Source organism: Vicia villosa, linkage group LG7 (assembly GCF_029867415.1).
Source record: "Vicia villosa cultivar HV-30 ecotype Madison, WI linkage group LG7, Vvil1.0, whole genome shotgun sequence".
Classification (NCBI taxonomy): Eukaryota; Viridiplantae; Streptophyta; class Magnoliopsida; order Fabales; family Fabaceae; genus Vicia; species Vicia villosa.
In genome coordinates this window covers 94,870,648-94,934,780 of record NC_081186.1, presented here as the reverse complement: position 1 = coordinate 94,934,780, position 64,133 = coordinate 94,870,648, and the positions used below count along the sequence as shown (strand labels likewise).

The 64,133-nt window shown below is 33.8% G+C and overlaps 6 protein-coding genes across 11 annotated transcripts; 1 reads left to right on the top strand and 5 right to left on the bottom strand.

The window, feature by feature from the left end:
- Nucleotides 1-14,581: 14,581 nt before the first annotated feature.
- Nucleotides 14,582-16,184, bottom strand: LOC131617864 (putative pectinesterase 10). Its single transcript, XM_058889128.1, has 5 exons — nt 15,928-16,184; nt 15,643-15,793; nt 15,373-15,561; nt 15,057-15,298; nt 14,582-14,810 (listed from the first exon to the last, which is right to left on the bottom strand). The coding sequence occupies exons 1-5, from the start codon at nt 16,182-16,184 to the stop codon at nt 14,642-14,644; spliced, it is 1,008 nt and encodes a 335-aa protein (XP_058745111.1). The 3' UTR covers nt 14,582-14,641.
- A 6,022-nt stretch (nt 16,185-22,206) lies between these two features.
- LOC131615947 (calmodulin) lies at nt 22,207-24,036 on the bottom strand. The gene is made up of 2 exons (XM_058887144.1): nt 23,863-24,036; nt 22,207-22,823 (listed from the first exon to the last, which is right to left on the bottom strand). The coding sequence occupies exons 1-2, from the start codon at nt 23,936-23,938 to the stop codon at nt 22,450-22,452; spliced, it is 450 nt and encodes a 149-aa protein (XP_058743127.1). The 5' UTR covers nt 23,939-24,036; the 3' UTR covers nt 22,207-22,449.
- Nucleotides 24,037-29,468: 5,432 nt separating this feature from the next.
- Nucleotides 29,469-33,752, top strand: LOC131615946 (oligoribonuclease). Its single transcript, XM_058887143.1, has 8 exons — nt 29,469-29,677; nt 30,019-30,141; nt 30,240-30,316; nt 31,291-31,372; nt 31,626-31,681; nt 32,130-32,219; nt 32,852-32,942; nt 33,340-33,752. The coding sequence occupies exons 1-8, from the start codon at nt 29,521-29,523 to the stop codon at nt 33,456-33,458; spliced, it is 795 nt and encodes a 264-aa protein (XP_058743126.1). The 5' UTR covers nt 29,469-29,520; the 3' UTR covers nt 33,459-33,752.
- Nucleotides 33,753-33,968: 216 nt separating this feature from the next.
- On the bottom strand, nt 33,969-38,347 carry LOC131615945 (protein TRIGALACTOSYLDIACYLGLYCEROL 2, chloroplastic-like). Of its 2 annotated transcripts, none has more exons than XM_058887141.1 (7): nt 38,191-38,347; nt 37,209-37,765; nt 36,715-37,044; nt 36,460-36,575; nt 34,571-34,661; nt 34,353-34,477; nt 33,969-34,248 (listed from the first exon to the last, which is right to left on the bottom strand). In XM_058887141.1, exons 2-6 carry the CDS (start codon nt 37,725-37,727, stop codon nt 34,385-34,387), a joined length of 1,149 nt encoding a protein of 382 aa, XP_058743124.1. In that variant the 5' UTR covers nt 37,728-37,765; nt 38,191-38,347; the 3' UTR covers nt 33,969-34,248; nt 34,353-34,384. The 2 variants fall into 2 exon arrangements, with proteins under 2 accessions (XP_058743124.1, XP_058743125.1); XM_058887142.1 differs by having other exon boundaries at nt 38,220-38,237.
- Nucleotides 38,348-43,400: 5,053 nt separating this feature from the next.
- LOC131615944 (CBL-interacting serine/threonine-protein kinase 3-like) lies at nt 43,401-44,769 on the bottom strand. Its single transcript, XM_058887140.1, has 4 exons — nt 44,326-44,769; nt 44,101-44,214; nt 43,893-44,024; nt 43,401-43,672 (listed from the first exon to the last, which is right to left on the bottom strand). Exons 1-4 carry the CDS (start codon nt 44,650-44,652, stop codon nt 43,631-43,633), a joined length of 615 nt encoding a protein of 204 aa, XP_058743123.1. The 5' UTR covers nt 44,653-44,769; the 3' UTR covers nt 43,401-43,630.
- A 2,208-nt stretch (nt 44,770-46,977) lies between these two features.
- On the bottom strand, nt 46,978-50,988 carry LOC131615943 (CBL-interacting serine/threonine-protein kinase 3-like). 5 transcript variants are annotated; one of them, XM_058887135.1, is made up of 13 exons: nt 50,697-50,988; nt 49,755-49,990; nt 49,443-49,577; nt 49,221-49,328; nt 48,994-49,074; nt 48,821-48,874; nt 48,573-48,698; nt 48,393-48,482; nt 48,146-48,268; nt 47,943-48,065; nt 47,717-47,830; nt 47,509-47,640; nt 46,978-47,272 (listed from the first exon to the last, which is right to left on the bottom strand). In XM_058887135.1, the coding sequence occupies exons 2-13, from the start codon at nt 49,923-49,925 to the stop codon at nt 47,156-47,158; spliced, it is 1,374 nt and encodes a 457-aa protein (XP_058743118.1). In that variant the 5' UTR covers nt 49,926-49,990; nt 50,697-50,988; the 3' UTR covers nt 46,978-47,155. The 5 variants fall into 5 exon arrangements, with proteins under 5 accessions (XP_058743118.1, XP_058743117.1, XP_058743121.1 ...); XM_058887134.1 differs by lacking the exon at nt 50,697-50,988 and adding an exon at nt 50,541-50,690; XM_058887138.1 differs by lacking the exon at nt 50,697-50,988 and adding an exon at nt 50,541-50,690 and having other exon boundaries at nt 47,943-48,053.
- Between the last annotated feature and the right edge of the window lie 13,145 nt (nt 50,989-64,133).

Sequence of the window (64,133 nt, the reverse complement as noted above, 5' to 3'; positions counted from 1 at the left end):
CAACTGATGGAGGTGCCAATTATAGGTAGTAGCAATATATAGCAAGAGACGAAGATTTGTCATTTTGATGATGGGGATGAAGGTTTCTAGGTAATCCAACCCTTCAGTTTGGGTGAAGCCTTTGGCTACAAGCCTGGCTTTATGTCTTGCTATGGTTCCATTAGGGGCAAATTTGAGCTTGAAAATCCATTTACTGCCAATAGCCTTCTTGTTGGGTGGGAGAGAAGTAATGTCCCAAGTGCCATTGTCATTAAGGGATTGGAGTTCATTATATATGGCATGTTTCTAGGAGGGATCAGTCATGACAGCTTTGTATGAAGAGGGTTCAGTGGTGGTAGATATATCGAGGGTGAATAATATATGAGGAATAGATAGTTTATCATAGAATAAGTATGCAGCCAATGGGTAGAGGGTTTTACCTGTTGAAGAATGAGAAGATGAGTGGTTAATACCTTGGAGTCCTTTAAATAGGTGGGAGGCTTGTGTTGCCTTGTGGACTGTCTGCTGGGTACATGGGTGTGGCTGCTTTCAAAAGTTAACATGTGGTGGGAGGTTGTGATGGTGTGGCAGAAGGTGATATGGGTGGTGTGATGTTAACAGGTGGTGATGGAGTAGGGATGGGAGGAGAGGTACATGAGGGATGTTGTTGAGGTGAGTAGTCAAATAGGTCATCTATGGAAGAGTGGTGGATAGGTTGAGGTGACTGATATGGTGCAGGTATAGGTAATTTATAGGGGAAGATGTGTTCATAGAAAATGGTGTCACGCGAGAGAAAAATGTTTCTGGTTTTTATGTCATATAGGATGTAGCCTTTTACACCTTGTTTGATTCCCAAGAGGATGCATTTGTTGGATCTTGAATCCAATTTTGTTCGGTGTTCCTGTAAACTGCAAGCATACACTAAACAATCAAATGTCTTTATAATAGAGTAATTAGGTATTGAATCATGAAGAAGAGTGTAAGGACATTTGTTGTCTAGCAACTTTGATGGTAACCTGTTTATGACGTGTACAACATAAGACAAAGTATAAGACCAGAAAATTTTAGGCAAGTTAGATTGGAAAAGAAGGGCTCTAGTGACACCAAGTAAATGTTGGTGTTTCCTTTCAACAAGGCCATTTTGCTGTGGTGTATACACACAGGAAGTTTGGTGTTGAATGCCTTGATCATTATAGAAATCTTTCAACAAAAATTCTGCTCCATTGTTAGAACAAATAGTTTTAATAGTTAATTGAAATTGAGTTTGTACAAATTTAACAAAGTTTTTGATTAAATTAGAGGTCTCAGATTTACTTTTCATCAAGAATATCCAGCAGTACCTACTGTGATCATCCACAATAGTTAGAAAATATTTATTTCCATTAATAGAGGGGTTAGAAATAGGTCCTTAAATGTCCATGTGAATAAGTTCAAAACAGTTAGAAGTAGAAGTAATACTATTGAAAAAAGGTAATCGTTTTTGTTTAGCACTAAAACAAGTGTCACAAGGATCATGAATTTTTTGTAAATTGGATAAAGGGAAACTTTTATTTATTAGAACAAGAGTTTCATAAGAAGTATGACCTATTCTATTATGCCAAAGTGTACAATTGTTTATAGTAGGAAGATTGGCATTATGAAACTGTATAATAGGTGAAGTTAGGGAGCAGAGGCCATTGTGGAGATTAGTTGCACCAATCTTCATCAGGGTATGTGTGCCCTGTATGAGACAATGAGAGCTAGTAAAAATGCATATACATTTTAAGGAGGCACATAATTTAGAAATAGAGATAAGGTTGGTGGAGAAAGTGGGGATGTACAAAACATCATGAAGTTGAAAATGTGGACTGAAACAAATAGAACCAGAATGAGTGGTAGTGATGGTGACTCCATTAGGGAGTCTAACAATTATAGGGGTAATAGGGTGAAGGCTTGTGAAATAGGACTTGTTGGATTGTTGATGATGGATGTTTGGCGCAGGAGATGTATTGTTGTTCTGAATTAAGGCAAGGAGTGCTCTTTGTTGCTCTGCAGTGAAACTAATGCAATCAGGAGTGTCTTCAGATTCAGTAGAGACACCTTCTTCAGTGTTTGTTTCATTAGAGGTGGCCAAAGCGATGTTTGCCTTTTTAAGATAAGGTGGGAGGCCATGTTTTTTGAAACACACTTCTTTGATATGGCCAGGTTTGTTACAGTAGGTGAAGATCTTTAATCCTCTTGATTTAGGTTTTTAGGAAGCTTTTGTGGTGGCTTCATTGGGACGAGCTTTGGAAGAAGGTTGCTGAATTTAAGCAATGAGCTTCTCATCTGGAACAGGGGTAAAAGTTTGTCGTTCTTGTTGAATGAGCATAGGGAAGACTTTGTTAACACTATGAAGTGGGCTCATGAGCATTATCTGGGATCTCATAGGAGCATATTGGTCATTGAGACCCTTCAGAAAACGGATAACATAGTTATTTTCTCTATAGGTTTTGATGGTAGGTAAGAGTTTGCAGTGACACACGGGATCACATTGACAACTAGGGAGAGGTCTAAAATTATCAAATTCTTGCCACAATTTTTTCAGAGTATTGAGTAATAGATTGATCACCTTGCTTTTGAGCATAGATTTCTTCTTGAAGGTTTGAGATGCGGAAGATATCTCCTTGATGGTATCTGTTGATATTTGTAAATATATACTGTTAAGAATATTTGTATATAGAATAGTCCCACATCGACTATATCATATACTTAGTTGTAATCTCTTTATATATAATAAAGTCTCCGTGGTGCTTTACAAAACACACAGTTTATTCAAATGTCTCTTAGTCTCTTGTATTTCAACATGGTATCTAGAGCCTGCTGAGAGACAACCCTTTACTGTGCTTTACCCGGTTGACCCACTGTCTTCCGGTGAGAAATTTTTGGCAAACCGTGTCATAACTCCGGTTTGCCTTCCATACATTGTCGTGACTCATTCCGGCATCCGTTTTCAAATTTCTCCGGTCACCACCGGACTGCCGTCGCCATCCGTTGTTGCCGCTATTGTTTTCGGCGACCTTTCGGCAAACTAACCCTACCGGCAAAAATGCCTCCTCCGATCCGGCCGATCCCGACGATTTTTCCAACTCACCACCGTGCAACTGTTCCAGATCTGGTACTCATGGCTACTTCAGAGCTTTACGCCAAACTATGATGATTTTCTCAGATGGTATCAAAATTATCAGAACTCATATTCTACTGCTTCGGTTGCACACACTGGTAATTCATTTGCTTGTCTCTCTCAATCATCTTCTCTTGGACCTTGGGTCCTTGATTCTGGTGAGTCTGATCATGTTACTGGTAATAAAAATCTTTTCACTTCCCTCTCTACCTCGGGTGTCTTACCTACTATAACTTCTGCCGATGGTTCTCAAACCCAATCTGAAGGGATTGGTACTGTTCAAATTCTACCTTCTCTCTCTATTACTCCTGTTCTCTATGTACCTAATTGTCCATTTAATTTACTTTCAGTCAGTCTGTGAGATATTGGATCGAACTCTAGTATTGTCGAAGGGTAGCTTCTTGGTTCGACAGTTCGACAGAGTTAAGCATGAAGTCGAAGGATTGTTTACATGCTGATGTCGAAGTGTGCATGCTGTAGTCGAAGATGGGTCTAGCATGCAGATGTCGAAGATGCTAGGGTTGTTAGCATGTTAAATTAGGTTTTAGTGTTTAAATCCTAATTTGTTAAGTTAGCTTGTTTATTAAGTTGGCTTGTGTAATGGGCCTTGCTGAAAAAGCCCATTAGTTAGTATGTTAGGTTTTATTATAAATAGCATACTAGTCTCTCATCATTGCTAAGCTGCAAATCCTAATTTAGGGTGAGAGATGTTATTTGTTATTCTTGTAAGCTTGTAATCTTGTTTTAAGAGAAAGTAAAAGAATAGCAGTTATAACCAATTCTTGTGTTCTTATTCTCTTCCCTAATTCCCTATTATACTTTGTTATTGGTATCGTTTTTCACAACAAATTGGTGCGGTGAGCGTGGATAAGATGCCTTCAACAAAGTATGAGATTGAAAAGTTCACCGGAGTGAATGATTTCGGTCTGTGGCGCTTGAAGATGAAAGCCCTACTGGTTCAGCAGGGTTGTTTGGAAGCGTTGAAGGGAGAGGCAGCCATGAATGCAGAATTGATGGCAGCGGAGAAGACGAATATGATCGAGAAAGCACACAGCGCAATTTTGTTGAGCTTTGGTGATAAGGTTCTCCGGCAGGTATCAAAGGAGACGACGGCATCAGGGTTATGGGTGAAACTTGAAAGTTTGTATATGACCAAATCGCTGGTAAATCGACTCTACCTGAAGCAAGCTTTGTATTCATTCAAGATGATTGAAGACAAAGTATTGGCTGAGCAGTTGGATATGTTCAACAAGCTGATTCTTGATCTTGAAAATATTGATGTGAAGATCGATGATGAAGATCAAGCGCTGTTACTATTGTGTTCTTTGCCTCGATCACATGCTCACTTCAAAGAAACTCTCTTGTATGGAAGGGAGTCCCTGACGTTTGAAGAAGTTCAATCAGCCTTGTACTCCAAGGACTTGAATGAACGAAAGGAGCATAAACCTTCGACTGTTGGCGAAGGTTTGGCCGTTAAAGGAAAACTCTTACGAAAGGATGGTAAGTTCGACAAGAAGAAAGGCAAAAGCCAGTCGAAGACTTACAGTGGCGAAGCATCTGGCATTCGATGCTACCATTGTAAAAAGGAGGGTCACACAAGAAAGGTGTGCCCTGAACGCTTGAAATATCATGGAGGTAAGGATAATGGCAACGCTGCCATTGTTCAAGATGATTTCGAATCATCTGATGTTCTTGTGGTTTCAAGCAGTGACTCCAAGAAGAAGTGGATTATGGATTCAGGTTGCACTTGACACATGACTCCAAACAAAGACTTGTTCGAGGAATTATGTGATCAAGATGGTGGATCAGTATTGCTGGGAAACAACAAGGCTTGCAAGATTGCAGGTGTTGGATCTGTGAGATTCAAGCTCCATGATGAGTCAATAAGGTTGTTGACTGAAGTCAGGTATGTTCCTGATTTGAAGAGAAATCTGCTTTCTCTTGGTGAATTCGACAAGAAAGGATATGTTTTCCAAGGAGAGAAAAGTATCCTAAGAGTCATGAAGGGTTCGAAGGAAGTCTTGAGAGGCGTGAAGAAACAAGGCTTGTATACCCTTGAGGCTGAAGTTGTAAATGGTTCGACAAATGTTGCATCCACGAAACCTTTGTCGAAAACAGAAATCTGGCACATGAGATTGGGCCATGTCAGTGAAAGGGGTCTGGTCGAATTAGGGAAACAAAATCTGCTTGGTGGAGACAAAGTCGAAAAGCTGAAGTTTTGTGAACCCTGTGTACTTGGAAAATCTTGCAGAGTGAAGTTCAACAAAGGCAAACAAAGAACACATGGATCCCTTGATTACATCCATGCTGATCTTTGGGGGCCTGCAAGGTGTCCATCACATTCAGGAGCAAGGTATTTTCTATCCATAGTAGATGATTATTCCAGAAAATTATGGGTATTCATCCAGAAGACTAAGGATGAAACTTTTGAGAATTTCAAAAGTTGGAAGACTCTGGTTGAAAATCAGACTGGCAGAAAGGTCAAGAGGTTGAGAACCGACAATGGCCTTGAATTTTGCAATGAGGCATTCGACAGTTTTTGTGCTGCCTCTGGTATTGCAAGGCATAGAACTACTGCAGGTACTCCACAGCAAAATGGTTTGGCTGAAAGGTTTAATCGAACTATTTTGGAGAGAGTCAGATGCATGTTGACTAGTGCGGGGTTAACAAAGGTGTTCTGGGCTGAGGCTGTTTCGACAGCAACATATCTGATAAACAGATGTCCTTCGACAGCGTTAGATATGAAGACACCTGAAGAAGTTTGGTCGGGACATCCACCAGATCTCGACAAACTGAGAGTATTTGGCTGCGTAGCCTATGCTCACATTAGGCAAGACAAGGTCGAACCTAGAGCTCTGAAATGCATGTTCATGGGATACCCTGAAGGAGTCAAAGCTTATAGGCTATGGTGCCTAGAGCCAGGTCACAGGAGGTGTATCACCAGTCGAGATGTAGTTTTCAATGAAGCTGAAATGGCTTTTAAGAAAACTGATGATGTTGGTCGAAGTACAGAAACATCGGACGAAGAGCTGGAACAGGTAGAGATTCCTGTTGAGGTGGAGCATGTTGATGCTGAATTGCATATTCCAGATGAAGTCGAAGAAGAAGCAGAAGATGCTGAAGTTGAGGAAACTGACGATGACTACCTATTGTCGAGAGATAGGTCGAGAAGAGTCATCAAGCCACCTCAAAGACTTGGATATGCAGATCTTATAGCCTATGCCTTAATCTCTGCAAGTGAGGTTCTAGACGAAGAACCTAGAGACTATAAGGAAGTTATGAGGAGTCGAAATAAGACTGAATGGCTGAAGGCCATGGATGATGAGATAAAATCTCTTCATGATAATCATACCTGGGAACTGATCAAGAAACCTGCTGGGGCAAGGTTAGTCAGCTGTAAATGGATTTTCAAAGTTAAGGAAGGAATTGAAGGAGTGACGTCGAAAAGATACAAGGCAAGGTTAGTTGCAAGGGGTTTCACTCAGAAAGAAGGTGTCGACTTCAATGATGTGTTTTCTCCTGTTGTGAAGCATAGGTCCATTCGAATGTTGCTTGCCATGGTGGCACAGTTCGATCTTGAACTGGAACAAATGGATGTGAAGACTGCGTTCTTGTATGGTGATTTAGATGAAACGATCCTGATGAGGCAACCTGAAGGGTATGTCGAAAAGGGGAAGGAAGATTATGTGTGCGAGTTAAAGAGATCTTTGTATGGGCTGAAACAATCTCCTCGACAGTGGAATAGGAGATTCGACAAGTTCATGGCACGCATAAGTTTCATTAGAAGTCAGTTCGACCACTGCGTTTACTTCAGATTTTGATCTGGTAATTCATTTGTTATTTTGTTGCTTTATGTGGATGATATTCTCATAGCAAGCAACAATGTTGAAGATGTGACGAGGGTGAAGGCTGAACTCAATAAGGAGTTCGATATGAAGGATCTGGGAGCTGCTTCCAGGATTCTTAGAATTGACATTCGAAGAGATAGAAAGAAGTCGAAGTTATGTCTATCTCAAGAGGCATATCTACGGAAGATTCTTGAAAAGTTTGGTATGTCGAATTCGAAGCCAGTTGTGACTCTAACAAACCCTCAATTCAAGCTGAGTATTGATCAGTGTCCCAGTACTGATGTCGAAAGAGCCTATATGAATAGCATTCCGTATGCTAATATAGTTGGTTCTTTGATGTATGCTATGGTCTGTACTAGACCCGACATAGCATACGAAGTAAGTCTTGTAAGCAGGTACATGGCGAATCCTGGAAAGGCTCACTGGCAAGCATTGAAGTGGATTTTAAGGTACATAAATGGGTCTCTGAATAGAGTCCTAATTTATGGTGGAGCCTTGGGTGAAGATAGTAAAGCAGTAATAGAAGGATATGTCGACTCTGATTATGCAGGTTGTATGGATTCTAGAAAATCTATTTCTGGATATGTTTTCACTATGTTTGGCACTGCAATTAGTTGGAAAGCAACACTTCAGAAGGTTGTTGCTCTATCAACCACTGAAGCAGAGTATATTGCCCTAACTGAAGCTGTGAAAGAAGCATTGTGGCTTGAAGGTTCTGCGAAGGAGCTAAAACTTCAAGGTCGAGGTATCACTGTTAAATGTGATAGTCAAAGTGCAACACACTTGTCAAAGAATTCAGCCTATCATGAGCGAACTAAGCACATTGATGTGAGGCTGCATTTCGTCAGAGGAGTAATCGAGCGTGGAGAAGTCCAAGTGCTGAAGGTTTCGACTGAAGACAATGCTGCTGATATGATCACCAAGACATTGCCGAGTTGCAAGTTTTTCCACTGTATGCAGTTGATAAAGCTGCATGAAGAAAGCTAGTCTGTTCCTTGACGTTGTAGAGTTAGGTCCAAGGTGGAGATTTGTGAGATATTGGATCGAACTCTAGTATTGTCGAAGGGTAGCTTCTTGGTTCGACAGTTCGACAGAGTTAAGCATGAAGTCGAAGGATTGTTTACATGCTGATGTCGAAGTGTGCATGCTGTAGTCGAAGATGGGTCTAGCATGCAGATGTCGAAGATGCTAGGGTTGTTAGCATGTTAAATTAGGTTTTAGTGTTTAAACCCTAATTTGTTAAGTTAGCTTGTTTATTAAGTTGGCTTGTGTAATGGGCCTTGCTGAAAAAGCCCATTAGTTAGTATGTTAGGTTTTATTATAAATAGCATACTAGTCTCTCATAATTGCTAAGCTGCAAATCCTAATTTAGGGTGAGAGAGGTTATTTGTTATTCTTGTAAGCTTGTAATCTTGTTTTAAGAGAAAGTAAAAGAATAGCAGTTATAACCAATTCTTGTGTTCTTATTCTCTTCCCTGATTCCCTATTATACTTTGTTATTGGTATCGTTTTTCACAACACAGTCGTTTAACTCGTTCTCTTGATTGTATTGTCACCTTCACTAACAGTAATGTTATCCTGCAGGATCGGAGTTCGGGACGGACGATTGGCGTCGGATGTGAGTCTCAAGGCCTTTATTACCTCTCAGTGTCATCTTAGGCTTGTTCAGCCAAAGATTCTCCACTCACTATTCATGCTCAGTTAGGTTATCCTAGTCTTCCTAAACTACAGAAGTTGGTTCCAAGTTTATCGAAGGTGTCTAATTTACATTGTGAGTCGTGTCAGTTAGGGAAACACACTCATAGTCAATTTCCCAATCGAGTCAATAAACGAGCTTCGTCCCCTTTTGCTTTAGTTCACTCCGATGTTGGGGGTCCCTCGCGACTGTCTCTACACTAGAGTCTAGGTATTTTGTCACCTTTATTGATGATTTTTCACGTTGCACGTGGTTATTTTTAATGAAAAATAGATCTGAATTATTCTATATTTTTGAACGATTTTTCAAAGAAATAAAAACTCAGTTTGGTGTGTCTATTCGTACCTTAAGAAGTGATAATGCTCGTGAATACTTATCCCAACAATTTCAAACTTTTATGTCCAGCTATGGTATTCTCCACCAAACATCCTGTCCTCATACACCTCAACAAAACGGGGTAGCTGAACGCAAAAATCGGCATCTCGTAGAAATCACTCGGACCCTACTTCTCCATAGTAACGTTCCACTTCGATTTTGAGGAGATGTGGTGCTAACGGTATGTTACCTTATAAATCGCATGCCCTCATCTGTCCTTAACAATAGAATCCCTCATTCAATCCTTTTTCCCAATTCTCCACTTCATCCAATTCCTCCCCGAGTCTTCGGGTCCACATGTTTTGTACATAATCTCTCTCCTGGTCTTGATAAACTATCAGCTCGATCACTAAAGTGCATCTTTCTTGGTTATCATCGATCCCAAAAAGGTTATCGTTGCTACTCACATACTCTACAACAATACCTCGTATCGGCCGATGTTACCTTCTTCGAGTCTGCTCCATATTTCGAGTCCAATAAAGTAACTCCGGAACCCCTTCAGGACAGTAATCCCACACCTCTTTCGGCAGTCCCATTTCCAATTATTCCCGATCATTCTAGCCCTACTGTTGACCCCCCCCACTTCTCGTCCTCTTCAAACATATCAGCGTCGTCAACCCACGTCTGTCACACCTAGGGGTGCTCGCGGTGCGGTTTGGACGGTTTTGACGAAAAAAATCATCCGAACCGCAAGAGAAAAAATAGTGCGGTTTGGTTTGGTTCGGTTGACTTTTAAAAAAAATCCGAACCAAACCAAACCAAACTAATGCGGTTTGGTTCGGTTCGGTTGGTTCGGTTTTTTACAAATATTTTATTGAGCCATACATACACATATATATATATATATATGACAACATAATTTTATATTTAGACATTCATACACTAACAAATAACAACAAAACTCGTCATATTTTGACAACAATTTTCCATGTAATATGCAAAAATTAAAATAGACAAAAATGAAATATTAAACATAAAATAGTAGCATAAAACAATATAAAAATTATTATAATGAAAAAAAATAGAAGAGACGAAAGATTAGTGAAGGTGAAAAAGAAAAAGTGTTGAGAGATTAAAGAAGATGTGCGATAAAAATGAAACTGAAATACGGAACATTTACATAAAAATGAGAAGGTGAAAAAGAAAGAATATAGGAGAGTAAAGATTATAGAAGAAGAGGGAAGATGTATGTGGCAAAGAAGGTGAAATAATGTTATTAGAAATTTGAGAAGATCGGGACTGAAATTATATGTGTAAGGATGAGAAAATTGTTCGTAATCATAAGGCTAATGTATAATAGGTTTAATTTTGGGTTGGATGTGAGTTAAGTAAAATTTAGGTTGTAACATAATGCGGTTTGATTCGGTTTGGTTCGGTTTACAAAATACAAACCGCAAACCGAACCGAGCCGTGCGGTTTTGTTAAAAAATGACCCAAACTAATCCGAACCAAATGCGGTTTTTTGCGGTTTCGGTTTGGTTTGGTTTGGTTTGCGGTTTTCTATTGGGTTGGTTTGGTTTTGAGCACCCCTAGTCACACCTATCTCTGAGGCAATACCTATACCTGATACACTAACTGTCCCTGAGGTCATTGCAGACTCTCCTCCGACGCTTTCGCCATTATTGGATCCGATCCCGCAACCTGAGTCTGATCTTTCGATTGCTCTTCGAAAAGGTATACGTGAAACACAAAATCCTTCTCCACATTATATTGATTTATGTTATCATCGTCTTTCCCCTTTGCAGTATACTTGTTTGTCTTCTTTGTCTTTTGTTTCTATTCCTAATACTCCAGGTGAAGCATTATCTCACCCTGAGTGGAGGCAAGCAATGATTGACGAAATGTGTGCTATTCAAAGCAGTGGTACTTGGGAACTGGTTCCTCTACCCCGGGAAAATCTTTAGTAGGTTGTCGTTGGCTTTATACAGTGAAGGTTGGTCCAGATGGTAAGATTGATCGATTTAAAGCTCGCTTGGTAGCCAAAGGATACACTCAGATTTTCGGATTGGATTATAGTGATACCTTCTCGCCTGTAGCCAAGATGGCATCTATTAGACTTCTTCTAGACATTGCAGCCATTCGACATTGGCCTCTTCATCAACTTGACATCAAAAATGCCTTTTTACATGGTGATCTTGAAGAGGAAGTATATATGGAGCAACCACCTGGGTTTGTTGCTCAGGGGAGTCCTCAAATATGGTTTGTAGGCTACACAGGTCTCTTTATGGTCTTAAGCAATCTCCGAGAGCTTGGTTTGGCAGATTCAGCACTGTAGTACAACAGTTTAGTATGGTCCATAGTGAAGCTGATCATTCTGTGTTTTATCGTCACTCTGCCCAAGGGTGTATCTATCTTATTGTATATGTGGATGATATTGTCATAACTGGCAGTGATCAGCAAGGAATACTCCAGTTAAAACAACATCTCTCGAATTAATTTCAGACAAAAGATCTTGGTAAACTCCGCTATTTCTTAGGTATTGAGGTAGCCCAATCTAAAGATGGTTTGGTGATTTCTCAGCGGAAATATGCTATGGATATTTTGGAAGAAACAGGTTTGTTGAACGCTAAACCAGCTGATACTCCTATGGATCCAAGTGTCAAACTCCTACCAATCAGGGGTAGCCCCTATCTGACTTAGGAAGGTATAGGAGATTGGTTGGAAAGTTGAATTATCTCACAGTCACTCGTCCCGACATTTCTTTTGCAGTTAGTGTGGTAAGTCAATTCTTAAATTCTTCTTGCCAAGAACACATGGATGTTGTTGTCCGGATTCTAAGATACATCAAATGTGCTCCAGGAAAAGGCATTGTGTATGAAGATAAAGGACATACTCAGATAGTTAGATACTCCGATGCTGATTGGGCAGGGTCACCCATTGATAGACGATCCACCTCTGGGTATTGTGTACTTGTTGGAGGAAACCTTATATCCTGGAAAAGTAAGAAACAAAATGTAGTTGCAAGATCAAGCGCCGAGGCAGAGTATAGGGTCATGGCAATGACTACATGTGAACTCATTTGGTTAAAACATTTGCTCAAAGAACTTCAAATTGAAGAAGCAAGACCAATGACACTTGTTTGTGATAATCAAGCTGCATTGCACATTGCTCAAATCCAGTCTTCCAGGAGAGGACCAAACACATTGAGATAGACTGTCACTTTGTCAGAGAGAAGATTAAATCAGGCGACATTGTCACAAGCTTTGTCAACTCCAATGATCAATTAGCAGATGTGTTTACAAAATCCCTGCGAAGTCCCAGAACTAATTATATATGTGGCAAGCTTGGTGCACTTGACTTATATGCTCAAGCTTGAGGGGGAGTGTTGATATTTGTAAGCTTATACTGTTAAGAATATTTGTATATAGAATAGTCCCACATCGACTATATCATATACTTAGTTGTAATCTCTTTATATATAATAAAGTCTCCGTGGTGCTTTACAAAACACACGGTTTATTCAAATGTCTCTTAGTCTCTTGTATTTCAACAGTATCGTTCATGGAGTTCGTCCAGATTTCTTTTGCAGAATCAATCCAAAGAACGCTTTCGGAAATATCTTTGTCAATGAAATTTGTAATCCAAGCCATCACCATGTTATTGCAGCGATTCCAAAGAACATGATTTGGGTGGGTAGCATCGGGGCGAATTAGGGTTCCATCAATGAACCCTAATTTGTTCTTGGACATTAGAGCTAGCTTCAAAGAGCGTGACCATGAATTGAAATTGGTGTTGTTAAGAGTAGGAGTGACGGTAGCTAACCCAGGGTTGTCACTGGGATGCATATAATATGGATCGAGCATATCTTGCTGAAAGGAACGAGTCTTGGATTGATCGGTCATGGTGTTGTGTTTGGGGGAATGATTTAGGGAAGAAATTGGTTGTCTGAATCAGACATGGAAAGGAGACTTAAGATTCAGATGCAAAGAAGGAGAAAGAAAAGGCTGACGATGATGAAAAGGTTAGGGACGAAAACGAACGAATCAGAGAGCGAAGAAACAAGAAAAGGGGAGAAGAAAAATCAGAGTAATCTTTACTGATACCATGTTAACGTTTTGCATACGGAAGCATAATGAAGATAAGGTGAAAACTGAAAATGGTATTATTTACATTAAAATTGAATATTGATTACAAATGGTGGTGGCTATTAATAGAAAGTAAAATAGCCGTTGGCAACATTAATGGAGATAAAGTCGGAAAGGAGTTACAAAGGAAATGGTCTTAGAGTTATGGCTTATTGGGCCTATCTATTTTAACAATTGATGCATATTTAAAATTAGGAAACTATATTGAACAACTGTTAATCTTCTTTCTAAATCTCTCAATGATGTCAACAACCGACTCATCCACCTATTGTTTCATTTTCATTAGATAAAATACCACGACTTAAGGTTAAGACCAGTAAAATCTGTTAAGAAAAAACCTTTCCATGTCTTCCAAGGTTTGTATAGATTTTGATAAGAGAGAACAATACCACGTAAATGTTTTTTCGTCAATGATTAAGGGAAAAATTGTAGTTTATGGAATCTATTATAGTTTACCTCACCACACTACACAATAAACATTTCAATATGTGTGTTCCATTGTGGAATCAGAAAAGGAGTAATGGCAGGTGAGTTCGGAGGATTGCGGTGGATTTGAGCTTTCGATGCTGTGGAGAGGGGCTGGTCTGTAAGGTTAACACTCCAACGCTCAAGTCAGTAATGTGAAAGAGAAGGGTGAACGGAAATTGAATACCTGAAGCTGGTGTTCTTTTTATATATAATGGAGAGGAAATAACAACTTATATTTATTAGGCATGCAATGTAGGGATTCGTTAGATGTATCTGGGCCTTGGATCATTTGTACTCATATGCAGTATTTTCGGAGATACATCTCCGAAATCACCTTTTCGGAAATACATCTCCGAAAACACTTTATTTTTATATTAAAAAAAAGATTTCGGAGATTCATCTCCGAAATCACCCTTTTTGATGACTTCGGAGATGCACTTCTGAAATATAAGGGTGTTTTAGGAATTTCATGGAAATATCTAAGAAGGTTGAGGGGTGGATAAAGAAATTGTATTTTTTAATAATGTTGACTTGTCAATGAATAGGGGAGTAGTGTGAATGTTTTTTCTTAATATTTGTCAATTACTATTAGGGACTCTTTGATGTGTAAATTTTAAAAACACTTAAGGAAAATTTAGGGAGGCCATATATATCTCTTTATCTTAGATATATAATTGATTACACCATATAAATTGACCCATCATATTAGTATCATTTAAGTATTGTATTTGAAGAGATGACTTATGATCCTAAGATATTAGCCCATAACCTAATTACTAATCGATAAAGCCATGCCCTAAAAATGTCTAACATGTTAAACCATAACCTAATTACCAAACAATAAAGTCATGCTCTAAGAATGTCTCTTTATAAATGGTAAGACTTTGATATGTATGAGATAAAGTTATTCTTAACCATTCTCTACTCAAAGAGCTCAACAACCTAAAACACCATATGAATTGGTATCAAAAGTCAATATTCAAATAAGTTGATACCAAAATTGATACTTTATTTATATCAATATCTCATTTATCTTGTGAAAAGTAAATTACATAGATATAGGAGGTAAGTTGGAGAGCCATCCATCTTGATTTATGAAAGATTGTAAAGAATATTCATTTATATTTATTTCATTAGGTTTCTTCTCCCAATTGACACGCCCTTGAGTATTGGATCCTGGTCCCGTACAACCAACTTCCGCAAAAATAAAGTTGTTTCTGCATCATTTTGTTTATGAATTAATATATCAGTTACAACACATAATAAAAATATTGTCTATCATGAATTAAAGAAAGACAGTCTATCACAGATATCTAGAGTCGTCTTGGAGTCTTATTTAATCACAATTTAACTGTTATAAAATTTTGATGTTATGCAATAATTTATATTGCACGCTCTAAAAAAGGGGCATGCAGATGCGAATATACACTTGAAAAAAAGACATTTAAATCAATAAAACTTACTCTTGGCCTTTATATTGCCAAGGATCCCATCCCAGGGGAAGTACCACTGAAGAAATGTCCATGTTCCAAAATATAACTCTTGGATAAGGACCATATGCTCTTCCTAAAAGAACTTTACCAACTCCATCAATTTTCCCTCCTTTAAAAACAAAACCACCTTGATCATTTGGTGAATTTCTACGTTGGGCTGTGATAAAGCCCGTAGGTCTAGAAGTATCTTGTCTTGCGTCTATCACACAATCCTAAAATAAGATACATTAGTTATTCAATATATCTAAAAAAAATTATAAATGATATAAAATTATATTATTAATACCTCGTAATAAGACCGACTTTCACCCCAAATAAAATCAACTTCACCTCGAATATAACAATTCTTATAATAATGAATCCCTGATGCGTCAAATAAAGTGTCTTGATAACCCAAAAAATCACAATTAAAGATAGCTACTTTATCACCATTAAACTTAGCCGCTATTGCAGGTCTTTCAGTTCCATGTGTATTCTACAATTGTATAACAATATATTATACTCATGTTTTTATAATTTTTGCTTTGTGAAATGAAGAAAACATTAAAAGATTTACCTCAAATGTAATACCACTAAAAACCATATTAGGTGGTTTGGAAAAGAATGTTGTTGTTGCACTGCTATCACCATATGTAATTTTTGTGGTTCTTCTATCAGATCCTTCTAAAATGATACATGGCTTACCATCAGGAATATAAATACTTTCTCTACAACAAACAAAAGAAATAATCCAAACATGAGAAAATATTAAAATTATAAAAGTATATTTTATTTTTCATTTTTTTAAAAAAAACTTTGTAAATTTCATTTTATGTGAAATTAACAAGTGACAAAAACTTACACATATGTTCCAGGATTTAAGTGAATTTTAATCCATCGATCATTGTTCATTTTAACAGAATCAATGGCAGGTTGAATCTTTGTGAATGTTCCTTTTCCTTGTTGATCAACAATAATGGTTTGAGCAATTTTATTTCCACCACAATCAATGGCTCTGCCAAAACAAAAATAATAACCAATGAATAGGATCAAATTGAAAAACATTGGCCTATGAAGTAACCCCATTATAGTTGATTTGTGTTCACTAGATAGTGTCATTGTAAACAAGATTTTCACTCATAAATACACTTGAAAATTTTAAAATATATTATTTTCTGTCTTATTGAAAAAAAAATCAATAATAATTAATAATAATAATAATAACATTTTGACTTTTTAATTACCAATTTTTAGTAAAACTTTTGTTTAGTCTTAATTGTCATTTTTAAAATTCAAGATAACATTAATTATTTATTTTAACCCTAAATATTTATTGAAAAAGAGAAAAAGTTTAATGAATTGGAGTAATAAATAACTAAAAATATTATAAATAAAAAGACAATCATTACCTAAAATGGAATTAAAGTTATTAAATTTATTGATATGCAGAAAAAATAAAAATAAAATAAAAAGACAATTAAAAAAGAACAAGAGAGACTAGTAAACAAAGTTTTTATTAATATAAATATTAATATTAAAAAGATTTACATTTTAAAAAAAAGTAAGAAACAATATCATATACTTTATTTATTTTTTAATTTAAACATTAAAATCAAATTCTTTTGATAAAGTATTTATGTTAATTTAGTCAAATAATTATTAATACTTTTAAACAAAAAAATTAAATAAATAAACTTTTATTATAAAAAAAGGAAAAATATTAATAAAAAAAAGGTAAAATACCCTTTTTGGTCCCTTATGTTAACCTCAGGGTTTAATTTGGTCCCTTAAATTCAAAAAGAGTCATATTGGTCCTTTAACTCATCAAAATGTGACCTTTTTTGTCACATTAGCGACGGAAAAACTCAAAAATCGGTCGCTATTTTCGTCGCTAATATGACAAAAAGGACTAAAATGATACATTTTAAAGTGTTAAGGGACCAATATGACCCTTTTTGAAGTTAAGGGACCAAAATGAACCAGAGGTTAACATAAAGGACCAAACAGAATATTTTGCCAAAAATATAATATAATAAAATAAAAATAAATAATAGATAGCTCAACAATTTACATAAATTTATTATACTTTGAACGGATGTTATGTAACCAAAATTTCTTTGACGTGATTTTTCTTATTGCTTTAGAGATCACTTGTATAAAAGAATTTTACAAAATATCATATAATTTAAGTCTTTTTAACAATATTAAAAAAATTATGCATGTTATTGTTGAGTTAGGAAACAAATACACACTTTTATTAAAATGTGGAATGATTTAATAGTAATATATTTAAAAATAAATAAATTAGAAACATGCATTTTTTATATAATAATATAAATGACATTATAGAAATATGTGGTGCAGGTATGGGGTAGGGTGAGTAGTAAGATATTCGTGTCCGCACGCATACCCACATTTTTAATGGGTAATTACCCGTGTTTGTGCCAGTACCCATTTTTTCGGGGTTTTATCCCACCCGATGTGGGTATTTTTGTCGGTACCCACTAGAAATGTGTCAAATTGCCATCCCTAACTCACCTTAAATTATAAACTGACTTAGGCGTTGGAGTGTTCATCTTGCAAGTTCATCTTACACCGCCATATTGGAGATCAACACTACTAGTTCATGATCATTCGTCATCAATACTTATCGATTCAAGATCATTATTGATCCAAAGTTTGTGAAGGTTCACTAGTAGACCATTCTCAATCCAAATTCAAATATCTATCAGAACTGAGAGAAAGAGAAAATCAAGAAACACATTGTAATTAGGAGAACGATTTTATACTCTGATTATATTTTGACGTATTTGATCATCACCGTTAAAATCATAACGCTGCAAAGTACGGCGACGATCTGTCATTGAAATGCCTCTTCCAAACAACAAGTGATAATAAACTGTAAAACAAGGATCGAGTTGCACTAGGATGTTCAAGAACGGAGAAGAGAGGTAAATCCTCAAGTATGGAGTTGCTGGTAGTTTTTGCAGTCTCCATCATTGGCAAAAAGCCTATGAGATAACTCGTATGTCGGGGATTTCCCGTAACAACTACCAACCATGTGTAGTCGGGAAATTAAATCTCATATTTTTATCTAAATACCTACAATGGAGAAAATCAGTTGACCTTCGATAATTTGATAGCTCGCCCTCACGAAATAACACACCTCTCACCCGCAACATGAAAAGAGAAGGCAGGAGGAAGGTGTCGTGGGTTTATGACAATTTCAGGTGGGAACACAGTCACGAACATCTTCGTTAGGTTCGTCTTAGCAAGTAAAATTCCATAACTTCTCCAGTTCTCTTGGAGATAGTATAGCAAGGAAGAAAAATCAAAATTTTCCCACACTGACTGTAAAGGGACATATGGAAAAAGATTTTAAGAAATCCAATCCCTTGTCTAACAGTGGTTTCTTAGTAAACCAGATCGAGGCTAGTCCAGTCAGATCCCGGAGGATAGTCTTCAAAACCCCTTTCAAACACACGATTAACTAAATTTTGGAGGATCACTAGAGATTACTGTCAACCCAAAAGTAAATAAATGAAAGGGACAAACAAACTCAAAGGTACATGCATGATAAGCATGTCCTGACACAACAAGAAATCGTCAATTGATTCAAAGTATGGAGACCAGTAACCCATATGATAGACCAGTGGGACACAAAAAATAAATAAAATATATCAGGCACAACAATCTAAATAAAGGCACCGATTAGAAAGGTAAATATATAAATATTATTATTTTTGAAAAGGAATAAGGCCAAGCATCAAACTTTTTTCCATTCTGGAACCAGAAATTGAGAGATATGCGGAAAATGCAACGGAGTAGAGCTTCTGATGCGGAGAATATAGGGTGTACCTGCAACGTTAGCACTATCATACTTAAGTCAGTATATACAAGAGTAAAGAGTATCCAAATTGTGTTTGAAACTTGTTACCTAATTCAACGCCGTTCACTTTATATATGGAAGAGAAATAATGGTCTCGCCATCTTTCAGGCGTGGAATGCGGATGAATGTTGGATATACATGAGGTGTAAATATCTTGTAGCAAGGTATAGGATAATCCTACAGTAAGAAGTAGATTATAGAAACATAATTGTGTAGTTGGTTAATAGGATTTAACCCGGAACAAGCTATCTCAAGGTGATCGGTCCAAGATGACTATGGTCGGCCATAATAATTTCCCCCAAGCTCTTATGCTTGAGTAGTACGGTGGGGGTTTGGAGAATTTCACCCTCGGAGAATGATCACCCTTACCACGTGCTTTAATGTTTAGAAAATCAGACATCTATTAGGGGCGTAATTATTAACATTCTTGGGAACTTAAACACTTGAGTGTTACGTGTGAGAAATACGATCTTTGGTAACACACCTTTTTTTCATATAGCCCGAACATCAGTTTAGGAAGAACTAAAGTTGTTTTAACTTGGATATTTCTTTTCTCTTTCTTCTTGAGCGGTTATCTTTTTCTATTTTGACATTTTTTCTTCCTGTATTCGAGAAAGATAATGCAATATGGCTAAAAAGTTACGGAAGAATGTAAAAGGAAACTAGAAGAATTCAAAATATCCATGGGAAGGTTGTATATATTCTTCCACAATGTCTGTTTTTGCCAAGGAGGGAAGCCTGGTAAATATTTCCCTGAAGTATAGGGAGCCATCACATTAGGGTTCCACCACCCCTACTGAGGACAATAGAGTATGTAGCGAGTATGGCGGTTGCACCATCCATCTTTATGAATATCTCTTCTCAACCCAACATAATGTGTTCGCTTACCCATTATGACTTTTGAGATTGGCGTTTTTAATCACTTGATGGTGGCTCCTTCAAAACTTCACCCATTGAGTTAGGCGTATGTAAGGACTTACCACTAGTGGTGTTAATATATGAATGGAAACCTTCCATCACCTTGTTTTTTCATCTTTTTTGTTGTCACAACGGTAACTCGGTCTGACCAAAGTAAGGAGAGTTGGTTTCGTTGTTGTTGACGATACATGTCTTTGAAGACTTTCCCGCGTTTTCCTCCTTTATTGACCGATTATTTCTGGTTACTCCTCTTCATCCCTTGGATCATGCGACTATTTGTGAGGTCGAGCTAGGAGTATGGGGTAAATGTAAGCCATCGTTCCTCATTGTTGGTCGGCGAGCCATTTTCTCTTAGAGAATGGCACACATGTTTATAAATAGGGAGATTTTTATGTTGATGACTCGTATCAAAATAAAAAACGTAGGCTTTGATAACATATTGAGTTATCTTGAAGGAAAAGTCCCCTCGTTTGAGGCTAATAGGAAATGTCTGAAGCGTCTGATTAACGTTCCATTGCTGATGGGGTTCCGCTCTCGTGAGGATCATCGAATTTCCTTTGATAAGTTTGAACCTTCATTAATTCTTTTGATATTGATTTGCCCTATTATTGTTTGGCTGGATAACAATCGTGTTGTCGTGTAGATGTGTTGAAGGAAGAAGTGAAGGTCTGGATTTTGAAGCAGGGGATATCGTCACTTGGCACTCCAATAGATTATTTATTTCCTCCATAATCCCCTCGAAATGTTTCTCTTTCGTCTGCCCTTCTAAGTTTGTAAACAGATTAAAGGAAGGGTCTCAGTCCTTCTCGTGAGTGCCAAGATTCGATCTTTGATGATGATTCGGAATTTTTTGTCAATCTTTCTGGGTAGGCTCTAGAGGGAAGAGTTGTACAGCCTGACACGGTCTACTAAGCGAGATTATGTTGCTCTAACTCTAGATGGGTTCAGCCACTAGGAAGTTCTTTAGACAGACCGGACGCGTGACGCGAAGTATCGGTTGGAGAGAAGTGTTAACAATTTGACTCTTCAATTGGAGAAGAGTGTTGCAGAAGGCTTCCATCTCTTTGAAAAAGGTAAGCAAAGTTCTAGTTCCGTTCAATTTCCCTGGAACTGTGGGTGGTCAGGTGAAGTCCTGGCAAGGATGATGAAGAGAAAGATTGAGGCATTTGATTCTGTCCAGAAGGAGTTAGAGTTTCTACATAGTCAAAATGCTTCTTTGACTCAAAAATAGAAAGAATGTACTTCTTCGAGCCTTGGGGTGGTACAAATTATTTCAAGAATGCTCTGCAACAGATGGAGTATTTTCACCGTCCACTAGTTATTTCGAGGGGGCAGATATGGTCAAATCTGATACTCCTAGGTGGGAGGGTCGTCTCAATTCTTGAATAGGTCATGTATCCCACCTCATTTATTTTTGTGTTCTGCATGAAAAACGTTAATACATAGAAAAATAGTTGAATGTAACTATTCTTATAATTGTATGTAACTATTCTTTTTTGCTATTTTAATGCTCGTGTTATCACATGTATAAGGTGCTTTATTTTATTTTACTGTAAACGTTGTATTATTTTCAGTCATCTCCTTCGTACTGTTTATGTATCGGGGGAGCGTGCGTCAAGATTTGATTTTATCCCTACAATTCATAAAGTTTTACTGAATATAATCACAAAAGAACGTTACTGTATATAAGCACAAAGCAATAAATGTTTCTGACTTTGTGTAATTTTTTTCATAATGAATCATTGTTCGTTAAGAAATAAGAACAATCGCAAAGGAACAAATATAATTAAATATTATCAATCAATAATATTGATCTAAAGAATATGTTGATGATAATGAAACTTTTACGTTGATTTCTATGCTTCACGAAAAAAAAAAAAAAGTGCTGAACTTAATCAAATTGAAAATTGAAGTTTTTATATTTAAGAATTTGAACTTGCAAGATCTATACACATTTTGTTATTCCCTTTCAAGAACACAAATCCTACAAAATTCTTCTTCTCTTTCAAAAACACAATCCACTGACATACTAAACTATTACTTCATTATGATACCAGAAAAAATAAATAAACAATCAAACTCAATTTTTTCTTTCTCCTACACAAATTATCTTTTAGATTTAAGTTTTTTTCTTCTTGTTATGGTGAATGGCCAAATTTGATTCTAGTTTGTAGAGAAGTTAAAAGATTTGTTTCAAATATATGAAATAAATCTAGGTATTGCAATTGTAATAACTTCAATCAATTCCATAAAACACAAATTGCACCCAATTGTTCCACGATCATGAATAATAATCCCAAAAAAAAAGATGTAAATTGAAGTACAAATGCATCATAAAAACACAACTAATTCAAACTACTTAAACAAAGGGACAAACCAAACAAGTAGAATACTAATAATGACAAGTAGCAATAATTTAAGCAAACAAACCACCCAACAAAAAACTAATAACCCAAACAAAACATGTCCTAATGAAAAATAGAATAGTAATAATAATCCTCATCAAAACTCATTAGCTTTGTCCCTTTTCTGTTCATATGCTTTTTCAAATTTTGGTTATGGTTTTGACTGATTCTTTCACTTAGCCATCATGACTTTGACAAACTCCTCATAGTTGATCTGACCATCACCATCAACATCAGCTTCGCGGATCATCTCGTCAACCTCTTCATCAGTCAGCTTCTCGCCGAGATTTGTCATGACATGACGGAGCTCAGCTGCAGAGATGAAACCATTCTGATCCTTGTCGAACACACGGAAAGCTTCCTTAAGCTCTTCCTCAGAATCAGTATCCTTCATCTTGCGGGCCATCAGGTTGAGGAATTCAGGGAAATCAATGGTACCGTTTCCATCAGCATCAACCTCGTTTATCATGTCCTGCAACTCCGCCTCAGTTGGGTTCTGGCCAAGTGACCGCATAACAGTCCCGAGCTCCTTGGTAGTAATGCAACCTGTAGCGTTTTAAACAAAAAGTTAAAAAACACAGACAAGCAATCCAGATCCAATTCCACAAAGAAATAGCATGAACCAGTTTAGAAATCATTGAAGAATATATACTGATACGCGATTTAGTATACAATGTAATCAAACAGCAGACATACAGCACTGTAACCTATTTCCTGCTATCCACCATTTGATAACACTATTTTCTTCCCATACTATACATCTTATTTTCGATCAAAGCAAAAGATTCCGAAAAACAACAAAACTTATGTGAGTCTGACAGGAATGTACACATGAAAAATAGATATAAACATAACATCAATAACCTTATTTATAAAATACTATGAATCACAAACACCCTGAACAGGACACCGAGACAGCAACATTGCTAATAATTTTAAAAAATGAATAAATTATACGTAATCACAAGCCACAGACACCTTTTTTAAAAAGGAGTTGGTGCTACAGAGATAAAATATAACCAAATACAGATCAACAATGATAATCAATAAGATCAGTTTAACACAGCATTTAATCAAATACTAAAAGGGTAAAATCAAAATCGCCATTACAAACATGTTACCATCTAATTGTTATCTCATTTTCAAATCAGATTACTCACAAAAACAGGACAAAAGCACAACACAAAAGCTTAAGCTGTAAATCCAATATTGACCTATTCACAAATTCACAAATCTAAACCTGCAATAGTCAATTCCATTTCTACACAAACAATTCCAATCTACGAAATCAAATCTCATCTCAGAATTGAAATCATCATACTCATTCCCAATACATCAAACAATCAATCCACACAGAAACACATAAAGGATCAAATCAAACCTAGTTTAACGGAAGGGCAAAACGGTAAATTAAACAAAACGTTAAAAAAATGTGAGTCAAACCAGAAAGAACCCTAGAAACAGACCTAAACACGTTCCAATTCGTACAAAAATTGAATCAATATGCATCATAAAAATCGAAAATAAAATTCAGATCTAAGAAAAAAAAAAGGTAAAAGGAATGGATCTGAGAAAGAAACGGTACCATCGCCATCCTTGTCGAATAGACTGAAAGCTTCCTTGAACTCAGAGATCTGTTCGTCGGTGAGTTGATCGGCCATTGGAAGGGGGTGAAGATTTGGTTGTGGAAAGGAGGAAGAGGAGAAGAAGAGAATGATGTGTGTGATGTGGAAAATGTGAGAAGAAGAGAAAAAGAAGGATTTGGGTATTTATATATATACTCTTATTTTAGTTTTTGTTTTTCTATGGCTATCTCTTCCTCTCCTTTTTCTTTTTCTACAATTTATAACTTAATTAAATCATTTAGTAATCATCGTTTTATAAAAAATAAAAAAAAAATTGCATAAACTTAGAGATAGATAGTGATTAGGTTTTTTTTTCCACTTGTAGTATCACTTAGATCAATTTTTAAATACTCAAATTTATAAATTATATTTTTTATAATTAATATTAATATTACAAAATGAAAAGTTTGATATAAAATATTAGAAGCTTCGACAAGGATAAAATGTATGTCAAAATATTAATTGTCCAACAAAAGGTTATACAACCCATAGAGCCGGCACTGACCAGTACTAAAAAACACCTAATCCAAGCAAACAATTAAAATATGACGTACTTTAATTTTTGACTCTGAGATCCCACCTCATTTTGCATTAAGCACCAAAAGTGTGATCATCATCATTATCATTATACATAATCATCCATGCATCATTTGTTAACCAAAAATATACAAAAATATTGTGTTTGTTTGTTGCTTGTTTCACAAGGTAAGTGGCTAATCAAGAGGCTCAGGCAAATTAGGGTTTTTAGGCTCACAAAGGAGCTCAAGCTTTCTCATATGCTCAAGTGATTTTCCTCATCAATATCCAAGCCCAAGTATGGTTCAATTCAAGATCAACAACTTTCAAATTCATCTGGTACACAATTAGGGTTTCTGACCTAATTCTCTAAGGAAGTTGACTTTTAGTCAAAGTATGGTTTCATGGCTCAAATCATGACTCAAGGTTCTCCAATGCCTCATTATAATTCACTAACATCCATTTGGCTAGAAGAGCTTGATTCAATTGATGCTTAGAAGAATTCAATTCATTTGGAAAAGGTCAATTGTTCAAGATCACCTTTGACTTTTAAGGAATTTGGTCAACCATGGACTTTTGAAGATCAAAATCATGAATATATGGATATTAAAGTCATTTGATCAAGAAAATCAATCTAGAATAAAAAAAGTCAACAATTAGGGTTTTGACTTTTTCATGAAGAAATACATGTTTTTTGCTCAACTTTGAAAGGTCATAAATTTATCAATAAATGGCCAAATTTTGTGCTCTAAAGCCTCATTTGAATACAAAGTCAAGATCTACAACTTCGTCACCGTGAGCATTTTTCCACAAATCAATGGTTTTTAAGTTATGAAGCTTCAAAGTTGTCAACTTTTTCAACACTTGGAAAATTTCATGAATAGACAATTTTGAACCTTAAAAGTAACCAACTTTGAGGTCACTTCCTTTGAGAATTTTAGAAAGCACCAAACATAAAAGTTGTAAAGGATGTTTAAGGCTTTCCAATAAGTACTAAAACTCCTTCAGAACATATGTGAGCTGAGAGTTTCGAAGAGATGTAGATGGTGTCTCATTCTTGAATTATAGGTCATGTTCTTTGAAAACCTTATGGCCAAATCTCAAAATCTTGCCAAGAATCTCACTTTGCAGACCCATTATCTTGTAAGTCTCTCCATAATCAAGTGATTACACAAACTTTTGACTATTATCCAAGTGATTCAAACATTGTCCAAGTTAACTTACCATTTAGGGGAGAAAGACACCATTGTCCATTCCTTGAGCCTCTAACTTGTTCCCTCTGCATACACTTAACTTATAAACTCATAAATAACATGTTTAAAGTGTTCAACTAATTTAAACACTCTTGTACTATGCATTGGAACTATGCTTTTCACCTTGCTTCATAACTAAGCAACTAGCCACAAACTTCAAACCTCGTCAGTTTTAAACCCTAATCCTTCCCTATAAATAGAGACCAATTCTACATTGCAAAAAACACAAGAAACACACTCAAAACCTCTTTCAAACCTCTGCAATTTAGAATTGGAATTTTGAAAACTCCATTGAAGCTCAAAATCCAATTCTTTGAATTTCTCCATTCTTGCAAGTTTCTTGTAAACTAATCATCTATACACCTTGCATACATGATATTGAAGTGATCAAAACACTGGTTACACTTCTGTAAACCCAGAATCATCATCTTCATCTTCACTTTGAGCTAGTTGCAATTGAGGTTGAGTAGGGAGTTCCATAAGGTTTCAATCTATTCCAAGCACACCAACACATCCCTTGAGGGTCAAGGAAGCTTTTTGGATCATCAAGTTCATTATGTAACACCTCCAACAGAGAATTCGATTTCTCACTTTGAAGGTAAGTGTCTGTTTTCCAAACTTTATGATCCATGCATTTTAAATGTATAAATGAGTTACCAACATGTTTCTGCGCATATATAGAGTGTTCCCCCTCAATCAATTGAGTCATATCATTCGTATCTGGAGTTTCATGTTGAATTGTGCAAAACTAGGGTTCTTGAGTTCATACGGGCTATCTTGCTCCACACTGAAAATAAATGAAATTAAAAAGAACCATTCAATTCTTTGTTAAAATTCAAGCAAGTTTCATGTTTACATCATCTCAAATGTTTGCATATTAAGAAAGTTAAAAGATTCAAAAATTGAATTTGAAGTTTATGAAGAACACAAAGAAGATGATGGCCATAACGCCATTTATTCAGTTTTAAAACTTGGTTTATATTATAATTATCAGTCTGCGTTTTAATTGTTGGATGTATCACCACCCCAGTGGTTGCGCGCCTGCCTTTAAGTCTTTCACCTTGCTAAGGGCGTGGGTTCGATCCCCCCTTTTACCATTTTGACATTTCATTATTTGCTTTATGATTTCTCCACTTGATTTACTATATAATTATCTATGTGGGCCTTATGATTGACAATAGCGCTTGGCCCATTGACCAAGGTTTTAAGCTACAATCAAGAGGGTGTGGGGTTCAAAACCTATCAAGTGCAAAACCTTATTTTTTTATCACTAGTTTTATTATCTTATTTTCACACCTTTGATATTTTATTTGAAATAGCAAATCAACTTATTTTCATTTGATTTTTTGCACACTCCTTATTAATGGTAAATATTTTGTGAATATGTTTTTAAAAGTCCAAATATATTTTATTTGATAAACTTTTAATTAAATCAAAATAGGTATTTTTAATACCTTTGAAAAACTTTTTTCTTCAAATATTTTCAAGTAATTCCTCACCAATTGACTTGTACATATTTGTATGACCCCCTTAGGGATAAGATAAGTCAATCTTAAAAGGAAAATATGATCCCATAGTCGATTCACTTAGGGTTTTATTTAAAACTTTCTGAATAAAAGTGATTAGGTTTATGTACATATGCTAAAACCTTAATTTTAAGATCCTTGATCTCTCTTTTGATCTTAAAAGCAACACCATGTTGATATTAACGTTGCTATGATCTCCTTGTTATCCACTTGTACATATGCTTGTTGTTTTACATCTTTATACATTTATACTTTGGTTATGTTTTTATCTTTATATATATATATATATATTGTTGAACTAACCCCACATTCATGAGACATTCATCTATCATCACATCATGTTCATTCATACATGAAATGATCTTGAGGTATGTTATCCTTTTATTCATCCAACTTATACACTTGAGTTTAAACATTGATATCTTGTTTATCTTAAACTCACCCTCGATTGTATCCATGTTACACATGTTATATCACACACCACTTGAGATATTCATCATGAATGATTGCTTAAGATGTTACTTAAACTCCAAAGGAATGAGAATGGTATCGACTAAAATTGTCAAGGTACACACTCTTTTTTTCCTCCCTCTTTACTTTGTGCTTAGTATTGTTAAAGTTATGCACCCTTTATTTTAAAAATGGTTTTGTATTGTTAAAGCTCAACCTTTTAAAACTCAACCATTGGTTTTATATTGTTAAAACTCAACCAACCTCTTTTAAAATCAACCATTTGCCTTGTATTGTTAAAGCTTAACATTTTAAAAACCCGTTGAGTATTAGTAAAGCTCAACACCCAAAAAGATTTTGTCACTTGACTCTTTTATTTTCATTTTAAGGGGAACTACAAGTACTCTGACTTCCCTGTTGCACTTAAGGGGTATGTAGGCACACGATGCGATATCGTGCTGATCATACTTTTAATAAAATTTCTTTTCTCACCCTCCCACTCTATTTAAACAAAAACACATGAATATTTTATAATAACAACAACAAATATATATTTCAAAGAGGTTCTTACAAAGTACCGTAGATATGAGGGGTGCTAATACTTTACCCTTGTATAACCAACCCCCGAACCTAAGATCTCTGTCTTTTTATTAGTTTTGTTTTAAAAATGTAAGTGAGTTTTATTTCGCTCTTTTTCCCATTTTCTTTGGAAACAATAAAGCGTGATGACGACTCTACTAAAATGTTTGAGATAAGTCAATCAACGACTTTAGTTACAATTTTTCACCGCTACACGTCAAATAATATAACAAACTATATTTTGACATCTGTATGTTCAGACGACCGTGATTAAAACTAAGGTCATGTGCCTTCAGAAACCTAATAAGACCTATATAAAAATGACAACATATGTCAAATCAAAGTACACCAAAATTTTATTAAAAAGTTTATGCCTCTCGTATCTAGAACTTAGTGACTTGGACATGTAAGTGTTTAATATTCCTATACTCAATTAGTATAACTAGATATTAAAAAAATACTTAATCCCCAAACCGTCAACTTTAGACTAAATCATTTAAATATGTTTTTTTTTATTGGAAGAAACTCGCTTAAACCTATTTTTTTTTAAAGTTGTAATTTCTTAAAAAAAAATTAGTTAAAGTTGTAATTTCTTAAAAAGATTAATTAAATTATTATTTATTTAAAAAAAACATAAACTATTGTAAGTAAAAAATAAAAGAAGCTAATTCTTCCAAAAACACATAATTCAATTTTTTTTCTCCAATAGTAGATAATAAATTTATTTATAGCCAACTAACAGAGTTATTTAAAAATAAATAAAAATCACATGGAAAAAAAATTATTTAGACTTACTCCCTCCGCTCTATATTATAAGCAAATTTCACTTTTTAAAATTTATTTAATAATTATATATCTAATCTTTTATATATAAAATATAAACGATATACATCAATTATTGAATAAATTTAAAAAGGTAAAATTTGATTATAATATAAGAAGTAGAGAATATTTAATTAGAATTTGAATTAATTTTTCAGATTTACTCTTAAAATCCAAACAATAACAGCTGTATCATACGTGTTGGAATATGATGACGCAATAATTATTTTTGAGATATAGAATGTATTTTTGCTTATTCTTTTATTTGTTTTTTTAATAACATCATATATAGAATACTAGAAGTACTTTTTAATATCAGTTATTTTCGGTTGTTTTCTAAATACACCATTTTCAGATATAAAACGAACCGGGTTATTATATCCAACAACCCAAAAGCCCATGAACACTCTCTAGTCTCCACGCACTGTGACTGTGTCAGTATTCAGTAAGGAGCATTATTGCAGTTTAACTCATGAAATTACGACTTTTCACTTTAAAACTTCCCCATAAAAACTTCAACACAAAGAAACTAATTTGTAGCCAAAAAATGGAAAACCTTGCGAACTCTTTCTCGGTGTTGGAACTCGACGCTGATGATAGCAACATTCAACCACTTTCTCTTCCTCCCAGTAATAATCTCTTGTGCTTATTTATTCAATTTGCATTTCGTTTTAATTTGTTGTTTTCAATTGTTTCCTCATGCATATTTTTGTTAGGGTTTTGGAATTGTTGTTGTTCTTGATCTTGTTGGAAAACCTAGTGAGTTATTTCAGTTTATTATGTTAATTAAGCCTGTGATTTGTTCTGAGGAAACAATAGAGCATAAGATGTTCATATTTATTTACTCTTGCGAATAGGAAATAATTGCAGTAGGAAGGAGAATAAGGTAGCAAGTCCTTATTGGCATGTGGTTGCGTTAGTAATTAGTATGTTTGTAAAGAAAGAGCTGCAATATACTTTCTTGGTGCAGGTAGTAGTAATGGAAAGAAAGCTAATGGAAAAGCTTTACAAATGATCAAGGAGAAACAAATTCCAGCGGCTTATTTGCCTGAATTCAGGTTACCTCTTGTCTGGATTGACTTGGAAATGACTGGTAAGAATGTAGAATGTGTTATTTCGAGAGTGACAAAGCTCTCAATCAGTACATTGAACAATGAACATTCGTGATAAACCTTTTGTGTGTTTTTGTAGGTTTGAATATTGAAGTGGATAGAATACTGGAGATTGCTTGTATAATTACAGATGGAAATTTAACCAAATCGGTGGAGGTATATAATTACTTTATGTTACAATTTGCATTGCTAACTGATTTTTATTCAGATGATTATCTTCTTGCATCAGTGCATTTTGAATGAGATTCTACATTTCTACATTTTGAATGAGATTCTACATTTCTAGTCTCATAACTTCCCCCTAAACTAGACTTATTTCCTCTATTTTTCTACGGGAAAAAACTCGTTTCCATAACCCGCGCCTTGCCTGAAATTTAGGTACCTGTAAGTTAAAAGTTATTACCAAGTACTAGTAGAGTTTAAAACACCAAATGATCCTTCAAATATGTTGTATTGGTTACAATTTGATTTGCTGCAAGTTAAAATGCTTCAATGTTTCTGCTAAGATGGCACAACTATTGATAAGATTTAGGAAGTTTCTCAATCCACCCCCTGAAAATGCAGGTGTTTACAGGAAGGACAGAAAATACACCAAAAGGATCATTTCGGTAGTGTATTTTTGCAGATTTAAACATATAGGGAGACGTACTTTGGCTCAAAATTGATGTTCATGGCTTCTAGATTTGAAAGTTCTTAAGCAAGCTTCTGAAAAATTGATATGCAGAAATTAATTAATAACCTTTACGAGAAGTTTATTTAAAAAACTCTTAGTTAATATACTTTTCTTGTAATATTTTCATTTTGTTAGTGCTTGAAAAGCTAATTGGCAAAGGCTCTAAGTATAAAATATAATCGACAAAGACTTAAGTATACAATATGCGGTTTTTTAAAATGAATTTATAAATTGTTAATCTTATGAGGTTTTAATTAGTGATCTTAGCCTTTTCCCTTTTTTAAAGGAGGAGAGGAAGTGTTATTAGATCAAATCTTTTTAAACAGAATACCTTGGCACTAGATGGAAGTGTTAATTGCAGTTGATTACATATCTGTATCTATTGTTTAAGTAAAAACTGATTTAGTATGGATGGTCACATTGGTGTGTGTATGAAAGAAATTATCTACTGTTTTAGGGTCCTGATTTGGTCATACATCAAACTAAGGAGTGCCTTGACGCAATGGGAGAATGGTGTCAAAGTCATCATGCAGCTAGTGGTAAGCGGTACATGTTATACTTTGATTCTTGACTTCTCCTTGAAAGAAAAATTATTAATTAGAGAGAGCATTTTCATGAGGGGTATAGGATGTCCTTCAAAACAGATTAAAAATATTATTAATTCATTAACATGAAAAAATTTGATGCTGATGTTATTCATAAGTTGGTTCTCCTGAACATTTTAAAATTTTTTTTTTCCCTCATTGAATTGAGTTTTGAATGGTATTGACTAATGATTTTTAATGAATATAGGGTTAACAAAAATGGTGCTTGAAAGTACAATTAGTGAAAGGGAAGCTGAAAAGCAGGTCTGTAGTTACTATACCATGTGATTGTGACAAGATCTCTTTCGTGGGAACTTATATTCTATCATGCTAAATAGGACCAATATTTTCAATGGATTTTAAAATGTTGTTTTATTTTTCATATTGTGAGAATAAGACAGATGAAATGGCTAAACTTGTCGATTTAGGATTGAATAATTCCACATCTCTGCTTATAGTCAAGAATTGAATTCTCATTTTCCTTCATAAAGTTCACAAAACATATGGGTAGGACTTGGTCCATGATAGAAAACTTTTGGCAGCTATTAGACATTATTAGTCTTATTTTTCCTATCACTAAATCTATTATCTGTATTCTAATGCTTCATGAAGCCGGCATGAGTATTTTCTTATGAGATTATGGTTTGGATACCTTTTTCCTGTACATCACTCGTTGTTCTATGAGGCAACTGATTAAGTTTCTACTTTGCAGGTTATTGAATTCGTTAAGAAACATATTGGTGGTACATACGCACCTCTTTTAGCAGGAAATTCAATATATGTTGATTTTCAATATCTTAAGGTATTGTGGCAGCCATAGTAAAGTTAAAGTAGGTGCTAGTGGTTGTAATGAAATATTTTTTTAATTCCTTAGTATCATATCTTTGCTAGTGTTTATAGGACCTGGTTTATATGGTCATCTCTAAATTCTTGGTCTCATCAAAGTTATTTTTTATTTTTTGAATCACATCATGTTAGAATACTACATAACTGGGTAAATGAGCCAACCTTATACATCAAGCTTGCCATGTCATGGTAATTTTGTCAATCTAAAGAACTCATCATAATTTTATGAAGATGGATGCCGTGTAAAAAATCAGGTCAAGACACTGAACTTCTGTCATCTGAAATTCTGAGTATAAAATCTGCGTATCTAAATATAGATTTTTTTAATAAAAAATTGGGTAAGAAGGAAATTATTATTAATAAAAGTGACATTATTGATTGACGTCCCTTGAGATTACATGGCCAAACTCTTACACCTCTGAACTAACACTTAATGGATAACATTGGTGGAAGCAACACCAGGAATTTCCTTTCTCTGTTTGTCATGTTCTGATCTAGCCTACATATTGCTATGCTTATTTCCAACTATATATCCCTAATATTCTTACATTATATTGTTTCATTACCTAGATTGGTTTAATTTTGCAGAAATACATGCCAGAATTGGCTGGGATCTTCTCTCATGTGGTCGTTGATGTTAGTAGTATTTCAGCACTTTGCATTCGTTGGTATCCTAAAGGTGAGAAATTATATTGTTACTCTTAAGTCATAAGAAGTTTAATATTTGTTGTAGAGCTAAAATCCAAAAAAAATTAATAAATCATTCCATACTTATGTTGATTTGATGGAAAGGCCTTGCTTGGGCTGTAAGTAAAGAAGATATGCTAATTGATATTTTAATGCTTTAACTTTGAAGCTTTGAATCTCATCGGTTGCATCCTTTACTTCTTTTGACTGGGATATAGAGGCCTTCTGGTTATTTGGTCCTTGTTTATATTTGATTCTTTTTAGTGTGAAATATATATTCAGTCCTTGTAAAATTTGATAGTATTATATTCTTAACAAAAAGAATCATTTAAAGTCCTTTTTAGAATGCAAAAATAGTGTACTGATGTAAAGGGTTATGACTTGTGCAGATCAGAAGAGAGCACCTTCAAAAGAAAAAAGGCACAGAGCCCTGGATGATATTAGAGAAAGCATTGAGGAACTTAGATACTACAAGGAAAACATTTTCAAGCCAAAGATCAAGAAATGATGGGATAGCTAACAGACTGTGAATTTTGATGGAAAGTTTCCAAGTCAAGTGTAAACCTCACTGTTATGACAAAGTTTATGCACCAATCAAATAGGTCTTGATTTTGGATTGTGTATTTTTTGACAGTTGTACAAACTCATCCTCAATTATATTGAGAACCCTGACATGCAAATTTCAACTTATGTAAATCCATTCAAGGCAAAAACATGTGCTACTATTGTCGATAACAATACCCAGAATTGTTTTGCTCGTGTAAAATGCAATGTTTTTAAATCATATCAGAGCTTCCAGTCACATATTGATCAAACATATGTTGATTTGTTTTTGTTGCAAAGGCTTCTCACCAATTAACATTTCAACCTTAACCAAACAAATTATAGTTAAATGTATATTTTGATGATCAAGTTACATTTTAAGTTAAAAAAAAGATAAGTTTATATAGAAATGATTGGTGATAAAGAACTTTTAAGTTTCTTTTAATCAAAGAACATACTTCAGTATAATAATGTATTGAAAATTTGCCTAAAAAAAGTATTGAAAACTTTCTATGACATCAAACTGAACTGTTCTATGGGAATTAAACTGATCATGGTCGTCATCTAATACATTGCTACAATGGCGATTTCGATCAACTCAAAATATCACCAAGTGAAACACTTAGAAACTCTAAAAGGCTTTAGACTGTGACTTCATTCTTCTCAAACTCTTGCAGTAAGAAGTGTTCTACATGGATGGAGCCAAAAACTTAAGCAGAAGCCAAAAAAGTCAAATTCTCCCGTCACTGAAACACCTGCATACATCAACACCAAAAAAGACAACTTTTATGAGTTTAAACTACTATTTTCTCCTTCAATGTTGTGGCAGATGAAAAATATGGTTCACAAATATTGTTACCTGTTATAGCTACATCACTTTTGAATTTGACTTTACAATAACCTGCTGAGATTCTTGATAAGTATTTTCAAACTCTTTTTGGTACTTTCATCGCCGGTAAAACCTAGCATATCAGAGGTAATATTCTGGAGAAATACAACCAAAAAGGAAATAATAAAATATGAGAAAATGTTTTTCATTATAATTAGATATAAGCATTTTTGAAACTAGAGTCATACCTCAATATTCTTCAAGGTGAATATAAGCGTGTGTACGGACTTCTGGATCAGTTCAGTGTTCTCAGGGGTCATAATAGATGAATGCACCCTTCTGCATACATAAGGGAGTGAGTAGAATTGGTTAACACGTTTGAATTTGATTTTATGGTGACAAAAATTGATTTTGAATGAACTAATTTGTAAAATTGAGTCTGACTAAAAGTGAGTTGAAAATAAGGTGATTTCTAATTCAAAAAATTTATGTAAAAGTTGGTCGAACAATAAATTGAAGGCTACAAATCAATTATGGAGGCAAAAACTTCTAGTTATAGTTTTAGGTTAGAATCAATTCTGGAGACAAAATCAATTCTAGTAAAAAATTTCAAATTATACTTTAAAGTTAGAATAAATTCTGGAGGCAAATAAATTCTGGTAAAAAACATCCAAACATGTCAAAATTAGTTGTACAACTATAGAATCAAATTTGTCTCCTCTAAAGTGGAGTCAGGCATTCTAGAGAATGACGTGACTTTCAAATTACAATACACGGAATTTTTGAACAAATTCGATTCAATTCTCATGCAATAGGTAGAATAATAAGAGAATTTTATGTGCAATTTCAGTCTCAAGGTTTTCAATTGAACGAATTACAACCTAGGTTGTTAATCTCAGATAGCGGTGCGTAGCGCCGGACCTCCCAAATGCTATAGCGGCATAGCGGATAGCGGGATGACCGCTATTGTGAGCTTTTAAAAATCAAGCTAAATATTTAATATGAAAACATAAATACTAAAATAGGTTCCAACAACATACATAAATAATAAAAATAGGTTCCAACAACATTCATAATGACTTGAAAACAAAAGTTGCAACATACATAAACCAAAAGTTGCAACATACATAAACTAAACATAATGACTCAAATTAGGAATGTACTCAAAATGTCTAAATCAAATTCTAAATGTAAACAAAATGACTAAATCACATCCGCCTCATCTTCACTTCTAAGTTCCACCACATTAATATCATCTTGCTCATCACTTGATTCAATTTCAAACACTTCTTCTTCTACCTCCAACTCCTCATCTCCATTAGATACTAATGTAGCAAGTCTATGCCTAGTAACTCTTGTTGGTTCATGCCTAGATACTAATGTAGCAAGTTTATGCCTAGATACTAATGGAACGTTGAAACTAGGGCAGAATGGAACGGCTGCTGGCTGCTGTTTTTCAGTGAAGAAAGAGAATATTTATGACCTAGTACTCACTTTTAGCTTTTATAGTAGTTAAATAAAAGGGAAAAATACAAATTTGCCCTTAAAAAAATTCAAACTTACAGTTCTTGACCGTATCTTCACAATAGCGGTCTGAATAGCGCTACAGAACCGCTATTGCGCCGCTATTCCACCGCTACGGCACATGAAATCGCGGCCGCTATTTCCGCTATTTCAGATAGCGGTAAACAGCCCAATAGCGTCGCGGCGAGGGCCTCAACCGCTACGCTATACCGCTATAGCGCCGCTATAGCGCGCTATTGACAACCTAGATTACAACCTTATTATATTTATCCCATTATCGGTCAAATCTCCTAAATAATGAATTACTGATTGATCTCCAGAGGTTACCGAGTCAGTTACATCCAGTGTTATCAAATCGTGGCGCCATGGGAATATACATGGTGGTTTTTGGGCTCGCGACAATGGTAAATATCGGCCGATATTGCGAGTTTTTCCGCTATAACGGCTGGTATGGTGGGATTTTGGCTATCCACTACGGGCTGCCATCCGTTATCGACAACACTAGTTACATCCCCTAAACTAACAATAATGTGCTACACAACTACATGTTTGCAATCATGCATGCAAGACAAATAAGTCGCACAAAAAGGCCATAGGTGTTTAGGCAACTGACCTCAAATCATTAGAAGCTTCGGTAAGGCTTTGGGTCAAACTTTCAACTTCCTTCAACAGGCCGCTATCACGGATTTCAGCCAACAATGGTTGAACATCTAGAGCCATGGCTTTCATCTGAGGCATTACTACACCAAAACGCATGAGAATGCATCATTTATCCATTTTCTATTGGCATGAAACTTATCAAAATCAACAAGATGGCAATCGAGAATAATTTCCATATGCTAAACAAACAACTAAAATAACACCATACCTGTGTAAGAAGTGGTCTTGCTTCTTCCATAACAGCAAAAACACGTTCAGCCAACGCGTAACTGTTGACGACACCGATTCCCTCAACATCTCGTCCCAGACGGGTGTATATTCCCACCAATTCGTCCAAACTTACTCCTTGGTGACCCTTGATCTTTTCTCTATCACACACAATGAGACCTTCTTTAGCACATTCTTCGTGAAGAGGACCAACCAAAGGTGTTGGAATTGGATCACGAGGATTGATGTCAATTTTAGTTTCCATCAGAAGACCTGACTGGTTAACCTCAACAAACGAGTTCCTTGGAATAATTGTTTTATCGTCTTCTATCTGCAAATTGAAAACTCATGCTTACTACAATCCAAAAACTAAAACAATGAATGTCACACCAAAGCAAGAAATAGATTCACATTCGAGATACGATTTGCACGAATAGTAAGATACTAATGAGTATGTATTAGAGTCATTAATTGGATTATGGTGGCGAAACAAACCTCAACAACCGCCTCAATACATCTCAAGGAAGGATTCACGCGAGTGACATTGCCAACAGTGACCCCTCTGATTCTCACAGGCGTACCAGTGCTTATACCAGAAGCCTGAGCAAACTCGAAAACTGCCGTGTACTTCCTGAATTTGGAATTTATTTGAAACGCCCTTAACCAAGCCATACTAAGCACAAATAGTATCGTACCCGATACCAAAAACAGTCCAACACCACCTTCCCAAACGCTCTTGCGCCCGAACCCGAAATCACTTAATGGACCCAACGTTTGCTTCCAAATACGTCGAGGAATGTCAAACACAGCCGCAAGTGGATTCTTTGCTTCTGAATTATACGACTGTTTGACATTACTTCCATCAGCAGATGTAGCTCTAATCTTGTTGATTTTCTTCCGATTTCGAAAAGAAAGCGGCATGAACTTCAATGAGTTGCTTGGTAGAGATATCATCATACATGAAGAAACAGAAGTTGGCAATGATGAGACATGGATTGCAGGGCTCCCAACCATCTTCAAATCAACCTCCTTACTCAAAAAGAGACCTTGATCTGCAGTAATTTTCCAATTGAACCAGAAATCAAAATCAAAATTAAAATCAAATGAATCTTAATCATGAATCAATTCATAAAATTGAAAAAGGGGATAAAAATAAACCCCCAACAAACCATAATAACATGAACCAATAATTGAATTCCAACTATTCTAATAACACAATTAAATTCACACAAACCCTTAAGATTCAACTCATAGTAAAAATGAAAAAGATAGCATTTTGAGGATAAAATAATATTGGGTTTGACTAACTATCATCTAATATGATTCTATAAAATGAAAAAAAAAATAGTGTTACACGTAAATGCGTTACAATTCCAGAAAATTGAAGACCCAACAACAAAAAAAATGAAATTGATGAAGGAGAAATTGAAGTTTAGAAAACAGTTGCAGTGTTGGGATTAGTGTGAAAGATACATACTTTAGTGTTGATGGAAGAGAGAGAGAAACCTAAGCAGTGTGATTCATAGGCATAGTCGAAAGGAAGAGACAAGTAAAAAATAAGAGTGTGTGTAGTTGGTCGAGTGGGTTTTTGATTTGTTTAGATTGGAAAACAAATCAGAAGGAAAGGTGGAAAGAACTACAAACCAAAAAATAAATAAAATACAAACCCAAAAAAACGACAAATAACAAATCAACTTAACCAACATAGTTGATTAAGGGAATCCTATAGATAAAATGTGAAACAACTAAAAATCAATCTTGTTGAAAACAAGTTAAATCCCAAATCACTCGATCATATCCCATTAAGATAGCCAAAATCAAAAGCTAATTACTGCCTACACCAAGACAAACATTATTGGTGCATGCGGATGAGAGGGTTTTAAAACTATGTTATGACTTTTTTAAAGATGAATATCATTACGGACTTTTCAAATAGATTAGACTACAACATGTTAAATCATAATAATATAATCATCCTTATACATAATTACGCCACTTAAAGAAATAAACAACTCAAAATAAACTCTAAGGTCGTTAGGAATAACTGTCCACCACTCAACCATTAAAAGATCATATATCACACACGCAAACAGATTAGGTCACGGGTTTTTAAAAAGAGGGAAACTAACTCTGCCAAGTCACCACGTAAGGGATACAAGATCCCGCTAGGATTATAAATAACCCCTCTTTTAGACAAGTTCTCTCTAGACGAGAGTATGTCTTGCAAAAATTGCTAGGAGAATACTAAGATCTTAGAAAGAGCTCAACATTTCCCGATGAATGGGAGAATTTGGCTTTTTGCCGAAAGAGAAGTCGAAGAAGAGGTAGAGCTAACCCTCAAAGCTTGGTAAGCGGAGGCCACTGAGAAAATACCCTCTCTAGTATACTTTCAAGTTCACTTATCATTACTATAAAATATATTTGGTAACACCATATTACTACGACCTTTAAACAACAGTAGTAATAACTCATTTTCGCTTGCCTGAATTATTTATTATTTTATTATAAGACATTATATCATGGTCCTTCATATCAACCGTTGTGATAGATGAAAGATTACTTGTTTCGATTCGCAACACCAATTTTTTTTTTGTTACAAAAGGGTTTGTCCTTATAATCTTACAAAAATATTAATATTAAAATACTTATTACCACTATTATTACAAGAAATTGTTGTGAATATTATTTACATTTTATCACGGTTTTTGTTAACAACCGTGGTGATTAGTGATATATATATATATATATATATATATATATATATATATATATATATATATATATATATATATATATAAATAAGTGGTGTTATCAAGCTTCAGCACAAAATAGCCGTCACTTTCAAAACAAAATCCTAACATCTCTCTCTTCCACATGCAGCGAATTCGTCCTCATAAGATTTTCATACTAAAAGGTAATCAAGTTCATACATTTTATATTTCATCTTCCTCTATCTTTGTTTTTCATACGCTTTCTACTTTATCGTTCCATTTCGTATTACAAAGAGTTTTTACCTTGCATGATTTTTTCGTTTTTTTTGTGTTATCTCAATTCCATGTATGTCACTGTTTACATTTGACAGATGTTTTTTTTTACTTGTAGGGTTCACAAATGGTTTGTGTTGCTATGGAGAAACAAAACAAGAAGAACATCTTCATTTTCCACGAATCTTTTCAATAAAAGGTATGTTGTTCTGGTTTTGTTGATAAATATTTCTTAGAACAAGAACAAAACATTGTTAAGTCACAAAGAGTGGGTGTGGTTCATAAATGGTCTGTGTTGCCATGGAGAAAAAAATACAAGAAAGATGAAGCTATTGTGGAAGCTTCTTCCGCCTTATATTTTTTTCTTCATAGCAACTCCAGTTTATTATGAGACAAGTAGATCATTTCTTCGTCTTCATTTTCCAGGAATCTTTTCAATAAAAGTTGCATCCGTAAAATATTTTATGAGTTGATATGTTGTTTTTTTATTGACAAGAACAAAATATTTCTAAGTCACAAGAAAAAAAATCTTCTTGCGACTTAGCAATATTTTGTTCTTATGAATCTTGCAGCATTAATTTCTTATGTAGATTGACAGAAGATCCAGTTGAGTTTATTATATCATATGTGGATTTCTTGTTTCACAAACCTTTCACTCAACATGCATTCATTTAAATTGATTTAGAAAAGAATAATGTGAAAATTAAGTTATACTTGAAAACTAACTTAGATCAATCAATGTTTTTCGAATTGCATGCATCTCGTAATTTATATATCGCTCTTTAACATAAATAATTTGATTGAATGTCCTAAGTTGTTCATAGCAACGATTCTTCTCTTCTAGTTTATTTTGAAAAGCGTCAATTTGTTGACTAATTTGGACTCATCGTCATCACTATCATCATCATTATTATTTGATGATTATTACGATAGCATTGACGATGATGAATATGAATTACTCAACAAATTGATACTTTTCAAAATAAATTAGAAGAGAAGGTATCATTGATATAAAGAACTTAGGTCATTGAATCAAATTATCTATGTTAAAGAGCGAGAGATGAGTTACGAGATGCATGAAATTTGAAAAACAGTGGTTCATTTAAGTTGTTTTTCAAGAATAATTTAATTTTTAATATTATTATCTTCTACATCAATTTGAATGGTTGTATATGTTGAGTGAAGTGCAGGGGAAAACAAGTAGTCCACATATTTTATAATAAACTCATGTATACATACCACTACAATTATATTTTATAATAATGGTGAAATGTTAATTTTTTTATAATTAAATTGCAGTTGTTGAGTTTCGAATTCATGACACACACACACAATGATTGATAAAGATAACGGTTTTAATAGGTAGCGCCCTACCTAGTTTATCATAATGATCACACACCCGTAGTGAAAAGCAACATACTTACAATCACACACTACATAACAACGGACATACGACCATTATTATATGTATTTCACAACTGTTGTAAACAGTGTTTTCTGTAGTAGTGTATCACTATCAAAGGAAAGAGTGATATCTCTAAGCATAGAGATAAACTCTTCAAACACAGGCAGTTGTTTAAGAAAAAAAAATCTCCACCATCTAAAATTTCAAACCAAAACCCCATTAGCCTTTAGTTTTAATCATCCAAGATTTTAGAATTTAATCTCTAGGCAAAATAACACTTTTGTATAAGCAGACATTTCTCACACTTTTGTATAAGCAGACATTTCTCACGCAGAGGAATTTTTGCACCTTAGAGTTAGAATCAACAATTTCACATGAAAGATCTAGATCGTTCGTTGTGTAATTGTGCACACATATCATTTTCATAATTATATCAACAATTTTTCGGTTCAGTCTTTGCGGCCATTCCATTCTTCAATACGTAAACTCTCTATTATCTCTACTTTACATTTTACTGGTTTTTGATTATCTACTACTTATTTGTTTAGTATCATTATTATAATAATATAACGATACTATTTATGTTTAGTTTTTGCTACTAATATTCATAGGTAGTAACTATTTAATATTATTAAACTCAATATGCATGTTATATATATGTAGGTTAATTATAATATGATTAATATTATAAATCAGTTTGGTTAAATTATTTTGAGTCCGGAATATAAGGACCGTCGTTTTGATAGTGCTCGGATCTATGTTGAAAATTATCGATTAAATTGGAATTCGTTCTTTAGATTGATTTTTACAGTGTTTTAAATAGAAAATAATTACCGTGAAAGCATCAATTTAGAGATATCGGTTTCACATCAAAAGAAAGAAACTTGTATAAGAAAATAAAAATCAGATTTTAAATTAAATCAAATTGCAAGACTTATTTTAATCTACAAAAATGTTTGTTTTTAAAAATAGAGTTTAAAAACATAAATGTGTTGCGACAACAAACAACAAATGTTTATGAGTTTAAACTTCAGTATTATGTGAGCGACAATCGGTAACACCTTTAGACGTATTTTTTTACCAAAATCGACTTTTTAATTAATTAAAGGTACTTAATTTTCAAAAACATAAGTTTTATAGTTTAACACGCTGAACCGCGACATCGACAGTATAGATTTTAGGATAAAACTCGGTTCCGGTCAGGGGCGGAGCCAAGGCCCAGCCAGCCTGGGCAGGCGCCCGGGCTCAATCCCTATTTTCTTTGTATTCCCTCAATGTAATAGTCGATTTTTAGATAAAATTAGGGGTAAAATTAAGAGCAAAATTAGTAAAAATAAGGGGCAAAATTAGTAAAAATAAGGTGTGAAAATTAAAACAGATGAATAATAAATAGTGTAAAGTTTTTGCCCAGGCTGCCTAAAATTTCTGGCTCCGCCACTGGTTCCGGTTTCGTGAGCGCAAACAGAACATTTAAATTAAGTTTCAATCTATTAAAGAAAAATAATATCTCGATTTAATTAATCAATCCGACTTAGTCGTGGGCACTGTTGATCGATGTGAAACACATTCTGATCTCGCTCCTCTATGGTGGGGGAAATTTTATTGATTATTTGCTATGTCCTGAACAGAAATCCCAAGTCTAAAAATTAGATCTCTCCTTATGAGATATTGGAGAAAAGACAACGAAACTTATCTTACTTTAGAACTTGAGGCTATCTGGCTTATGTCAGAATTTCGGATCCGAAGTAATTTAAACTCGCTAGTAGAGCTCGTGAATGTGTATTCATGGGTATGTAGAAAATAGTAAGACATATAAGTGTTATGACCTAAATGTTAAAGTGATCATATAAGTGGTACTTATCCTTCTTTAATATATATACAATTAAAAAAATAATAGTTGATTGGTAGATATAATAAATTATAATAATAAATCATCTTAGTTTTTAAAATATCATTCTTTTCTAATTTAATTCCTAAATTATATACATGAAAAATAATTCCTAAGAAAATCCATCCAATCCCTAAATTGTGAGAATCCATCAAATTAGAAGCCGACAGCAAAGGGTAAGAGATTATTTTCAAATGGAAAAATAAATAAAGAAATAAACAAAATATAAGAAATAATTTTATAGATACTTTTATATATATATATATATATATATATATATATATATATATATATATATATATATATATATATATATATATATATATATATATATATATATATATATATATTGTTTGAAGAACATTCAGTAACTCTTGGTTCTAAAATTCTTACATAAACTTCATGCTTTCAAAACATAACAACATGCAATAAATCCTATATCATATTACTAATAAATATGTAAAATGTCCAAAAACAAACCTACATGTAGAGAAAATAACGAATAAAGAAATTGGAAAAATAGTAGAATATCATACATTAAAAATAATACATTTTTATAATGATATTAATAGTATCATTAATATCATTTTGCTTCTTTTGCTTCTTTTGCTTCTTGCTTTGTCATATCATCATCTGTTTTTCAAACAACATCCTCCAAAGATGTTGAAAGTTTCTTGTAGAACTGCATAGGGTTAAGCAAATGGCTTCCATTAGATTCAAAAGTGGAGAAAAACTCGGTTCTTCCGATATATTATGGTTTAAATAAACTAGAGTTTTACTGTGAAAACAATTTTATGAGGTCCTGTTATTCGTGTTTTAACCGTGACAAATTTTTGACCTGTGCGGTTAGATAAGACTTTTGAAGTAACATAAGATAGGATTAAAAAGAGAGAGAAGGAAACCTTATGAAACTCCAATGTATCTCCTTTAACTTTCTTTACTTCAACCATGTGAAGAGAGGGTGCCACTTGAAACACCTCTATGGCAACATTAAGGCTTCCTTTCCTTCCGGCTTTCGAATTCGCAAGCCTTATCTGCAGGTAATAGTTCGTTAGTTTCACAAAAATACCATAAAATTTCGAGCAAGGTGTTTGAATAAGAACGACTTACCTTGAAGTTTTTCTTCTGCACGTCGAAGCCGAGAGGTTTAGCAGCTTCTTCAATCTTGTTGATTATCACGTCGGCCGAAGATGTCGATGTGAACCTTGTTTCCCTTTTAAATCCCTGTAGTCAAAACTCAAAATCACAAAATTTAACAACACGAAATGCTGATTTACACGTTCATCGCAATCATGACTCAATTTCGAAAGAATCTTATAACGCGAAGTTTCGAACCTGTTCTATGTCAAATAAGTTTTCGAGGTTGAGTCCTTTCGACATGGAAATCAATTCAAACGCATTCATCGATGTTGGTTGCTCTTCTTTATTTTCCTTCAATTCAAACGCATTCATGGTTGTTAGCATCTCTTTTTTAAGCACAACTTCTTCATCTTCGAGGTTGGTTTCGCCACTCTCTTCATAAACCGTATCTAAGATTCTTCGACGTGGTTCCGAAACTTCGGAGAGGACTTCTGCATCGTAGAATTTGGTTTTGGCACTCTCTTCAAAAACCGGAGGCTTATAGTCTTTCTTAAGCCCTTCAGCGTCCGGATTCTCGGCCATGGTGATAATCAAATGTTATTTCTTACTGTCGTAGGATTGGAATCCAAGACTCTGAGTAAGCCACGCTCACTTTTTTATACACTTCCAACTTCCATAAGATTAGGATCATGAAACCAAGTCCACATTTGCTCCATCATAGCCTCCTTGATCGGTAGGAATATATATATATATATATATATATATATATATATATATATATATATATATATATATATATATATAACAAAGTAGAATGAAATAATGTGGCATTTGTTTGTTTCCAACTGTGGAGCAACGTAATTCAGAGTTCCACATGTCGAATGGAGAAGTCCATCTATTAAGATGATCAAAATGAACATTATGAAGAAATAAGTGTAAAATATGTATCCCAATAAATTTTAATTTTATTTTTAAAATACTGAAATGACATGATAATTGTAAGAGTTTTTATTATTTTCACCGACCATTATTTTTAAACTCTTCTCTTTATTTGGAACCATTACAATGATTATGTATTCAAGAGAAATTTTTGTATGAAAACGACCATAAATTCATATTCTTAGGAATAACTAATAAAAAGTGAATTTTTTAATTTAAATACACAAAGTGGTTGTGATTGTGAAGGAGAGAAAAAAATTTGTATTTATTTTTTAGTTAATTAAAATTTTATGATTGACTGTGTGTAAAACTATTTCCTATGCATGGATCTACCTAAGAATTTTCCATACAATCAATTGTTTCCTGCGTAAGCTATAGTGTATCTCCTACACCATATGATTGCTTAAGGAACAAATAACTATTATAACCACTTTCCTAACTACTCAATTAGATGGAAGTTACTAGGGATGTTCAAAAAATACAACAACTGAGTTGTACCGATGAACCGAACTGCATTAAAGTTAAAATAACCGAACCGTTATGTTTGGTTAGTGAACCAAGCCCTAATGCACAAATAGTTCTTGAACCAAACCAAAATTGAAACTGAATCCGAACGAAACAAAATTAATTTTTTTTTAAACAATTGAAAAATAGCTTAACGGTTCTGTTCTTTAATAAACGGTTCGGTTTGAAAAATATTGTCTAGTAACAATTCGGCACAGTTCATAATTTCGAAACGGTATACCAAGCCAATAATTTTGGTTCGATTTGATTCTTAGTATATTGAAACGGTTCGGTTTAGTTCGAGTGAATTTTATTATAGTCTGGTTCGATTCAGTTTATTTTCTTACGAACTGTACCATGAATAACCCTAGAAGTTAGTTATTGTTATGCAACTAATTATTGCAACTCCAATGACATGTAGTTTTAGTCTTTGACATGCTTTAAGGTATTATCACTTTCTTCTTCCATATGCTTCAATATCCCCATAAGTTGAAGGTTGGTATACGGCTATCATCTTCAGCTTAATTAAAAAGGTCATTGAATGGTGGATGATTCAAGGTTTTTGTGAAGAAATCGGCCAGTTGATCATTGGACTTGACAGAAAGAAGTTTCATGATTCCTTTGATTTGCTTCTCTCTCACAAGTACTTTGTTGTCTCCTGAAAGACAAGATTGACTATAATATGTAGAGCACTCTTATTGTCACATTAAATCACTGGAGTTCTTGTATATTTTACTTGAAGATCATTCATGAGATAAAGGAGCCATTGCAATTCACAAGCAGTTGCTGCAATAACTCGATATTCGGCTTATGATGATGAATTATATAAAATATAGATAAATTATATAGATATTTAAAAAATATAGATAAATTGTTTATGAAATTGGAAAGTGTATAAAATAATATAAAATATTATATAGGACACATTTAAAAAATTCAAATGGACATTAACGCTCTAAAAAAATTCTCTAAATGGTAAGTACCAATATCAACAAGTGATGTATTGTATTTGTTGCCTACTAGTAACATAATTAAACATAATTAGAAACTACTAGTATAAGTTTTAAATATATTCTTCTTCAATACTTATCCTTCTTTAATATATATACAATTAAAAAATAATAGTTGATTTAAATTAATTCACCCATATGTTGACTTGGTAGATATAATAAATTATAATAATAAATAATCAATTTAGTTTTTTAAAATATCATTCTTTTCTAATTTAATTCCAGAATTATATACATGAAAAATAATTCCTAAAAAAATCCATCCAATCCCTAAATTATGAGAACCATCAAATTAGAAACCGACAGCAAAGGAAAAGAGATTATTTTCAAATGAAAAAATAAGTAAATAAATAAAAAAAAAATACAAGAAATAATTTCATATATACTTATATATAATTGTTTGAAGAACATTACAGTAACTCTTGGTTCTAAAATTCTTACATAAACTTCATGCTTTCAAAAAAATAACAGCATGCAATACAATACTATATCATATTACTAATAAATATGTAAAATGTCCAAAACAAACCTACATGTAGAGAAAATAACGAATAAAGAAATTGGAAAAATAATAGAATATCATACATTAAAAATATTACACTTTTATAATGATATTAATAGTATCATTAATATCATTTTGCTGCTTTTGCTTCTTTTGCTTCCTTTGCTTCTTTTGCTTCTTTCTTTGGCATATCATCATCTGTTTTCCAAACAACATCTTCCAAACTTGTTGACAGTTTCTTGTAGAACTGCATAGGGTTAAGCAAACGGCTTCCATTAGATTCAACAGTGGAGAAAACCCGTGTCAAACGTGCAAAAACTCGGTTCTTTCGACAAATTATGGTTCAAATAAACTAGAGTTTAACTGTGACAAAAATTTTATGAGGTTCTGGTATCCGTGTTTTAACCGTGACAAATTTTAGACCTGTGCGGTAAGGTAAGACTTTTGAGGTAACATAAGATAGGATTAGAGAGAGAAGGAAACCTTATGAAACTCCAATGTATCTCCTTTAGCTTTCCTTACTTCAACCATGTGAAGAGAAGGTGCCACTTGAAACACCTCTGTGGCAACATTAAGGTTTCCTTTCCTTCCGGCTTTCGAATTCGCAAGCCTCATCTGCAGGTAATAGTTTGTTAGTTTCACAAAAACACCATAAAATTCCGAGCAAGGTGTTTGAATAAGAACGGCTTACCTTGAAGTTTTTCTTCTGTACATCGAAGCCGAGAGGTTTAGCAGCTTCTTCAATCTTGTTGATTATCACGTCGGCCGAAGATGTTGATGTAAACCTTGTTTCCCTTTTAAATCCCTGTAGTCAAAATTCAAAATCACAAAATTTAACAAAACGAAATGCTGGTTTACACGTTCATCGCACTCATGAAACAATTTTCGAAAGAATCTTATAACGCAAAGTTTCGAACCTGTTCTATATCAAACAAGTTTTCGAGGTTGAGTCCTTTCGACATGGATATCAATTCAAACGCATTCATCGATGTTGGCTGCTCTTCTTTCTTTTCCTTCACATGGTGCTCCTGAATAATAGGCTGAACACTTTACGATACAATGCTCGAGAATTTAAATAAAATGAAATTATGAAACCGTATCTAAAATTTCTTTATCGTACTTCTGAATCTTTAAAGACGGCTTCTACATCATCGAGGTTGGTTTCGCCACTCTCTTCAAAAACCGCAGGCTTATAGTCTTTCTTAAACCATTCATCTTCCAAAATCTCGGCCATTGTGATACGCTGCCATATAGTTAAGGTAAGTCAAATTCGGGGACCGAAATTTAGCCTTTTAGCAAAATATCGTCAACATTTCGGAAATTCAATTTTACATGATGAACCGCAGAAATCAAATGTTGTTTCTTACCGTCGTAGGATTGGGATCCAAGATTCGAGTGATTAATTTCCTCGCACTGAAAGAAAGCCACGGGGGGCAAGTAAAACTGGCAGACGAGATCTGCGGATCAAGAAACAAACGAAAGTCACGTAACAAAAATAAGTAAATGAGTAAAATAGGAAATATAATGTCGAAACGTCGCGTGCTCACTTTTTTATAGAGTTCCATAAGATTAGGATCATCAAAAGGTAAGTAACCTGCAACCAATACAAAGAGGATCACTCCGCATGACCATATGTCCGCATTCGCTCCATCATAGCCTCTATCAGTAAGAACCTGTACATGTAACAAGAATATATATAGTTAGAAAGCGAATCGAAATATATGAATTTAGGAACACAAACAACAAAGTAGCATGAAATAATGAGGCGTTTGTTTGTTTGTTCGTTTGATTGCACCTCTGGAGCAACATAATTCGGAGTTCCGCATGTCGTATGGAGAAGTCCATCGTCCTGTAAAGACAGCCGATTTTGTAAGATATGAATCAACAATCACAATGCATGGAAAGTTCGTCAAGTGTATAACAACCAAGAAAAGTAAAACTCAGAAACAACGAATCGTGTTTGCTTACCCTAACTTGCTGGGAGAGTGCACTCAACCCGAAATCGGAGACTTTAAGATCACCATTACAATCTAAAAGCAGATTTTCTGGCTGCACAAAGTTCAAGAACAGCAAAGTAATTTACGCTAGAGCTTTTCTCGAGATTAACGATTTGGATAGAAGTATAGTACTGAATAGAACATTATGGTGGAAGTTGAACTATCGGTGTATATAAATGGCTGAGAAATAGCTCTTACCTTAAGGTCTCGGTGAAAGACTCCTCTGCTATGACAATAATCGACAACATTTATAAGCTGCTGGAAATACCTACGCGCTTCATTTTCACCCATCCGTCCATGGTTTACCTTCACATCGAAAAGTACATTAGAGCATATACAACATTTTTCCGCGTAGATTAACAAAAAAATTATGATGATAATCACAATGACAATGATGCTTGAATAAGTAAAAATGCTCACAATTTTGTCGAAAAGCTCCCCGCCAGTCACAAACTCCAATACAATATATATTTTTGTTCGGCTTCCCATGACCTCATATAGTCTAACAACATTTGGATGCTTGATTAACTTCATCGTAGCTACTTCCCGCTTGATCTACAAAAATACATCACAAACATGTAAGAGACTCCATTTCATCGACATCCCGTCTCCAACTTGAAGAAATTAGTTGAAAACAACTTATGAACGTGTCACGCGTTGTTTCCATAAGTTATCTCAAACACTCAAACATGTACTTATGCAGATAAGCTCAAATAAGTCAATTCAAACAACCTGTTCAGACATCTTGTGTCTGAGAACTTTCTCCTTGTCAATAATTTTGATAGCCACGGCTTCACCGGTCTTAGAGTTCCTTGCGAATTTCACTTTTGCGAAGGATCCCTCCCCAATAGTCCTCCCAATCTCGTATATACCGACTCTACGCTTAATCTTTGGCTGACTCATTTCAACACCTTTTATAAAGCTTCACAATAAACAAAACTTCTGCTCAATCCTAAGCAAATCTCAACCTGAAATACACATCAGAATTCAGTTCCTAACTAATAAAAAACCAGAATTCACCTTGAATATGAAACAAAACACACAAAAACACTAACTATAGACACAAAATTTGTATGAAAACCATCAATGTTAAGAAAATAATTGAAGTTCATAAGTTCAAAATCATCATAAATTACTCACAAACAAACATCAAACATCAATCACCTTCAACAAAATAAATTGCTTAGAAAAAAAGGAAACTAATAAGACCCACCCCACAAAACAAAAAAGACTCTTCAAATCACATACACAAAAGGGTACTAAAAAAAACCTAAAAATTCAATTTTTAAAAGGTAAAAATTTGAACTTTATAGTAATTTTGAGGAAATAAACAGAAAAACAGCTCAGAAAACCAAACATCATCCAAAAGGGTTGCTGAAAAAAGAAACAACATAACAAACCCATAATTTTCCTTCCAAATTTCATTAACCATTAACCATACAAGCTGCACAAAACATGAGAGAGAGAGAGAGAGAGAGAGAGAGAGAGAGAGAGAGAGAGAGAGAGAGAGATAAATACTTAAGCTTTGAGAAGATATCTGAAAATTTGCAGTGGAAGGTTGATGATTATGTGAAGTATTGGTTTGGCTTTTGAATTTGGCAAAAGGGTATAAAAGAATTTAGAGACAAGAACCAACAATGAAAGACACAACAACCAGACAAATATTTTTGTTACCTAAATATGCATTTTCAGCAATGAATTATGGGAAAAAAAGCTTCAGCTGTTACACATCAATGCTTATCAACTTTTCATCATCACAATAAATAATAAATAAAATAATATTTTTCTGTGGAAAATAATATTGACAGATATGAAAATCTTTCTGGGGCTGGTTTTTTCTTTCAGTACTTCAAAATCATAATTGTTTTGTGGTCACAATGTTTCTCACAAACTATTCTTTTTCACACATGAAAACAAAAACTTGAGTTAAAAATTATGTGGTGCTGAATTTATACAGTCACAAATATTTTTTATTTGATAAAAAAAAAGTTTCTAGTAATTATATTTAATAGAAACTTTTTGTTCAAACTTGATGATAGAAAAAGTTTCAAAAGCAAAATGAATTAAGAGATGATGATGATGATGATGTATGATACATCAACATGAGAATTAAGAGCATTAATTGGAATGAAAATGGTTTACTTATGAGAAGGTTTAGGAGATTGATATCCACTAAAATGTTGTTAATACTCTCCTTCAATATAGCAATGTGACTAATTTAAATTTTACTAGAAACATGGTAGATCATCCATTGTGTATGATATGAGAGTTGCTTTGTTAAAAATCTTTTTAGAAAAATCCAATGAAAGAAAATCATGAGAAGAAAAAAAATAGTGTGTGATATATTTAGGTCTTTTTCTCTTGTATATAATCATCTATGAGACAAAAAATGATAATCTTCTATAAGATATTGATTTTTATAGAGTTTTTATCAGATATATTTAAAAAATAAAAAGTTTATCAGATATATCTATAATTATGTTACATTTTTTCCTACAATATAAAATGATTCTCTTTCATAACAATTAATTCTCTGATTTATATCTTTTTTAGTAATTGAATCATATACCTCAATTAAAAACCAAATTCAAATAGATGATAATTTTTTTAAATTTTTTTTTTAACTTAACCAAAAATTTTGGATTCAAACACATAACAGTAGTGATTACCAAGAAATGTGTCCTGTGATATTCTCCGTTTTAAGTAATTAGTTTCTACATTCATACACAGAGAACATCTAATTTATAAAAAAAAAATCTTTAATAAAACACACTTTCAACATACCTCCTATAGTTGTATAATTCAAGGATATGCATAAACAATTAATTTTGATTTGGGTACATTTAAATTTAATATACTAAATTATTCATTGTATTGTACCTATTAGAGATATCAATAGACAGAGTTTGAGTAGAATATTATAGTATTTATACTCGCGGATGGAAATAAAGGCTCATACTTAAATCCATAACTATTTGAAATCAACGTTAGCACTCATATCTTATAGGTCGACCTGTCAAAATGGGCTATCCGACCCTAAACGGGTCGGCTCTGACGGGTCTTGGGCTTTTTAGAGCTGGACCAAATAAGCCATATGTAATATGGACTCGAGAATTACTATCTGAGCCCGACCCTAGATGGACTATGGACTACCCGGTCCTAAATGGACTTTTTTATTCAAAAAATTAAAATAAAAACTCTATAATATTTATGATAAATGAAATTAAAAATTATATTATTCTAAACATAATACATTTTTAAGTATTATATTATATCTTATAAATACTATAATGTGTTTCTAAATACAATGTATGTCTAAATTGTATAAAATAATACTTGAATATTGTACAAAGAGAAAAACTAATATAATACGATGAAAGAATTTTGATTATACTTCTGTATAATATTTAAAAGAGAAATATTGAATAGAATATAGATAAAATTTAGTGAGGTGAGAAAAATCAATGTACTTTTTTTTAGTAAGACAATATAAATATTAATATATATTTTTAAATTTATAATTATGCGGGCCTAATAGGCTACCCGTGGCCCATATGGGCTAGCCCTAATGAATAATGGGCTTTTTAGTACTGCGCTAAAAAAGCCTTAAAAAATATGGGCTTTAATTTTAAAGCCCAAGTTTATTGGATCTGGCGGACCGACCCATATGGACTAACCCATTTTGACAACTTTATTTATAGGTATGTAAGTACTAACACACATATCCGTTATCTGTATTTCTAATAAAAATAATAAAATCAACTATAAATTATCATATCATTTTAAGTTTAAAATTTTTTAAAAAAATTACTGTTGAATTATGAAATAAACAAATACTTATATTAAGTTCGTAATTGTTTAACAATGATATTATTTTTATTAAAAATTGATGACATGCATTAGTATATAATAATATAAATTACAACAACAACAACAATCAAGTCTGGTCCCACTAAGCGGGGTCGGCTACATAGATCAGCTTTCGGCATAATGTTCTATTCAAAATCATATTTTTTTATCCAAATTGTTAAATTTGAGATATTTCTTAATAACTTCTCTTATAGTCTTAATACGTCTTTCTCTTCCATGAGTTGTTTGACTTATTTGATCTATTCTCCTTACCACAAAATTTACAAGTCTTTTCTCTAAATGCACAAATCACCTAAGTTTATTTTCCCTCATCTTCTCTATTATAGGTATTACCCCAATACCTTCTCTAATATTTTAATTTCTAATAATATCATTTCTAGTCTTACCACACATCCAACGCAACCTCCTCACCTCTACTACACGTACTTTATTCTCGTGTTGATTCTTAATCATCCAATATTATGTCTCGTACAACATCGCATGTCTTAACACACTCTGATAAATTTTCCCTTCATCTTGAGTGGTACCTTTGCGTCACATAGAACCCCTGAAGTCCTCCTCCATTTCAGCCATCCATCTCGAATTCGGTGGTTTACATCTCTTTCTATTTCTCCGTCATTTTGTATTATTGAACCAAGATATTTAAATCGTGTGACTAAAGGGATGATAAGGTCTCCAACCTTCACCTCTAGGTTAGAAACGCTTCTTCTTTTGTTGAACTTACATTCCATATACTTCGTCTTACTTTTACTTAGGAGAAACCTATGCGTTTCTAAAGCTCATCTCCAACTCTCCAACCTCTCATTTAAATCATCATCTGACTCTCAAAGCATAACTATATCATCTGTAAAAATCATGCATCTCGATGTTAGCTCTTTGATGTGTTATGTGAGCACATAAAAAATTAAGTTAAAAATATTGGAGCTTAGGATTGAACCATGACGCAAACCTATTGTAATGGAGAAATTGTTTGTCTCTCCACCTTGTGTATGCACACTAGTCGATACCCCTTCATACATATCTTGGGTAGCTCGAATATATGTAATCCTAACCTCTTTCTTCTCTAGGACTTTCCACAAAATCTCTCTAGGCACTATATCATACACCTTATCCAAGTCAATAAAAATTAAGTGCAAGTCTTGTTGGTCCATCCGATATTGCTCCATCACACGTCGTAATAGATAGATTACTTCAATGGTTTACCTTCTAGACATAAAAACAAATTGATTCTCAATGATTAGAGTCTCTTTCCTTAGTCTCCGTTCAATCACTATTTATCGTAGCTTCATGGTATGACTCGTGAGTTTAATCCAATCTATAATTTGCATAATTTTATATATCCCTCTTATTCTTATATATTAGAACTAAAGTGCTTCTTCTCCATTCATCTTGCATTTTCTTTAATCTCATAATTTCATTAAAGAGTTTGGTGAGTTACTCAATACCTCTCTCTCAGAGAATTTTCTATACTTCAATTGGTATATTATTTGGTCCAACAGCCTTACTGTTACTCATCCATTTCAATGCTTCCTTTACCTCTTGTTTTTGAATCCGACGATAGTAATTGTAGTTTAGGTCATATTCTCTAATGTCGAGCCTGCTAAAATCCGGTAAGATATCACATCCTTCATTAAATAAATTATAAAAATATGTCTTCCACCGATCTTTTATATCTTTTTTCTGAACCAAAACTTTACCGTCTTCATCTTAAACACACTTCACTTGGTCTAAATCTCCTGTCTTTCTTTTTCTTTCCTTCACAAGTGTGTGTGTGTGTGTGTGTGTGTGTGTGTGTATATATATATATATATATATATATATATATATGTATATGTATATATATATATATATATATGTATATGTATATATATATATATATATATATATTTCTCCCTCCTTAGTTCCTAAATATTGGTATAATCCATTAAAATATTGGGCTCTTACTTCACTCACCACCTTCTTGGTATTATTTATAGCTTTTTTATACTTTTCCAATGTTTCATTATTTTTACACCTAGACCATTATTTAAAATAATCCATTTTTACTCTAACTTTAGTATGAACATTTTCATTCCACCATCACGATTCTTTACCCCTAGGTCCAAAACCTCTTGATTCTCTCAACGCATCTTTAGCCACTTTTATAATTTCTTTGACCATCATATTCCACATATCATTTGCATTTCCTTGTGGTTGTTCAAACTCTCCCTTCAAGATTTTGTGTTGGAAACTATCTTATTTTTCTCCCTTCAAATTTCACCACTTGATCTGTGGCGCTCTCATGTGACTTTTTCTCTTTTTTATCCCATTTACTCTTATATCCATAACCAATACTATATGTTAGGTAGTCAGACTCTTTCCTGAAATAGCTTTACAATTCAAGCAAATCTTTCTATCTGGCTTCCTAATAAGAAAGAAATCTATCTGAGAACATGTATCCCCATTTTTATATGTGATAAGATGCACATCTCTTTTCCTAAATCAGGTATTTTCTATAGTAAGATCCAAAGCCGATAAAAACTCTAAGATGGATTTACCCTCCGCATTCACCTCTCTTAGACCATACCCACCATGTACACTTTCAAAACCTCTTTTTATGCTCCCTACATGACCATTTAAATTTCCTCCTAGAAAAAGCTTCTCTTCTGGGGGTATATATTAAAGTAAGCCTTCTAAATCTTCCCAAAATTATACCTTAAGGTGTTCTGGTAACCCAACATCCGGTGTAAAAAGCACTAATAACATTAAAGGTGCCTTGTTCCACTATAAATTGCAAGGCTATGATTCGATCTCCTAATCTTTCACACCTAGAATATCCTTCTTCCACTTATTGTCCATAATAATCCCCACTCATTTCTCTATCAAATTTTCCCGGCGTACCAAAGCTTAAATCCCGAGTTGATCTTCCTCCTAACTATAGTGTCAACTGTTTCTATAGATTTTCCAGTATGCGTCTATATTCCATGATCTTCTTTACCGCACCTACACCTGTTCATAAAAATATGGAAACCCTTGCTTATTTTTCACTGCATTCATGCGGCGATGCAGCGGCCCTTGCTCTTTTAACATTGTACTCGATCCATACATTGTGTTTCTTTCGAACAACAACCTAGCATTCACATTATTTTATAGGTTATCCATATCATAGAGATTCGACAAAGTTTTATGTTGGTTGTCGATTGTCTAACATAATCATCTCCTTTTATCTGGGTTTGGGACCAACTATGTATAGCAAAACTAACCCAGGAAAGATTATAATAATATAAATTAAAATATAAAAATATATATGAGATGGATACTAAAGTACCCTCACCTACACTCATATTTGACTTGTTTTTAGTAAATAATTATCCGAGTTCATACAAATAGTCATTTTGCATATTTTTACTCTATTCGTATTTTTTTTTCCAAATACCAACTGGAGACGTGTTGAATTGTCATATGTTTTCTTTGATACCTATATGTCGACTAGGTGCTAACTCAATCTTAAGGCTTTCTTTGCGAGTTTGGAGGGGAATGGAGGGGAGGACTTTGGAAATATGAAGGATTGGGTGAAAAGAATATATATATAAATATATACACACACATATATACACATATATAAAGGAATATTCTTACTCCAAAAGTAAGTTATTACAACCAGGGGCAGATCCAGATATAACATACTAGTGTGGCTAAACATAAAAGAAAGTACGAACTAAATTAAATTAAAAATTGGCAGTTTAAATTGGCGGTCAAAATCGGTAAAAACCGAAAGATTTTTAAAATTAGCAATCAAAACTAGTAAAAATTTAGAAAGCTGAAGGTTTCAAAAACTGGCGGTTTAAACGTTTACTTTTTTTCTCAGACAAAATAACATCGTATTGATAATTTTTTCTAAAAAAATTAAAATATAAATAGACTTTGTGCAAAACTTATTTTGAACAATCTTTTCTCATTAAAATTAAATTACTTAGATATTTTTTATTACATTATTTTGTATTGTGTACTATTTTGTTGTGTGTGATCACTATGTTTAAAATTTGAATTTAAATAATGAATTTATAAATTATGATATTATGATATTTCTAGTATATATAAACATTAGTTGAATATTATATATATATATATATATATATATATATATATATATATATATATATATATATATATATATATATATATATATATAAGCTTTTTAAGTAGACTAATAGACTAATATGACATTCAAAAGATTAAGTTCAGACTAGAAAATAATAAATCACAAAGCAGACTTAAATTTTAAATTTTTTAGCTGACCATTCTCATATTTGACAAAGACTTAGCTCGACCTACCCCATTCCTACCCCTAGTGTTCAGCCACCTTAAAATTATGAATGAATAGAAAGAATAAAAAGATAGCCATTGTTTATAAAATAGTGGATAAATATAGCCTTGCAAATATTTATCCTCGATAAAACTATAATCTAGTCACCTGAAGATGTGACTACAAATATTAGTCATAGTTGTGTCGTGGTAGTTGTTGGATAAAATGCTGATAATTCAAGTGTTGTAATCGGTTAATATATGGGGTGTAATCAATTATAACTGAGAGAAAAGCATTTCAAAATTAGGAAAAAGCAGTTTTGACATTGCGTTAATCGGTTAACTAAATACGTTAATCCGTTACAACAGTTTGTGAATATTTTCTATTTTATTTGTGTAACTGGTTAACGGTTTGGGTTAACCCGATTACAAGCCTATTTTTGGTTTTTTCTTATAGTTTAATGATGTGTTTTAAGTCTCATTCATTGTATAACACTTATATAAATATTTTGAAAACACTTTTATCTTATGTTAATGAAATTATTCATTCTATCTCCTAATTACTCTCTCTTTAATTCTCTTCTCTCTTGCTATCATCTTCTCCACATATTCTAATTATTTTCTATTGTTCACTAATTATGTTATGTAATTAAGTATGCGCTATATGCCAATTTCCATGTATGCATGTGGACGCGTGATTTCAACTCGTAATTAAATAATTATAGTATTAAATAGTCAATTATTAAATGATGTAGATCATAAGAATTGTATATTTTTTAACTAGTGGATTTATTGAATTAGAATGTCAGTTTTCATAGTTGATTGCCGTAATGCATTTTGTATCTCAAATTCCAATCTGTGGATACAGAATTTTAATGACTTATAGTACCATTTTTTTAATTTTAAATTGATGCTCAGCACAATTATTTCATTTTCATATGTCAAGGTATTTGTTTATATTTAAAATAATACGACAAAAATAATGAATGACTAAAAGAGCATATATGCTGTTAGTGTTGGTGTGGGTGTGAAAAATGCAAGACTAGTTTCTGTCACCAAATTGTCATCATATTTAAATTACTATAATTAAAGAAAATAAGTTTCTTATATTGTTTAGATAAAAATAATGAATCAAAACATGTTGGCAATAAATAGTTACTATTAAGGGACACGATATTCAATATGCTCTTTGATGGAGACTAGTAAAAAATTCCTCCATTAGTGTAAAATGTGATGCCACTTATTAATTCATTAATTTAGAAGTAACATTAAACTATATTCAAACAAAATTTAAATAGTCACTTTAACATTCTTCATGAATTCATCTATATTAAACTCGTTAAAAAGTTTTAGTTAAATATTTTTGTTCTACCAACTTGTCATGATGTTGAGGTGATACAGTATTATGTCAATAACTCTTCTATCACCATTACTCCATCACTTATTGGTCAGACAGTAAGCTGTAAAGAGGAAGGTAGTTATGTTAAACATTATAGATTCAATCATGTCTACTTAACTCACTTTCACCTAATTTATGTCAATAGAGATAAGTCCACTAGTTCTACTATTCTACTCCCAACTGCAAAGGTTTAGTTTCAATTTCTAGTGTCAAATCTCTATCCAAGAGAGAAACAACTGGAAACGGTTACTTAGGATGACAAATATCTCTTGTACTTCCTTACTCGCAGAGTCATAGTTAATATTTCTCACCATTTTTAACTTCTTAAAGAAAATGATAATCATATCTCGGAAGGAAATGACTTTCCTCATATCATATGGAAGAGTTCTTAACTTTTCTCTAAGTAAGAGATAGTTAATAGGGATAATATTGAAATTGAATGGAGTCAGAAGTTTGAATATGTGGAATAGTTATCTGTTGTCCTGTTTTTTTTATTATTAGTAAAATATTTTCTTTTCTATCATTGTCCATTCTTGTTTATAGATATAACAAAGATTCTGAGAATTACTAATTAACAAAGAAAAACATGGAATCTGGAAAGACATCAAGTGAGAAATCGTTAAAAAAAACTTTAAATGAACAAATAGAGATTCGAAGCGAAATCTCTTATAGCTAAATTTCCTCGGTTTTCTAAAAAACCAAGATAAGAGGTTTATTATTTTTTATGGATAAAATATGAAGCTCAATTATAGATATGTTACCTCGATTTTTTTTAAAAATGAGGAAAAAAGTTGTTTATATTCTTTAAGAAATCAAACACTGTGCTCTCAGGACCTATACTCTTGAGTTTTAGCATGTTCGAGGAGAAAGTTTCATCATAAAAGTGTTATTTTGTAGTAGTGAGACTCAGCAGAGGAGTAGCAAAACTGAGATGGGTCTCTGGCGCAAGGGATTTCACCAACAAGAAGCATCATAGAAAATTGCCTCAGTCTTAGGTGAAGTTATCGAACCAAGGGTTGTATGTGTGAAAGCTAATGAGCCATTGGTCGTGGTAGTCGTCACGAGATTTGCATACCAAATAAAATATATTGAAAAAAACCTAAGAGAGGGCTTCCAAGACGTATACTCGGCAAGCAGTTGGAATGCCCTTGTGTAGGCCCGAGACCTTTGATGAAGCTGAGAAGAATCAACTTTTAAATGTTTCAGGACGGCTACTTCAAAGCCGGAGAAAGGAAACCACAATCGTATCTTTGTGAACAGACACTCATAGAATGGAATCTCACAGATGTTAAAGGAACTACATATCCTCTGCGTCAGGCCTACATGAGAGAACAGACCAACCCTAAGGGTCACCAACCATAAAGCCAACAATCTCTATTGTTACCTTAACATTCAGAATAGATGAGGTACCCACCACTTCTGCATCCACCCAGACATACTTCACTGTGCCGACTGGATCCACCAACGTCACGCCTCTCTGGGCTAGATGATCGACTTTAGAATGTCTGTGAGGTGTGATCTAAGACACTAACCCCGATCAACCCTAGAAATCTAAGTAGGCCTTAACCTAGCACCGTTAGGTTCGCTACCAATGGTTCTTAGGAAAATTTGAACGAAATCATCAACAAATTCCTTCATTCGTTGGATAATTTGTATTTCCTCCCCAGTCAAAACGGGAAGGGGCATAAGGACCACATTACGATTCTCCTCTCATACAAGAATTTAAAATCAAACCACAAGAACAAAACTATCGGCATCACTTTAATCCTACTGCATATTTTTATTTAATCAGATAACAACAACGGTGTCTACACTACAGGAAGTGGTTGCATTTACCTCCTAAAAAAAGACATATTCTACTATTTAAGCTGTTTAATATTAATGTATAAATTAAATACATTAATAATTTAATAAATTTAAAAAGACAATTGTCTTCTATATAAAAAACATAAACAATATTAATTTTATTTAATTAAGCAAATATAATATTAAATTTATATTTTTTTAATATTTATCATAAAAAATATTTATATCAAATTCGATTTATTATACTATAGCACGTATTAATTTTATTTAATTAATCAAATATAATATTAAATTTATATTTTTTTAATATTTATCATAAAAAATATTTATATCAAATTCGATTTATTATACTATAGCATGGGTATTTGTCAAATTTTTTTAATAAACAACTTGTATTTAGCAGATTTCTAACTTGAGACCCGAGAGTTTCACCATTAGACCACGTACACACACCCGGTATTTCCCTAGTAGAACATTAACTTAATAATTTTAAATAGGTTATGAATTGTGTAACAACACCACACCCCTAATTTTTTTATATATTTTCCTACCAACCTAAAAATGGTAACCTTTAGGCTATGTTTGGATATCATAAAATCAACGGAGCGGAGTGGGATGGAGCGGAGCGGAACAGAGATACCATTCCATTGTTTGGAAATTTTTGGACGGAACAAGGTAAGTTGTTCATTCCGCCCAAATCGGAGGGTAAGAAAAATGGTGGTAAGTGGTGGAATGGAATGGAATCCATACCACTCTATTCTGCTCCGTTCCATTCGTTTTTAAATTATCCAAACAATGGAATATCATTTTATTCCATCCCGTTCCGCTCCGCTCCATCCGATTCCTTCAATCCAAACAAAGCCTTAGTTTTAAGAAAAACAAAACTTGTTGGCGTGCACAAAAATGTGCCATTTTAATATTATTTGAAGTCACTGTTTTATACGGATATGCTTTGAATAATATCCTTAAGGTTGAGACTTTGTGTGTTTCAAGTCTATGGATCTCTTTATTAACTAATTGCTCAGACAATACTCTTCATATTTTAAAAAAGTTAAACCTAACTTGAGTAATTTACATATTTAAATGTAGTTTATAAATTGAAGAAAATTTGTAATTGGAATAGATTGGAGTGAAGATGTTTTTTGGTGGGACAAAGATTCAAATAACACCTCCACTGTCTCTATCATGTTCTAGGTGCCATGTATGATGTTAATTATGCAATCTATTCAGGTGATTAAGACAGTGGACTATTAATCAAATAGCATGATTGGCTAATAATCTTCATATTTAATTGAACTAATCACCTCTCATATGAATCATTAGCATTATGAATTAAAAAAATAGAATTATTGTAACTCCAACAAAGGAGTCAAAGTGACCCTAGTATATTGGTTTATATAGTTGTCAGATCATTTTCATCTATCATGTGCTATTAAAATATTAGAAAAAGAGTATTGATAACATGACAGATTTTTTATACAGGTATAGGGTTTGCCCGTATATGGTATTTTTGTCAATAGTTTCTCTAAAATAAAAAATATATAATAATATAACACGTATAGTTTGTGTCATTAACTAAATAATAATTACATTTTAAAGTATATAGTGTTTGGACCGGTCAAAAATCTAACACCAAGACTCAATTATGTTCAAGTTTAGAATTTTTCTTTACCCATCTTCTTATGGGGTCATCCCCAACGAAATCCCCCAATTGTCCCTACTTCGGAGATGCATCTCCGAAGTTATTATTTTTTCTAAATTTTCATACTTTTCGGAAATGAATCTCCGAAAAACACAAAAAAAATGGTGTTTTCGGAGATACATTTCCAAATTCAGGAAAAATTCAAAAACCGTGAATATTTCGGAAGTTCATTTCCGAAAATAGTTCTGCATATACAATTTTCCCTCCTTCACTATTTCATCATTTTTTTTCTCCAAAACTTCTCCAAACCCTCTCCAAAACTCAATCAATCTCCATCCATTTTTCGTCTCAAAATCAAGTTTCAAACCGTTGATCACGTTAAAGGGAGCATAAAAAGCTACAATTTGAGGTAAACATCTCCCATTTCATCCCCTATTTCACTACATTGATTCAACAAATTTATGCTGAAACCTGCGATGGTTCGGAAGTTCATTTCCGAAATATATTACCTAACAAATTTCGGAAATGAACTTCCGAAATATGCCCTGGCAGTTAAAAAAACAGTTTTGGCCAATTTTGCTAATTTTCGCATATGTTAGGTATGGTGCATCCAAACAACATTGTGCAAGACAATGGCGCAGTAGTTCCGGAAGTTGTCAACGTTAAAAACGATTCGGTTATCGACGATCGAGCTATGATCAATGCGGTTGATGTTCGGCAACAATTTACCAATGATCGGAGCTTCGGTAGTCGCGAGCATTTGATTGATTGGGTTCGGAACGAAGCTAGTAAAGTTGGATTTGGAATTGTAATTTTAAGGTCCGATAATGGAAATAGTAGGCGGAAAGCTTTCGTTGTTTTGAATTGCGAACGGGGTGGGAGTTATGCACAATCAAACCGGGTGCTAAAACACGAAGACACGGGATCGAGAAAGTGCGGGTGTCCGTTTAAGTTGCGGGCGACTCGGAGGGTTGATGATTTGTGGCGTTTAACCGTGATTTGTGGAATTCATAATCATGCATTGGATTCCAAGTTACACGGACATCCAATGGCGTGTCGTTTGTCCCGCGAAGAGAAGAATGTGATTTCGGATTTAACGATAGTCAAAGTGGCGCCTCGCAACATACTTGCCGATTTGAAGCGTAAAAAACCGGATAGCGTTTCAAATATCAAGCAAGTTTACAATGAACGACACAACCTCAAAGTTTTGAAAATGGGTCCTCGGTCGGAAATGCAACAACTTTTGAAACTATTAGGCGATAACAAATATGTGTCAAGCTTCTGAACGTCCGAGGACAAAGTTACCGTTCGTGATATTTTTTGGACTCGTCCCGAAAGTGTCAAATTGTTCAACACATTTCCAACCGTTCTTGTCATGGATTCGACGTACAAGACAAACAAATATAGGATTCCTCTTCTAGAGATCGTCGGTGTGACCTCGACGGACAAGACTTACTCGGTCGGGTTTGCTTTTTTGGAGTGTGAAAAAGAAGAAAACTTTACATGGGCTTTGGGAATATGCAAGTCTTTGTTGGTTGATCAAAATGTTATGCTAAAAGTCATTGTGACCGACCGGGACAATGCTTTGATGAATGCGGTTGATACCGTCTTCCCAACATCGACCGCGTTACTTTGATGAATGCTTTTGGATGCATACTCCGAAGAGGTGTATACCAAGAAATTGGTACACTTTAGGTCTTTGTGTGGTTCCATTAAGACTTTTTGTCATTACGTCGAATCCACCATTCTTGACAAAGTAAGAGAAAAAGTCGTGTGCGCTTGGACAAATCGAGTAAGACATCTTGGTTGCACCACGACTAACCGAGTTGAATCTGCACATGCGGTCTTCAAGAGGTGGTAGGGTGATAGCAAGGGAGATTTGTGTCAGGGATGGGACACCGTGAACCAAATGCTTGAAAATCAACACAATGAAATTCAAACATCATTCGGTCGGAGCAAGACGGTTATGGAACACCAGTATAAGGGCCAAATTTTATTCTCCCAATTGATTTACAACATATCCCGAACGGGTTTGAATTTTTTGTTTCATGAAGCGAAGCGGTCGGAGACCACGGGGCCGGATAGTTCTTTATGTGGGTGTACCATTAGA

Coding starts and splice junctions, on each gene's coding strand:
- LOC131617864 (XM_058889128.1), bottom strand. CDS start 16,184: ATGACACTATCTAGTGAACACAAATCAACTATAATGGGGTTACTTCAT. Junction 15,794..15,927: donor TTAAATCCTGGAACATATGT/GTAAGTTTTTGT, acceptor TGTTTGTTGTAG/AGAAAGTATTTATATTCCTG. Junction 15,562..15,642: donor TTAGTGGTATTACATTTGAG/GTAAATCTTTTA, acceptor ATACAATTGTAG/AATACACATGGAACTGAAAG.
- LOC131615947 (XM_058887144.1), bottom strand. CDS start 23,938: ATGGCCGATCAACTCACCGACGAACAGATCTCTGAGTTCAAGGAAGCT. Junction 22,824..23,862: donor ATTCGACAAGGATGGCGATG/GTACCGTTTCTT, acceptor AAAACGCTACAG/GTTGCATTACTACCAAGGAG.
- LOC131615945 (XM_058887141.1), bottom strand. CDS start 37,727: ATGGTTGGGAGCCCTGCAATCCATGTCTCATCATTGCCAACTTCTGTT. Junction 36,576..36,714: donor CAAGACCACTTCTTACACAG/GTATGGTGTTAT, acceptor GTAATGCCTCAG/ATGAAAGCCATGGCTCTAGA. Junction 34,478..34,570: donor TCACCTTGAAGAATATTGAG/GTATGACTCTAG, acceptor GTATTTCTCCAG/AATATTACCTCTGATATGCT.
- LOC131615943 (XM_058887139.1), bottom strand. CDS start 49,925: ATGAGTCAGCCAAAGATTAAGCGTAGAGTCGGTATATACGAGATTGGG. Junction 49,075..49,220: donor TCTTTCACCGAGACCTTAAG/GTAAGAGCTATT, acceptor AACTTTGTGCAG/CCAGAAAATCTGCTTTTAGA. Junction 47,641..47,716: donor TACAGAAGAAAAACTTCAAG/GTAAGCCGTTCT, acceptor TATTACCTGCAG/ATGAGGCTTGCGAATTCGAA.
- LOC131615946 (XM_058887143.1), top strand. CDS start 29,521: ATGAAATTACGACTTTTCACTTTAAAACTTCCCCATAAAAACTTCAAC. Junction 29,678..30,018: donor ACCACTTTCTCTTCCTCCCA/GTAATAATCTCT, acceptor TTCTTGGTGCAG/GTAGTAGTAATGGAAAGAAA. Junction 32,943..33,339: donor CATTCGTTGGTATCCTAAAG/GTGAGAAATTAT, acceptor TGACTTGTGCAG/ATCAGAAGAGAGCACCTTCA.
- LOC131615944 (XM_058887140.1), bottom strand. CDS start 44,652: ATGGCCGAGAATCCGGACGCTGAAGGGCTTAAGAAAGACTATAAGCCT. Junction 44,215..44,325: donor ACTTATTTGACATAGAACAG/GTTCGAAACTTC, acceptor TTTTGACTACAG/GGATTTAAAAGGGAAACAAG. Junction 43,673..43,892: donor ATACATTGGAGTTTCATAAG/GTTTCCTTCTCT, acceptor AACCCTATGCAG/TTCTACAAGAAACTTTCAAC.